General features: G+C 38.1%; 5 protein-coding genes across 11 annotated transcripts in view; 2 read left to right on the top strand and 3 right to left on the bottom strand.

Annotated features, from left to right (window-relative positions):
• Nucleotides 1–16183: 16183 nt before the first annotated feature.
• On the top strand, nt 16184–26751 carry SYNC (syncoilin, intermediate filament protein). Of its 6 annotated transcripts, XR_011921712.1 has the most exons (5): nt 16185–16400; nt 19766–20537; nt 24790–24943; nt 25581–25715; nt 26580–26751. XR_011921712.1 is itself a non-coding variant. In XM_072418102.1 (4 exons), the coding sequence occupies exons 1-4, from the start codon at nt 16357–16359 to the stop codon at nt 26653–26655; spliced, it is 1011 nt and encodes a 336-aa protein (XP_072274203.1). In that variant the 5' UTR covers nt 16184–16356; the 3' UTR covers nt 26656–26751. The 6 variants fall into 6 exon arrangements, 5 of the variants coding, with proteins under 5 accessions (XP_072274203.1, XP_072274177.1, XP_072274170.1 ...); XM_072418102.1 differs by lacking the exon at nt 25581–25715 and having other exon boundaries at nt 16184–16400; nt 24796–24914; XM_072418076.1 differs by lacking the exons at nt 25581–25715; nt 26580–26751 and adding an exon at nt 25111–25556 and having other exon boundaries at nt 16184–16400; nt 24796–24943.
• A 176-nt stretch (nt 26752–26927) lies between these two features.
• RBBP4 (RB binding protein 4, chromatin remodeling factor) lies at nt 26928–36721 on the bottom strand. Its single transcript, XM_072418056.1, has 12 exons — nt 36070–36721; nt 35094–35241; nt 33919–34064; nt 31704–31877; nt 31406–31521; nt 31134–31294; nt 30425–30551; nt 29493–29570; nt 29316–29392; nt 28830–28887; nt 28629–28739; nt 26928–27599 (listed from the first exon to the last, which is right to left on the bottom strand). The coding sequence occupies exons 1-12, from the start codon at nt 36083–36085 to the stop codon at nt 27534–27536; spliced, it is 1278 nt and encodes a 425-aa protein (XP_072274157.1). The 5' UTR covers nt 36086–36721; the 3' UTR covers nt 26928–27533.
• A 133-nt stretch (nt 36722–36854) lies between these two features.
• Nucleotides 36855–41918, top strand: ZBTB8OS (zinc finger and BTB domain containing 8 opposite strand). Its single transcript, XM_072418117.1, has 7 exons — nt 36855–36995; nt 38483–38507; nt 39073–39194; nt 39303–39385; nt 39463–39515; nt 40645–40681; nt 40877–41918. Exons 1-7 carry the CDS (start codon nt 36914–36916, stop codon nt 40961–40963), a joined length of 489 nt encoding a protein of 162 aa, XP_072274218.1. The 5' UTR covers nt 36855–36913; the 3' UTR covers nt 40964–41918.
• A 1357-nt stretch (nt 41919–43275) lies between these two features.
• On the bottom strand, nt 43276–54957 carry ZBTB8A (zinc finger and BTB domain containing 8A). 2 transcript variants are annotated; one of them, XM_072418046.1, is made up of 4 exons: nt 54710–54957; nt 51073–52005; nt 46095–46264; nt 43276–43989 (listed from the first exon to the last, which is right to left on the bottom strand). In XM_072418046.1, the coding sequence occupies exons 2-4, from the start codon at nt 51992–51994 to the stop codon at nt 43672–43674; spliced, it is 1410 nt and encodes a 469-aa protein (XP_072274147.1). In that variant the 5' UTR covers nt 51995–52005; nt 54710–54957; the 3' UTR covers nt 43276–43671. The 2 variants fall into 2 exon arrangements, with proteins under 2 accessions (XP_072274147.1, XP_072274137.1); XM_072418036.1 differs by lacking the exon at nt 54710–54957 and adding an exon at nt 54531–54646.
• Nucleotides 54958–60296: 5339 nt separating this feature from the next.
• The window catches only part of ZBTB8B (zinc finger and BTB domain containing 8B), an 11306-nt gene continuing 368 nt past the window's right edge, over nt 60297–71234 (bottom strand). Inside the window, exons 2-5 of the mRNA XM_072418148.1 lie at nt 68186–68322; nt 65980–66910; nt 64312–64490; nt 60297–64115 (exon numbers count right to left, since the gene is read on the bottom strand). Coding sequence (XP_072274249.1) covers nt 63828–64115; nt 64312–64490; nt 65980–66883 — 1371 coding nt within the window. The 5' untranslated portion in view covers nt 66884–66910; nt 68186–68322 and the 3' untranslated portion in view covers nt 60297–63827. The remainder of the gene's footprint in view (nt 64116–64311; nt 64491–65979; nt 66911–68185; nt 68323–71234) is intronic.

The raw sequence follows: 71234 nt of genomic DNA on the forward strand, positions 1-71234 counted from the left end.
CTTGAGTAGATAAGTTACTTATGCTAGCTTTCAAATTTCCTGTGTAGGTCACTAAATAGGAGTTTCACATATTTAAATATAATGTTTTTGACATTCTCACATACAAAACTCCTTTTTGTCATTTGTTTCCAGACCTGTGCTTTTTCTCCTCTATTAAGATGACACTTCTCTTATCTGATCTTATGCTTTATGAATAATAAAACTATACACCCTGTTCCAAGGCTCCCTGGCACTACTCATCTGTGCTGGTTGGTGCTATGCCCATGTGATTGTGTGGGCTGCAGGTCATCAGTCACACACCTATGCCATGTACCAATACCTTGCAAAACTGGTTAAGTGACTTAAAATTCCCCAAAGGAGTGCCTAGTCTAATCAATGCTGAATATGATTGTAGACTGGTATGAGAACAACTGTGAAAAAAGAATTGTTGGTATATGCAATAAAGTACTAGGACATTTTGTTATAGGTTACTACAATGCCTGCACACAATATTATTAAGCTTATGCAATGGAAAATGAGGTTTGTTTGTTCAAGCTTACAGTACCGCCAATAAAATACAATCAATTTTTCGCATATGGAAAAAGATAATAATGCTTGTTAGTTTATCCAAGGATAATATGTTATTGGCTTCTGACTAGTTGACAGTAATATAGGATTTAATATAGGATTTAAAGCCCAATTACACACAGCAATCAGACAAGCCGAATATTTAAAGAAATCTTGTTGATTAGTGTAAATTCTAAGTGTTACTAGTATTGTAACTGTACTTTGAAACTTCAAAAACCTATTGTGTAGCTTTACCTTGGCACTTCAGGGTAATGGTAATCCTACTTGAAATCAGACTTGTGGTCAAGATGTGTGTTTGGTAAGAACGATATGAAGATACTACCAATTACAGGCAGGTATTACCAACAACTGAGATGGAAGGGGTTAGTCAAGATAGAAAGGGCTGCAGAAGATATTCCTGGCTCTGTGTAGTGTCCCAACTCATTCCCTTGAGAAGAAAAATCTAGTCAACCAGGATAAAGAGGTTAGTGAGGATGGATAAACCACACCCAAAACAAAGAGGTAAAAACCAGGACTGAGCTATTCAGCGAGGATGGAGAGGTTCAGCCAGCATGAGGGGTCAAAGTCAGGATAGATGGGTCAGACAGGATTAAGGGGATGCATGCAGGACTGAGGGGTCAGCTAGAATGAAGATTTAGGCCAGGATGGAGGAGTCGACCAGGGTGAAGAGGTCAGCCCTGTGTTGCCAAGTTTGAATTGTGTGTTGGGTAAGAATGGCATGCAGATATTACCAATGACAGGCAGACATTACCCACAACAACTAGGATGGTGAGAGCTAGTCATAAAGGAGAGAGATATTTGCAAATGCAGCAGAAGGTTTTCCTGTCTCTGTGCAGCGGCCCCGGGTAGTGTCTTGGGAGGAAAGGTCTGCAAAAATATAGAGGTCAGCTGTCTGTTCCATTAGGGAAATGTCCTTTCACTTCCTGTCCGAAAGATGCAACACCAAGGTAAAGCATGTCTCCCAAAGTAAGGAGAAGTTTTTCACTATGAAAAATTTAAGATGTGTTATTCTGATATCAGTATTTGCCCCTCGTGATATGGTATTGTCAAAACAGTTGAATTCGGTTGCAGAGGTGCACCTGGGATAGAAACTACACAAGGTACTTGATAAAGCACTGAGCTGTCATATTTCTGTTCTGAAAAGTCTTCATGTTCTGTGTTTGTAAGTTGTAAATGAATAATAATTGCTTCATGGTTTAAAATGTCATGAGCAGTTCATGTGAAAAGACAAACACACCCCAGGTCTAGTTTTAGTTTAGGAAACTGGGCAATTGCCTATGGTCCTAACCTTCTTTATTGCCTCAATCGACAAGGAGCAGGAATGTTGTGAATTGTTAACCCCCATTTTATATGTTTAACCCTCATTTTGTCTGAAATCATCTCTGACACATACAAACACATACACTAGCAAAAAAAAAAATAATAATTTGTTGATCTTTGTTACGATGTTTCATTTTAAAATTGAAGAAGAAATGTTTATCTAATTAATTAAAAAGCTAATTTGGCAACTCTCAGGCCCATTGAAAAAAAAAGGCAATTAGGCTTCGATTTCCCCATCATTATAAATATTAAAATATTTTTTTACTTATCAATAGAAAGGCCTAAATTGCCCTCAGAACAATATAGAAAAGACATTTTTTTTTACTTAATTCACAGATACTTCAAGCTATGAAAACAATTTTTAGTGCACTGAAACTGAACAGGAGAGGGATGAAGTCAAACCAGTGGCACCTTAACAAGCATAGTAGAACAAAGTCCAGTTTTCATTAACATCATCCCTAGCAAAATCTGTTCTTCCATCCAGCTTGTAACGCATCAAAAGTACTAATTTTTTGCAGAACGGTGATGTAATTTATGAATGAATACTGGCGGTGCTACAAAATGAACAAATTAAATAGACCCAAACCAAGCAGTTAAAAAACACAGCAAAAAATAGGTAAGGAAATAGGAAAATAAGAAAATATAATAATAAAGTAAATAATAATATCAGGGTAAATGTGTGTGATAATAAAGAGTCAAAAAGAAAAAAACTTTTAAAGAAAAATGAATTCCACAGTTGTAAGATTCTTTCCTACCGAAGTCATTGTCAGTACTCCTGATGCTCGCTGAACTGGCTGTCAAACTGGACAGAGCTGATCTTCTAGTAAAATTATTTTGGATTGGTAGTTCATTTGACAACTGCTTCAGGTACCCTGGAGGATTTAGCTGTCAATTTAATGTCTTAGTCATGCTTTGCATATTAAAAGTTGCTGTCAGAAATACTAAGTGGAATGGGTGAAGTGAGTTACCCAGTTGACAGCCCAGACCCACATATTACAACAGGAGAACTGTTCCTGGGCTGTAATCTAAACCCCTCTTGTGTAAAGTCTCTTATATAACCTGGTATAGACCAGTAGATGCCCATATGTGCATTTTGAAGTAGTTGAGGAATGTGCAAAACACTTGGAAAACTTATTATTGGTAATGTGCTGAACATCATATATCCTGGTACAATTCTACTCCCATAGTCTGCAATTTTTTACCAAGGTTCTTGATCTGTATCTGCAACAGTTCCTTCCTCAAATAATGTCCACAAACAGTACACAATGTTACAACTGAAATACAATACACTGTGATGTTGTTAGACACCTACAGACACCAATAGATTTGATAAAACAATTGGAGCTAAAGCTAAAAAGATGTACAATGTACATTCAACAAATCATTACCGATCCATTTTTTGTTCTCTATACTTGTGAAGTCATTGGATGTGTTGGTAAATCCCTATCAGATGTATGGATTATATCATGCATAAAAAGGGATCTTGTACAGCCAGCATTTTGAAAAATGGCCATAATGTTGCAATGTATACATTATTATTTGATTTCCGATTGCAAAATCAATTAGATTAGTTGTTCCAGATCTACCAATGTATACCCACCCTAACAATAGTGTTTTATTTGGTTCTTTTATGTGCCAATCAAAGGGGTGTCCTGTGTTCAGCATATGACCTCTGATAAAGCAATCTTACATGTCCCTATTCAGCTTATGGTTTATTCTTTGACCATTTACAATATACAAAAATGTAAAGCTAATTTTGTATTAATATAGGAGGCATGTGTACACTTACTTGAAGCTCTGGGTCTTTGATCTGCAGTGATTAAACATGAAACTGTCTCTGTGGAGGAGATTTCTGTAATAATGCCCAATCACTGCTGAAGATCTCCCCTCCTGCAGATCTCAGCAGGCATCTTGTGGTAGTTTGGCCTGCTGGGTTCTTGACAATTAATGTACAGCACAATGATTATTTCACTATAATTTTTTTTTACGTAAAACCCGGGTTTGCGAAGGCATCAGGTGCACAGAAAGTGAACTGATAACCTTTGTGATTTTTAAAGAATATCGTCAAATGAAAGTTTTGGTGCCCAGAGTTCAGCTTTAACGTTTTGCCCATTCAGGCACAGGGAATGTTTATCTCTTTAGTATATGCATCAATGAACAAACAGTGTCCAGGTCAAACAAAACTGCTGACATATTCCTCCTCACTACTGGCCGCTGCAGAGTGATGAAAGGATAACAGCAAACAAGCATTCACCCGAACATTCATTTCTTTGGGGTGGCAGAAGACTTAAATGTAATTTATTAAAGGATGGGTGTATTTGATTACCTTTTTAGGTGTAAATGTTTTGAATTGTAGGGAATTGTAAAAACCTTTCAAATGGTAAATTTATACTTTCTTTCTGTTTCAGTAAAAATGGTCACTGGGACAATTAATGGGGTTAATCTCCCTAGTGGGGAAACATACAATAAACAAATATTAAATGGTCTATTCCTTTTCTATTAGTTTTGCCTTTATGTACATTAATGCCTGTAGCAGAGGGCAGAGTGATGACTTCACTAGTGTGGTGATCTGTTCCTATTTTACTAAGCTGGAGACAGATCAGTAATCAAGACAGATTGTCTAACTGCAATGGAGAAAAGTAAAGTCACCAAGTATGCTTGGATCAAAAGGCCGGCTGAACATAATTATTACAAATTACATTTTGTAACATTGATGTATTTCATATGTATATATGAATGCATATAAAAATGTATATACTGTTTCTTGGAGTTTAGCTTTGAGAGGTATGCATGGCCTAAAGACTGTAGTATGAGGTAATTATAAAAGTATATGATAACAGTACAAAGTTCTTGTTTTAGACACATCAATTCCTTTATATGAACACAGCCATAAACTGAACAAACATATAAAAAGTGAAACAAGGAGTGCTACTAGACTAGGTCTTGCTAAGAAGGTCAAACGTCATCCTTTTCCTTTATGGGCCCAATAATGCTTGTGGTGCATTAACGTACATGCATTACCATGTGTTACTTGTCTTGGTAAGGCAGCCAATTTATATTAATGTGATGCTATTACCTTACCACACATTGCATGTGACCCTTTTTAGCAGCACACCGCAACACTCAGTTGCATTCCACTATAACATATGTTAAGAGGTCATTCACAATAAAATAAGGGGCATCGGCAAGCACTGTACAGTAGGTGCATTGCAGGAACATTTACATTACCTCAATCCACAAATGTTACTGGACCCAAAAAGAAGATAGGTCCTAAAGTTTAAATTTTAAAAGTCAAATGATAGGTCCTAAAGTTTAAATTTTAAAGTTTAAATGATAGGCCCTAAAGTTTAAATTTTAAAGTTTAAATGATAGGCCCTAAAGACTAAAGCCAGGTGGCTCTGCCACAATTACATGGGGTGTGTTAATATTTATGGGCACCATTTTTGGGTTTCTTCCATCCATGGTGATTGTGGGCCTAAAGTTTTTGGATTTACTTTTTTCCTTTAAGCAGAATTCTACATATACCTATTTTACCTGCCAAATATTTTTAATTTTGTTTTGTGATTTACAGACCTCATAAGTCACAGTAAGGAGTTTGACACCATTACGCAGTATTGCAAACTTTTTTCCTATGTTGCCTGCTTCTTCGACTCTGAAGTCATCCCTATGTACCGTACCTCCTCTTTAAAACTTTCAATACAAACTTTCTCTTCCATCCTGCAGTGCCTGAAAATGTGACAGATCAACATCCTCCTTTAGCAGAACCTGTATAAACTGCTTTAAAATGTGACACCACCTATTTTTTTCTTTATAACCTATTAATAGTGTTATGCTATATTTGTTTATTTAATACGACTTTTATTTTTTTCTCCCCTTAATTATTAAAATAATAATGTCTGCTTCAAACATACATGTTCAACAAATAAAATACTGTTGACTAATGTACCCAAAACTTATATTAGCTGAGTAATTCCTGAAACAAACAGATGAATAACGCCATCTGAAAATGCCCACATAGACAATAGATTAAAAAGCTGAACTTTGGAGTGTCAGTCTACAAAGAAAAAGCTAAAACTTCATGGATTATTTAGTTATGAGGCTTTACTTATGTGATATAGGTGTCACTTAACAACAAACTGTTTCTGGTACTTGGAGTAACAATATGACATGTACAGCAGCAATAGGCTACTGTATATCAGCCTGTTGTAGAACTACAAATGTCAGCAAAAATCATCGTAAGAACAATTCCATAATAAATAACAGAGGCAATACATGTCCCAAGTGATGGGCCAGAGCCCAAACATTGCTTGCAACAGCTGGATTTCATAAGGTTAACAAGCATTTGATTATCATCACACATGAATGACAGAAGTTCTCGTAATTGTTTCCAAACATTTTCCAACATTAAAATTCTGCAGTTCATGGAGGGTTTTTACCTTTTCACACAAGCTGAGGGAATTATTTTATTTACTGTAGGTACAATAAACTTTTCTTTTTGAATATACAGCCATCAAGAATATAAATACACTTTGTGGACATAAAATGCCTTTGTGAAGATATTGCCTTGTAATAATAAAGCTCACATTATCACTGTACAGCTGTGGGTGCGACTCAGCAAGCTGCTTACAGAAAAGTAATAGGGGCGAGTACAAGACCAGGAAACTTGCAATAAGAGAGAGTGTAGAAGTGACTGGTCTCCATTAAAGGTACATACCAGTGTTCTATGAATAATACACATTATTTATTTAGCTTTGATGTCAGCTTGTCTTTTAAGTTGATAAGCAATATTCTAATATATTTACATTTCAATATCCATTGTATTCGATATGTGATCTACCTGTTTTTGGATGGCCTGAATTTGCTTCACAGTAGCCCATCCAGGGCTCACCTTCAATCAAAAGACAAAATAATATTCTCAATACTAAATTACATTTATCTCATGATCACAATAGGGATTCAATCTGTTACAATGTTGAAGCTTTTTGATTGAAGTCATATTTTATTTCCTTTTCTATTATGAAACATGAATGTGTGTTTCTGGAATGTCATTGATGTGCAGCTTTGTAGTTTCTGCTTTGCTTTCCTAACCCCTTATTCTCCTTCATTAAAGATGCAGTTTAACCCAGTATAACCAGTTCTGGGTGGATGTCACCTTTCTCACCCAGTCACAGGTACCAGGCAGAGACAGATTCCTGGGATATGGGAGTGGCTGGTCAACTGTGCCAAGGCAAACACATGGTTCTGCAGAGGTCTAGGGTGCCCTCCTGTGGTTGTTGCTGAGAATACACAACCTGGCTATTGGAAATTTAATTTACCCAAGAGCAGTGAAGAAAGTGTAGTAAAATGTAGAATCCAATCCTAAATACAATCTTCTTTCTTGCTTTATTTGCTCTAAAAGGAAAAATTGTTAATTCTGATTGGTTACTTTCACTGCATATTGCCTTACAAACAAAATTCACAACTGGTCTTTTCTCATTACTTTATGAAAAATATGAAAATACTTTATGTAAAATTGAATGTACTGCTCTGCATAATATGTTGGAGCTATGTAAATACTATTTTTTATTATTAATAAAAATAAATGTATATATTTTTAAATGACTAAATTAATAATTAAATTCTCTGATATAGATAAGAGAATAAAAGAAAATACTTATGTTATTCCTTATTGACAAATTATTGCATGGTGATTTAAAGGCACAGTTGCTTGTTATCCAAATGGATCAGTGGCTGACATAGCTAACAGTGAGCTCCTGTGCATAAATTACCTGGACCATTTTTGAATTGTAGCTCAGCACTGCAGATTATGTTGACATTGTTTAAAAAAATGATGTTAATAATATTAAAATATTAATATATTTTTGACAGTGGAGGGAAATGTACAACACATAAGGTTTAAGTGCTTGGGGTTAGATACACTTTACTATTTACTGGGTCAATGGACTATATTTGGCAAATTAGCTTAATTTGTCTTAATTAATTTCAGTATTTAAATTTGATTCAAAGCTAACACTTGAGTAATTGCTACAGAGTGTGAAAGGTCAGATAGCTCTAAAAGCCTTTTATTGCTTTGTTCCCATTTGGGAAGGTCAAAGCCTTCCACTTTGTCAAGCTGGACATCCACTGAAATATTTGAAATGCAACAGCAGCTATGTCTTTGTCAGCCCTTGTAATACGGTAGCATGTTGAGCAATTCTGAGACTGGGAAACATAGCTCTAATGGTGAACATGTTGACAGTAAACATGCTGACAAAATGATGACTTATCATTGTGCTTCTGCTTCTTCATTATTCAGTCAGCAGGCTGGGGTAAATCCAACTGTACTGATACTACAATGGAGGTCAATGTCTAGCTGGATGCTTGGATCACAGAACAGGCTACATCAAATTGGAAATCTTTAAACATGTAAAACTTAGTTTCAAATGTCTATTTAGCTGCATGTTTGGAATTAGGCTTCAAACAAAACAGAAGAAAGAAGGAAAACTTTAGTATGGTACAACCAAGATAACAGTGCCCTAAAAGCCATTAATTGTACTTTAAAAACATTAGTTGTAATTTAAAAACAATAACTGGAAATTGTGAGTGAACCTTAACATGCTAAAGCGATGTTCTTTTTATTGCCTAAACCTAAAATTAAAAGCAAACAATTCTCAGTGTTAAACTTGACCCCACTGCCTAGCAAAGGTGCAACACTTTGTGCAAAAAACTTACATGGTTTAAGTAATTAGTTTGGGAGGACAGAATAGACAGAGAAAGCTGGTTAGGCTACTTTTCAGATTGAAGTGCTAGAGATCTGATTTTTCTATAATGCACATATAATCTTTGTACAATGAAGGTTTTTTTTTACTGTTGCATTCTTGTTTATTACTTTAGGTCAGTTTTTAATATATTTGAATCCTTTTGCAAAATAAGATTTGCAAGTATTTAGTAAGCAAAATATGTAGACAACCAAATGCATTTTACTTGGTTTCATGTCTTGTAGGCACCCAAACTAAACACTTGTTAGAATTACCTCCCACTCACTCACTTAGAGACCAGATGTGACAGCTTTTCATTGGCAGTAATGGATACTGTTATGTGTGTTCAGCCTGATATTTTTATTCTTTAGTTTGGATGAGAAGTGTAAGAGAAAGAAAGAAGTAAATGTAGTGTAGGAGGATTTGTTTTATCTATTATAATTTTAAAATGTATCCTTCAAATGAATAGTAAGTAAAGAATTGCAACAGCATATTAAGTAGCAAAGACCCTGTAACAATGTGATTTCTATCCCACCTTTTGAATCAAGATAATGTGACTATAGCTGACTCAAATTGGTAAAATCTACTTCTATGGCATTTCACCCAATCTAATACCATGATTTACTTGCCAGGTTCATATCTGGCAGTTTACCATTTGTGGTTTTATTTTTCATCTGTTTTCTGCATGGTTCTGCTCATCCACTGTGGATCATTGCTTCCCTAGCTCTCTGTTCTAGGTTGTGCACAGTCCTACTCCTCCACTGAAGGTCCTTCTCCTCTTGGCTCCCTGTTCTAGGTAGTGCACAGTCCTACTCCTCCACTGTAGGTCCTTCTCCTCTATTCTAAGTTGTAGGATGTCCTACTCCTCTACTATGGGTCCTTCTCCTCCACTGTGGGTCCTTCTCCTCTTGGCTCTCTGTTCTTAGTTGTAGGGTGTCCTACTTCTCCACTGTGTGTCCTTCTCCTCTTGGCTCTCTGTTCTAGGTTGTGCACAGCCCTACTCCTCCACTGTGGGTCCTTCTCCTCTTGGGTCTCTATTCTAAGGTGTGGGATGTCCTACTCCTCCACTATGGGTCCTTCCCCTTTCTTGGCTCTCTGTTCTTAGTTGTAGGATGTCCTACTTCTCCACTGTGTGTCCTTCTCCTCTTGGCTCTCTGTTCTAGGTTGTGTACAGTCCTACTCCTCCACTGTAGGTCCTTCTACTCTTGGGTCTCTGTTCTAAGTTGTGGGATGTCCTACTCCTTCACTATGGGTCCTTCTCCTCTTGGCTCTCTGTTCTTAGTTGTAGGATGTCCTACTTCTCCACTGTGTGTCCTTCTCCTCTTGGCTGTCTGTTCTAGGTTGTGCACAGTCCTACTCCTCCACTGTGGGTCCTTCTCCTCTTGGGTCTCTATTCTAAGTTGTGGGATGTCCTACACCTCCACTATGGGTCCTTCTCCTGTTGGCTCTCTGTTCTTAGTTTTAGGATGTCCTACTTCTCCACTGTGTGTCCTTCTCCTCTTGGCTGTCTGTTCTAGGTTGTGGACAGTCCTACTCCTCCACTGTGGGTCCTTCTCCTCTTGGGTCTCTGTTCTAAGTTGTAGGATGTCCTACTCCTCCACTATGGGTCCTTCTCCTGTTGGCTCTCTGTTCTTAGTTGTAGGATGTCCTTCTCCTCCACTTTGTGTCCTTCTCCCTTGGCTCTCTGTTCTAGGTTGTGCAGAGACCTACTCCTTCATTGTGGGCCCTTCTCCTACTGTCTCTCTGTTCTAGGTTGTAGGATGTCCTACTAATCCATCGTGTGCCCTTCTCCTACTGTCTCCCTGTTCTAAGTTGTAGGATGTCCTTCTCCTTCAGTTTTGCTCCTTCTCTTGGCTTTTTGTTCTAGGTTATACGATGTCCTACTCCCTCACTGTGGGTCTTTCTCCCCCTGGCTCTCTGTTCTAGGTTTTTAGCTGCCCTACGGTGTCAACAATGTTCCATTCCTCCAAAGTAGGTTCTTACCACCTAAACTCTTTTTTGCAGGAAGTGAACTCTCTCCCCCATTGTCCTACTCTTTCACAATGGGTTCATCTAACCCTTTGCTATCCATTGCAGGCTGTACACTGAAATCTGCTTTGTTTCCCATTTACATCTATGTTTGCTGTCCTCATTTTTTTCTACCCTTTTATCCATGGTAATTTCTTTACTTTTATCCATGCCCATTCTCCTTCACTTCCTTTGTGGATGAATTATTGATATAACACAAAAATAAGCCAAACAAACCACTTTCATACATTAAACACTGACAAAATGGCAGACAATAATAACTTAGGCATTGGCACTTATTTAGAGCAAAATAGCAATTTTAGGTATAGACAATCTTTAAAGTAATCACTATTAGGATTTTTACAATTAGTAAAGGGCTCATAGCCACCAGATATACTTGGATATGCATGTGCTTATTTGTAGTGTGTACATAAGAGGTACCTGCACATTTCTGAAGGACACACTAAATGACATAATGCACATCCGCATTCCAAAAAAATGCATCCGGGAGCAGTGTAAGTTAATGCAACACTCTGTAGTTTACTAGCTCTGTTGAAGAAAATCTTGCTAACATGGAAATACAGAAGAATGTGTGACTGGCTTTTTGCCAAAAATCATTATGAAGCATGCAGCTACTCCACATTTATTTTACTGCAAAATCCTGTGTTACTAGAGAGCCCCTAATCCCAGATACAGACTGAATAGAAATCTTCCCCGACTTGCAGCTCCACCTTGCCCTTCCCACCATCTACAAATCAAGAAAGGCCCACAGTTGTTGAGTGTTAACTGGTTTTGTGGCAGGGAGAGAAAGATAAAACCTCTCTGCCAGTAGTGCAAATGTATTTAAAGACACAGGAATGCTTTAAATTCAAAGATAGGTGCAATTTTAGGTAAACATGATTTAGTATGATAGTAGTAGGGGCTATGAATGTGGGTGGCGTGGCAGGGGTTAATACATTAGTTCAGAGGAGTCAAGCTGGCTGGATGAGTGTTCTTTATCTAAAAAGCAGTAAAAATCTTTTAGGCAGAATGGTTATTTTACAAACTCTGTAAACCTTTGTAGACTTGCTTCAACAAATAAAATTCTGAGCCAATGGAAATATGGTTATATTTGGCAGTGAATGAATCATTTAGATGGCATAAAAATGTGATCCTATTTTATCCACTTTTATGCCCTAAAAGGAGGTGAGAGCATGAATCTGCCAGCTCATCTCACAATTAAACGTTGCTCAGTCCTTCAAAAATTAATTGCATTCCTGAGGCACTGAGTCAAATGTCTCAGGCACTGCTTGGAGGAGGTTTGTATATTAAATGTAGAAAGAATTTAATGTGTTAACAATGAAAAACACAATCATTTACAGCAAAGGTAGCAACTACGTTCTGCACAGTACATGAAGCAACAATATTGCTGGCCTAATAGATCAGATCACCAATCTACAGCTATTATGGCTTCTTATTATTTATGACAGCTTTGTATATCATACACTATATAATATGATTAAACAATCCATCAACGTCAACTTGTATGTCGTACAAGGTTTATATGGTTTTGGTAAATCGGAAGAAGAGTATAACTAGATTGCTTACTCTATTACCAGTTTAAGTAGTACTTGGAAGTTCTTTTTGGCTTGACTTCAAGAAGCTGCTGCAGGTATTTTGAGGTGGGTTTAATACATTCTAACTTGATAGGTTTAATAGGTTTCTGACGTGAGTCATTTAATTTATTGGCCATATATTCAAGCTGCAAACTTACCTTACAAAGGGTTTATGCCGTATGCAGGGCCGAGCTTGGATAAAATGGGAGCCGGAGCAAAAATCAAACTGGGTCCTGTATGCAGAAATTCTGTACTGGTATCAGTGTCTGAAAAAAAACCTTTGCCAATGCAAATATAATTTGTAATTCTATTGGGCACGGTCAGTTTTCAGGCAAGTATCTTTCTGCACAAAGAAAAAGAAAAAAAACAAAATGTGCAGTATTTAACTGGAGATCAGCTTTAAATTTTAGATGACAATATTTAAAGTTCCAATGAGATACATTCAATGATAAAGTAACACCAGCCAGCGTAGATTTCAAAGAAGGTTGTAATTTGGATTTAAATATTCTCTTTGTTCACAATGGAAGACCATGGCTTAAGGTCAATTTGGAGAATGGGGTAATAGGATGTAAGTGAAATGAGATGGCCCGATGGGTGAGCATGGTGGGTATGGGGATTTGGAAGGGTTGCCTTCAGTAGGTTTTTAGTGCAAAAGTGTACAAGGTTTTTGTGGAGATTTTTTGGGTTTTTTTTTTTTTTACTGTTTGCCTCCTGTGCTGTTTCTCTGATACCGGTTTGGTTTCTTGTTCTCCTGTAAGCACTGTAGGCCATGATTCCTGGAGACTTTTATAAATAAACAACTATCTTTTTATCAAGATGGGCACCTGTAATTCATTTGACATTTAAATGGAATATAGGAAGAAAATGAGTATCAGTCAGCTGTGTGTATGGCTGGTTGGTAGTAGTTGGTCTTTGTGTATCTGTTTATCTCTATGCATGCCTGTTTTATGTCAGATGGCTGTGTGGTGTAATCATATCCCTGCGAGGATTATGGAATATGACCTTTACAGACAGATAACTTAGCAGACGCATGCGCAAACTCCAAAACCACACTGAAATGGATATACATGTTAAAATACAGTTGACTGTCAAACAGTTTTTTAATGATTATTTAAGGTTGAAGTATTCAGAAACATTTTACAGGTTGTGTTATTCATGGTAAAACAACTAATATTCATATCTATATGTTACTTTTTTTCTTCGTAGTCAATGTGGGGTTTGGGCCTCTGTTAATGATAATTGTTTTTGAGCATTTGCATGTTTTAGTAAATATGAATATAGTTTTTTGTTGTTACTTATATTGAAAGTTGTAAAAGTTGACTTGAGGTAGTACCATGGTAGTGGTTTTCATGTCCGATGATTTCCAGCAGATGTCTGTCTGGGCTGCCACACCAAGTGTTCCCTATGCAGAGCTTGTTTTAATTATAGTTACAGCAGTGTATGAGAACTGGAGAATGCACAAAAAATACATCTATTTAAGCATTTTTAAATTACTTGTTTAAGGTAAAGCATCAATTGCATTTTGTTTGCATAGTTAAATTTGCATAAATGCATAAAATGTATCATGTGTGTGACTTGTCCCCATTCATCACCTGTAGTGCCCTGTATTCTTAGATAGAGAAACCCTATCCAAGAATACATAGTAGTAGCACAGCACGGCAACAGCAATTGCTGCTGCAGAGAAACTCTATCCAACAACACATACAACTAGTAAAGGGCCGCAAGAGTAATCTGATTGATCTTGCAGCCCTTAAAAGACCCTTAAAAAAACCTGAATTCTCGCACCATTGACTTCAGTGGTGTTCAAATTTGGCATTTGATCACCCGGAGAATTTATCACTATTCGATTGAATAGCTGTCCAATCGAATAGTGAGATATTCGACCAACACTAGTGAGCATGGATAAAAAAATGTTGAGGACAGATGGGTAGGGGGCACGAATATGTTTCCATAGGAAGTGGCAAACAAATGCTTAGTGATTCTGATGTTGGCATATTTGTGCCAGGCTTTGGATTGGCAGTGTGACATCATCATCATTAAATTGGCCCCACTGGGATAAACACCACTGGATAACAATCATATACTGAACCTGAGTTTATTTAAGACCTTGCAAAGCTGAGCCTACCTGATCTGTATGTACTTAGCTTAGTAAGTGAATAATGCATTTCTATGTGTGTTGTGTGCCTATTTTCTGTGCCTACTGAGTTCTGAAATATTGGTTCCACCATATGTTGACATTCCCTCACCGCAAGTTCTTTTCTGCACCTATGCAGTACAGTCCATTGACTTCTGTCTATGTTCCGCTACCTTGTTTGAAAACATCTTAAATAGTTAATTGGAGTGTATTGTGCGGGTGTAGATAGCAAAGAAGAATTTGCTGCCATCTAATGAAAACAAACCCCTGACTTGGTTCTTCAGTTCTTGGTGGGTTAGGTCATAGTAGGGAGGGAAGTAGGGTAAGAGAAATTGTAACCACAATATAGCTGCTACTACTATTAATAGTACTTTTGTTTGGCTGAGTGCCTCTTTGAAATTGGTTTGACCTTAATACTTTGGACCTGTCTAGTTTGACATCATGGATAAGTCCCACTAAATGCCTACCTCATTTTAAGTTTTAGTGCCTCTTTGCCCTACAAGAAAAATCTTGATAGGTGGAGGACTGGCAAAGCTTTGTCTTGCAGTTTTGGAAGAAAAGAAAGATGCACGGAAAAAGACTTCTGTGGAACATGCTTATAAGCAGGCATCTTGATGTCTGAGTTCTTTGACAAATACAAAAGCTTATAATCTTTGTTTAAAGTTCTATTAGGAAACCAGGAGACCTGTATGGGTTCCATCAATAATTCATGGAACTACAGTCACTTGTTTGGTGTCAGAGTCAATATTGAGTGTCCAGAATCAGAATTCATAGTCAACATTGCAATTAAATGTACAAAAATTTTTTGTCAAAATTTCATTCATGTGCTCCATCCTTAATATTAGTCAAGATTGCAGGACAATATTGATAAATAGGCTTTATGAAAATGATTGATGAAGCACATGATATGGAAAAATTTTGGATAATATTATTATTATTAGTATTAATAAACAGGATTTATATAGCGCCAACATATTACGCAGCGCTGTACATTAAATAGGAGTTGCAAATGACAGACTAATACAGACAGTGATACAGGAGGAGAGGACCCTCCCCCGAAGAGCTTACAGCCTAGTAGGTGGGGGAATTTACACACAATAGGATGGGAGATGGATATATTTCATCATTATATTATCATTCATTGAAAACTTTACTACTTGCAGGAAAAACATTATTTTACATTTATTTGAAATGGTAATGCTTTCCCTTATGACTTATTCAACTTTGTTGGTTTGATTACCAATAATGAGACAGGTGAAGGAGCCATTCAAATGGAAAAAAGGGGAAAGGTAAGACAAAAGAAAAGGGAAGGTGAAATAACTGAATTTGGTTTTCGAGACTCTGACACCTGACTCTGAATATTGACAATTGACTTTAGCAAATAACAACCGACAAGTGACTTGGACAGGTGACAAATGATTCTGTTTGTGTTTGATGGTAAATTGGTGGTACTGACCTTGGTTTGCTGGATTCCTGACTGAAGTTTGAAGATGAGAGTTTGATGCATATTAGGTACATGTTACCTAGTGTTGTCACTGTCGTGCAAATCAGTACTCGGTGCACAAACTAGAACAATTTACCAGTTTTGCTGTGCATTTTTTATATTATATACTATTCTATATTATAAACTATAATAGAATAAATATATACTCTATTAATGTTTAAATGGATTGCAGCTGGCAAATGCAACTACAAGCACTTCTCCGGGCCTTCTTGAGCATACTTGGCACTGCTGACAGACCCATTAGATTAGCCAATCCTAGATTTGTTGGCAGTGTACAAGTTAACCCCTGGCAATCTATAGCTCTGCCCAGGGACAGAGCTGCAGTGTCATCTCAGGCGTGCCCAGCTAGGCACAAGAGGCCCAAGTTTGTATTCTGCCTGTGAATCATAATGTGACCGACTGGGGGATTTGTCCAGTCTGCAAGGGGGGAGATTCGCCCACAGCCTCTTCATACTGTTATTAATAACAGAAGAGTCAGTTTGTGCAGATGATATGTCCAGTGCAGAGGAGGAAGGAGAAAACTCCCAAGGAGGGAGGTAAGATTCTTTATAGTGCAGCAGTACTGGAAAAAGAGATGCAATTGCATGTAAAAAAAACAAGTTAAGTACCGCATGTGGCGGCAGCATGGGAAAAGTATAATTGGTTTATATGAAATACCAGCACAAGGGTAGAGAAGTAAAGGCAAAAGCACAAAGGAAAATGGACAGACATGAAACAAAATCTTTAGACTGAGGTTTTTTTCTGTATATAATTGCATCACATAGAAACAGCTATATATTAAAATTGGAAGGGAAAGCAGAAATGTAATAATATAAGTAGTATATAAGTATATATAGCAGCTTGAGGCTTTTAGTGTCATTACGCTGTGCTTGTTTAAGTTTTTACTTTCACACCCTGGATTTTCTCACTGATGATCACACAGGTTGCTGCCTTCTAGCGACAATGCATGAAGATCCACAGGTCATTTATTTTACTTACCAGTCATTTTTTATTGTTAATAACCTTAAAACCAAGGAAACATAGGGATCAGTGATGTGTGCCATCCAGAGATAACATAAGCAAATAAGGTTCAGCTAAGAGCATTGTCTGTAGGAAGAAACAGTGTACCCATGAAATTGCTAAATAATCATTTGTATTTACAATTAAAGTTTTTTTTTGTTTTTTTAAAATAAATTTCATCATAATGACAGAAAATAAATACAGCAGATGCTAAGATATCTAAGGCACACTTGTATGATATTTAAAGCTTGTACAGATGGCTAGGATATTAGACAAGCAAAGCAGATGAATACTTGAAGCAGGAGTGGCGGCTTGTATGTATGCACATAATATACCAGTTATGTAGGCTGGTGGTATCCAACAGAAAACAAATGTTGCCTTCCAAGGATTTTTGTTACTTTTTATAAATGCAAGCCTAAACTGAATATAATTTTATAAGCTAGAGCACGGTATATGATAAACAATTTTCCATTTTTTATTCTTTTGTTGCATCTATTGAGGCTAGTGATCTTCATCCTGTAGCACATGGGTGCACATCAGCCACCTGTTCTTTTTCAGGGTGGGCTTCCTGATGGTGACAACAGTGCACTATTACTATTAATTGTGCATTGGTTCACCGGCTTGAAGGCTCCATCGGTAAAGCATGTAAAAAGGTGACAATACAGCAGAACAACTGGGAAATAGGGACAAAGCATTGTCATCTTACAACAGGAAAATTCTAAATAAAATCATGGCGTATCACCAGTTATTATTGAAATGAAAGCTACGAATTTGCTTTTAAAATGCCAATAATGTGTTAAAGAGTATATGTGATTTAATTCGGTTTGCACATGCACATAATCATGAAAAGTAAAAAATGTTGTCAGAAATGCCTTTATGTTGGTTGTCAGAGGAGATGGGTCAGATTTACTTTGGGGGTTATTGGAAATGTGCCCCCATGTATTGGTGGTCCCTGGAGAAGAGTCACCTTACAGTGGTGGGCAACAGAGACAAGTCCTCTTGTGAATTCAGTGGAGAAGTGCCCATTTACATTTGTGTCAATTGCAAAAGGAACCGTTTACATGGTGGTCAGTTAAAAAGGTCTACCTTACATTTATAGTCAATGAGAAGGGCAAGAATGGCAGAATGTTACTTACAATGTGAATCAATGAAAAGAAAGGCCTACTACTGGGGGGAAGTTGAGCCTGAAAATTTGCAAGCACCATCAGGTGAGAGGTCATTCTTCCACTGATGTTCAAGGGACACCCATAATCATCTAGAACAATGTTCGCCAACCTTTTCAGACCTACAGACCACTAAACTTACGGGCTCTGGACTGTGCATGTGCAGGGAGCCGTGTGTCTCACACCCCGTTAGGGGGCACACCAGTCAGAGCGGTGTAATAAAAAATAAAGTAGAGTACTATATTATTGTAATAAATAATATAGTAAACAAACTAAATCCAAATTAAAATGTGTTCTAATCTTAATCAAATTAGAAACAACAGAGATAAAGTTTGACCCTTGACATCACCAAAGGACCAAATGTAGTTATCAGTCAGGGACTCCGGAAATGTAGCAGGAGTCACAATTATGGGCATGCTACTGGTGATGGTCAGAAATTGCAAACATGCTATAGGTGTGATTGGAGACTGGTGATATATGAGATGATATAAGAGATGGAGAAAAATTACATGCGCTTGCTGGAGTTGTTACAGTGTTTGCATTTGTGCTTCCAACACACCCCTAAAATATAAAAGATCAAGAAAAAATAGCCATAAACAAAAAAACAAGGGGGCAATACTGAAACATATAAATGACTCACTGAGTAATCATGCATCAGTAAACACTAAAACACAGCACAGCACAGTAACTGCCAAAGGTTGAGAACCAGGGGTCTCAGGCCTTCTGACCTTAATTTGGATTAGGGTTTTATTTTTCAGGACCTACCGTATTTTTCGCCATATAAGACGCTCCAGAATATAAGACGCACCCAATTTTAAAGGAGGAAAATCTAGAAAAAAAGATTCTGAAAGATTATTCCCCTTCTGATCACTCATGTGCCATTCATACCGGTATTCCCCTTCTGATCACTCATGTGCCATTCAAATTCCCTTTCTGATCACTCTGTACCTTTCAAATTCCCTTTCTGATCACTCTGTCATTCAAATTCCCCTTCTGATCACTCTGTGCTTTTTTTCTATTGTACGGCAGTTAGGACAGGGAACAGCAGGTGGCGCTGTGCCGGCTTCTTTCGCTTTGCTTTACAGACAGGAGAAAACACGATGCTGGCAGAGGAGAGAAGAGAGACAGACACGCTGCAGCCAGAGACACACGCAGGATCGGGTATCGGGTGAGTATAATATTTTAATTATTTTTTTTAACACATTTGTCGTATAGGACGCACTAACTTTTCCCCCCCAGTTTTGGGGAAGAAAAACTGCGTCTTATATGGCAAAAAATACGGTACCTGTTTGGAGGAACCTAAAACATATTTACTGAAACTCCAGGTTTTCTGCATTTGTAACTTTTTAAAGACTTTCAAAAATCATTTTGGTTACTCTGAACACCAAATCATAATTGTTGCCATCCAAGATTGAATTTAGCTTATATGTTGCCTCATGAATGGTCAGATAGGTCAAAAGTACACTATTCTGTAAATTCTTTTTGAAATTAACACTTATTGTATCTATGGTTGATCAAAAGACATCTTTCCTAAAAGATAGCTAATGCGCATGTATTTTAATTCTAAAGCTGAATGCTATTTTTACCACCTGATCGAACTTTGGGTAACTCACAATTGGCAAATTTCTTTTTCAGCATGGGCTGCAACAACCATGTCAATGCTCCACAGGCATTGAATTAAATTGTGTGTATGGAGTCTTATCAGTAGAAGGTAAAATCATTTTTGTTTGTTTTTTTAGGGGGCTTCCAGAGTCCAGTCCCTCTTTTTCAGACACCGGAGGGTTTTTATCACTAGAGGACTTAGAAGCAAGATTTCAGTTTTGTATTGCCGCTGTTGAGGACCTAGAAAGGGAACGTGATGAACTCATAAGTGAACTGACCTTGCTACGGGAGCCTTCTCTAGAGGCTGTACAGCGGGCACATGAAGAAGTGGTGCAGGCCTTTGGACAACGTGCCCGGGTAGAGCTTGAGAGGGACGCACTAAAGGAAGAAATAAGGGGAACACGCCGTAGGCTTTTTCGTGTGACTAAGGAATGTGTGGCATGCCAATATCAACTTGAAAATCGCCGACAAGAGCTAACTCAGAAAAAAGCAGAAAGAGAAGAGCTAGAGGTTCTTGCGGCCCGCTTGACAGAGGAGCTTACCCAACTACGAGACACCTTTGCCCAAGAAAGAGAAGGAGAAGAACTTCGTCTTAGAGCTCCACACACCAGACGAGTCCCACGTGAATTTCAAGAGAGAAGGAGACTGTCTGCGGATCTGCAAAGTTTAACTGAGGAACAACACAGTTCTCTGCAGGATGAGTATGGACCCAAACTACTACAGCTGTTGGAGCGTGTTGAAAGAGGAGCACAAGCTGTCAGAGATGCACAGGAAGAATTGGTGAAAATGAGAGAACAAATCAGACCATTGGAACAGGAAGCATGTCATCTGCAGGTGCAAAAATGCAACCTACAGGAGCAAATTCTTCTCATGAAAAAGAAGCGGGGAGAGGAAGTACTGCTCTATAGGGTATGAATACACACAATGTTCAGAGTGTTATATATCCTTAAAAAAGACAATTTCACAACAGGGCATATTAACCTTTTCATATAGATCCTATACATGTAGCCATTCTAATACACGTATTGATATGGTTATTGTTTCTTATAACAAATGTGTATTATATAGAGATTTGTGTCAACTCCAGCAATGACCCATCTGTGAAATATTGAGGTAGGGATATAGAATGTAAATAACACCCATCTCCCTACCTCATGCAGCCAGACTACCACTTGACATCTTGTCCTACTTCTCTGCCTCCCTGAAAATGGGAGATTTCCCCATAAAGTTCAGAATTGTACAAGTGATCCAGCAATGAAGCAGCAATTGGTGTCATGATAGTACTACTTATTTATACCAACATCAGTTTATTTTGTGGATTTCAGAAGTTGTCTATAATGATCAGTTGTATTCCCAAATTTTGTGCAGATTTTAAAATGTTACAACAAATTTCAGTGTTGATAGAATTGTAATATTTTTGTAATTTTAATAGTTCATTTGAAATCGGGGAAGATTTAGTGGTTATAATTAGGAATAACATAGATTGAAGAGGTGGAGCTGAGTTTCAGGGACTGAGCACTGGTTAGTGGTTAGGGAAAATGTATAAGGTAAAGAATCACTTGAACTTTAGGATGTGGTTAAATGTAATTTATTATTTTAGTATTATGTTTAAAGCTAGACCTTTTTTAAGGTTGTGATTAATTAGGTTTTTTTAGGTGTGAAAAGTTATTATATAGCAAAAGCAACCACTTTATTTTATTTCACCTAAAACAATTAACCTCATTAATGGTTCATTGATGATGAGAAATCATCAGTGGCAACTTTTTTTTGCAGATTTTTCCTATGCACTGTTAGTTTTGTATAAATAATACTGGGGAATGATCCTCCCTTACTACTAAAAAGTCACTTCCCACTCCACTTCTTGAGGAATATTCTTTTTATAGGACAGTATCACAGTCATGGCCATAGTTCTGAAGTATTGCTCTGGGGTATAAGCTTAAGTAACACAGGAAGAGTCCATGTATTGGCTTCTCATATAGCACTTTTAGTGAGGTGTCGGGAAACAATACTTACAACACAAGTTCTTTCCCAAGTCTATTTCAAGTGTTAGAGAGCCAAGGGTTTAATCTATAAACCTATTTTAATTCAGAGTGCACATAGCTGTATTATTGACACCAGTGGCTTTCATGTGTTAAAAAAAGCTGTTTTTAATTGCAGTAGAGGGGCTGTAATTGCAATAAAGCATTTTTATGTTATGTATGGAAATCACAGTTCAATATTACAGCTCAGAGTTCACAGTACAGTACTCTGCAGAACGATGTCTTATCTCCTTTTTGCCATGTTTCAATCTGCATTCAAGAGTCATCCAGGGTCAATATTAACTTCTTGGACTAAAATTACATGCTGTAGATTATGAAGTCCTGTAATTGTTTGTGTCTATGCAATAGCCTTTATGCTTTAAAGCCAGGTGTGTGCATACTCATAAAGTGTCCATTTTAGGAGCATCCACTCCATGCAAACATTCTATCTTCTACTTCATCAACCTTCCAACTTTTTGACCAAATACCCCTGGAATAAATTATTGTTGTTTAAGGGCACAAGGTGGCATGAGTACCATGTGTATTAAAGCAAAGGCTAAAATGTCCTATAAAAGAATTTTCAAGTGAAGTCACTGTGTTAAAAGTTACTTTGCCAGTGTTATTTATCTAAAAATAACAGTGCAAAAAATAAATTTTACCTCTATGGATGGTAGAGTCTGTTGATGCTAAATTCCGTGGCAGCAGCAGACTTCCACAGAAGAGGTAGAAGTAGTGAAAATGGAACATATCAGGGGTCCAGGATGAAGAGCAAGCCAGTGGGTAACTGCACAGCTATTTTTAGGCACAACCAAATGCCACCAGTGGTCAGGAAAATCAGGAACAAAGCAGCAGCTGGGATGTTTGTTAATAAGTCAAAGTTAGCCAGTTAGAAACAGTACAGTAGGAAGAAACATGTAAGCAGCAGGCGTAGCTCAATTACGTAGTTTTCGAGTTCCACCGATTCTAAAGTACTAATCCTTTCCTGCTTGCCTAACTCGTTCCCTTCTCCATCTTGTCTTTACCCGAACACTGGGAGATTCAGCAGACTCATTGCAGGCAGGCATTGAGAACCACTATCACTAGTTTGAATCTTCCACCTGTCATTGGCTTCCCTGCCATTTTGGATAAGCTCTTATAAGCCACTCGTCTGCAATTGCTACACAGGTTGCCATATGGAGTATTCCTGGCATGTTAGCTCTCCCTTCTGCTGACATTATTACTATGTACTATGGGTACTAGCAACTCCTGCCAATTTGGCTGCCTCCTCAACTGCAGCTTTTAGGGTAGATATCAGGTCTTATATCATGTGGCTTTCTGTTATGTGACACAACAATGATTGTTTTGATTCTATACCCCGCAAGACTTTACTGGATTTTGCCCCATGAATGAAGGAGGTGTTGGATATGCTTGAGTTTTTCCTCCGTTACCTTCCTGCTAGAAAAGTTGTTGAGGAATTTCACCTGCTCACATTGGGAATGTGTTTTTTAAAAATCACTGTTTAATACCGAATTTTGTTTTGGCTATAAAGCTGCTTTTCCCTTTTTTAAAACTTTCCTAAAGTCTTAGTCTTTAAAGTGTCAGGGATTTTACTAATATTTGGGTTTGGGTTCAGTTGGGAGGTTTGCTTTGTGGTCATGACATTCTTGGTTGTTTGTTAAAAATATTGACTGTGGGATTACTGTGCGTGGATTACCTCCTTGGTTTACAGCCATGTGGAGCTCTCTGTTACCTCTCCTGTTCCCTTTGTGCCCAACTAGTTTAGACTATTTTGACTAGCAGGTTTAACCTTATTTCATAAAATATTTTATGTCTGAATTGAAAATGCTCCTTAGTATTTTAATAGATTCAAATGCAATAGCTGCATATTGTATTTTTGTAATAATGTTTACAGAGGATTTAAAGATACGGTTGCTATTGTTTCCCTGGCTGTACCTGCAGATTTTTTCAGCTCTGCAGACCACCTGGGACATCTTCAGAGCAGTAGATTTTAGCAAATATATTAAAGTGGTTAGCAGACAAAAAGATTTGACCCTCACTTTTCTGACTGAGTGGGATCTTTTTTGCATGGCCTGTGGTGCTCTGGAACAAACTGTATTGTCTACAGGCTTTAATATAATTTAGAAGGGAATTAAATTTGCAGTATGGTAATTTGCTTTCTTTTTACTTTTCAAGACAGATGGAGAACAGTTTTATAAAGGGGAACAAGAAAGGGAAACTTTTGACTATGTTTGTCACTAGACCTAAGGACACCTGTATTTGCTATGCAACTGGTATTCTCAAAGACCCCAGGCATATTATGTAGGTCTTGGGGCACTCTATCCTCCTATTTTCTCTGTGCACTCAACCATTAAGGCTTAGCAAAAAGATCAGCAGATGCTTCTGTTCTCAACATGCCACCTTTTTACATTTGTATAGGCCAATAATTTTCAAGAGAAGGATGGAGATGATTGTGACATTTTTCTTTTACTTTAGTTAGTGCCTTTCTGACATGAAGTCATGGACTTATTCCCCCAATGGGTCTCCATTTGTCTAACTCCTACCATTTCTGTCAGTTTGCTTGGGGTTAGAGCCCTTGGCACCAAATGTGGCAATTAGAATGTTTCTAAGCCTTCTCTTTTATTTTGCTAGAAAGACTATAATTTTGAATTGGAAGAAATCTTCTCCACCTACTTTTGGTTACTTGAAATTTTCTATTACTTTTGTATAAGGTTATGCCATGAGAGAAAAGTTCACTAAACTTGGTCATAGAGGGTTGTTAGTTAGAGATACCGCTAAATAAGAACATTTACCACCACGGGAAAGTACAACATATATGGAAATTATACAGGGTAATGGTTAGGAAGAAAAAATTACCTGAATAAAAATAAAAAATTGACAGGGATGGCAGAAAGAAGAAAAGGAATGTTGACAAGACATTTAAAATGTAAACATGTTGCCACAAACATTTCAATCATCCACCACTGTCTGTTATATTGTGAGCTTTTAGAAACTTACAGCTGAGAACACCATCTTTCCAAGATGCTGGTCTGGCATTGAAATGACAGTTAGGACTGTTTTGCAAAAAAAAAATATATATATTGTTGCTGTATATTGTGTCATGTTAGAAACTTTATAGATAGCTAAAGTACTTTACCTTTATCTAGGAACAGCTTCAAGATTTGGAAGACAAAAGGAGGGAGATCAAAATTTCAGTCCAACTGCAAGAACATCGGAACAAAGAACTTGAAGAGTTGCGCAAAAGTCTTGCAAAGGAACTAGCAGTCTACAAGTATGTTCCATCCAGCCAAGGAATCATAGGTGAAATTCTATAACAATATAACAGGTCTTATTCGTATTTTTTTTCAGTGAGATAATCAAGCCATAGTCATGCCATGCTTAGTAGAGGATTGTAGTAATTTAGGTATTGGCATTAAAGATATAAATCTACAGCAACAACGGTTATAGTTACTTATATTTGTTGCCAGAGAGAAGAGTCTGTGAGTGGCAAGCTCAAGAAAGAAAAAAGCCCTGTGCAAGACCCGCCTGCTAAATGCAGTCAGATACCAGGTTAATAGGGAAGAAAATTGATTAAAAATATAAAAACCATGCTGAATCACTTGTCAAAACTGGTCAACCTTATGGAGTAAGAAGTAAAACACCTCAATACTCCCCCACTAGTTCATAGTCTGCTACTGCACCTTACTAGACATCAAAATCCTGCTAGAAGTATCATCAAAACTGACCCCCCCCCCCTTATTTTTCCTCCTCTTCAGTATATATTTTGTGAAAATGTTAGGATCTGTAAGCAAACCCTCATCGTTTTTTTTTTTATTTTGTGTTTGTTCAAGTAAGTGGTGTATATGTGCGTGTATATATATATATATATATATATATATATATATATATATATATATCTATATCTATATCTATCTATATCTATATATATATTGTGCAGCACCACTCCTTTAAGCTTTGATTCCAGAAGAGAAGGCTGAAGATGGCGGCGCCCAGTACTTCCTCCGGGCCAGGGCGAAGAGGAATCCCAGGACAACGCAGGACTGGCTAGTCAGAAGGACCTGCAGGATTAAAGGTAAGTCAGTTTTTTTGTTTTAAGTTTAATTCCGCTTTAGGTATCTGCCCTCCCCTGAGAAAGCCATACGGTGAAATGTGTCAAGAAAAAGACAACCTAATGGTTTGAATATCTGATTTTGAGATATAATTGTTCTACATCCAATATGTGACTTATTCTTCACTCATATCCACATGCTGATTGTTAGCTCAGTTGAGTTCTGTCTAGCTTAGAATGCTAAAACTCTACGTGTTTTGAGTAAAAAAAAAAAGTTGCTACAAAAAGCTTTCTTTATTCCTCTCATACTTGCTTAGATTTACATTAGTCTTGTCAACCATCACTACAGAAGGGAAAAGGTACATTTTGGGGTTTCACCATCTTCCCCTGTTGCAGGGATGTGTAAAGTCACTAGAGAAAGCAGGGGGGTGGAAATCACTTTTTTAGACAGTTGTCACTTAATTTTTTATTCCTTTCTTTCTTGGTGACAATAGACACCTGGACAAAGACTGTGGAGCTCCCTAGTAGGGACACAAAAAGTAATAATCTAATAGAGTTGCTATATGCCCATCACTCTTATGCAAATGTTATCTCCAGCGCAAAACTTTTGTTCTTGTGTTTTGTTTTTGGATAGTGGCTGACTGTAGTAATCTGCCTTGGCAAGGGGTCTTACACCATAGTTCTTGTTGAGGGCCACAACAAAAAATTCATAGATGTTAAAAGTAGGGCAAACATAGCTTATTAGATTTTAGAAACAATTAGATCAGTTTAGGGTAAACCTTCATGAGTGCTCATTGTTTCCAATTATTAAATTTGATTACCCAACACTGCAATTCCTATTCTGTCATTTTATGCTGTAACACACTAAAACTAAATTTTCTTTTTCAGGGGATATCTTGAACTATATGGGCAAATTTTCAAATCTGTGATAAAAAAGGAAGATCAGCCACCCCACCAAGTGTAAAGCATAAATGATTCAGGCTTCGGTATTTTTTTTTTAAACTGAATATGAAGGTTTGTGCTATCATGAAGCTGTCATTAAAGGCACATCAGAACTAAGGATCACCTTTTTGGAACTAGTGTGAAACCATGAATCCAGCCAGTGAAGTAATATGCTGTATGCCATCTGATATTCAAATTTCATATGAAGTTAAAATGCTTTTTAACCAGTTTTCTTTTTGCAGCTGTATATTAAGATGTATACCCCACCTACACCTGAATGTTAGAGCAAGGAAATGTAGAAAAACAAACAAGCTATTTATTTTGTGAGGTGCTCATCCACCACATAAAGATGTGCAGCACATACAACCAAATGAAGACAACAAAAGGGATATCAGTGCTCTCCCCTTTACACTGTTAAGCACAACTAAACAGTGAATGAGTCTAAATTACAACACATACGTCAAAATGAAAATGCAACAATACAGGAGGGAGAGGGGAACTGTTGGCGAGAAGAATGTCCATGATTGTAATAGAAGCAGTTGGCTTTTCCAGTGGAAAAATATAAGGAATGTTTGCATGAAGCAGCTTGGTCCAAGACTCCAAAAAATGTCAGTTGCACTTGAAGGCATGGTATCACAATGTATGCCTTTTCTTGCTTTGTTAAAAACCACTCTTGAAATGGACGCATTGTTAAAATCGCATTCTTATATAAAATATTTATATATAAAATAAAATGGAGAGGACAGTTTTACTAAGATGAATAAAAGCAAGTTTAAGTGATGGAAATATGGAGTCAGCTTGCACTGTAAGCACAAGAAGGTATCAATGTCCAAGTGCTGCATACAGAGACTGATTTGAAGTGAGACATCACCACATTGCACCAGGGAACGTGAGATATGTCTAGGATCCCTGTCCCTCAGGATCCACACCACCTTCTGTGTCTTCATCATTATAGATGTTCTCAGCCTGAACAAAGAAAAGAAAATATTAAGAAGGCATCAGTGTATAGCATAATGTTGGAACAAGTAAACATATATTGAATGTACCAGAAATGTAACAAGAAATTTAGCATTCATCCTAAAATCCTTACAGATATGTTCAACGTTTGAGATACACTGCCCAGGATAACCCCTATTACCATCAGAATGATTTTTTGTAGCAAAATACAGAGAACAGAAAGGCACCTGTGTGCCTCAAAGTACCCTAAGACAAATTATGGTTTAACAATACAAGGTCATAGTCAAGACCAGGGTAGACAGAAGTCTAGAAAAGTTCTTCCAGCCACTTCTTGACATGCCTTCCTTTTAAGGAACCAAACCTCTCATGAAATATAAAATGCCTTGTTAAGGTGGGGGGGGGGGGGGGTACAGGGAAAATTAGTGTACAGGGAGAAGACATTTTTTTACCCTACAAAGTTTACTTAGTATTTAACTGTTCAACTTTAGGCTGACCTGAAGTTATAGAGGCTTTTCACCCAAACTGAAAATCCACTGCAGCAAGGCCAGCTCCATTTATTTATCAGATATATTATTCAATCTGCATCATATGTTGATGTTATCTACGTCTAAGAAATTATGAAGTAGGGTGCACCCTGCAAGCCCCCTCATTAACCAAGACTTGCCTGGATTGCATTAAGATGCATGGTTTATGCAATAAAGATTAAGATTTAAAACTTTCATGATTGAAGGAAGTAAGCAATTTAAATATAAGCAAATTAAACTTTAGAATTTTAATTTCAATCAGCAGGAAGCAATGATTTTTTTTCAAACTAGCAAAAAATGTAAATATGGCTTCCTAATAATTACTGACAATAGTGGCATTGAGAGCCTTTGTGAAAGAAACACCGCTTTGAATAGTCTGACCACTTTTCACAACACCCCTACCATACCTAAAAGTAATACATATAAGATGAAACTCTGCTCTGCTGGTTAATCTTCTCATAGAGAGTTTACACAACTAATATTTGTGTATTACATTTTATAGGATTTAACTCACCATCTGCCAGACTTGCATAATGTTGTCTTCTGAAACTGAGCAGATCACCCATGGTTCATTAGGATTCCATGAGAAGTCTGAAATTTTTGCTGTATGTCCTCCATGAATAAACTAAAAACACATTCAACAATTTTTTATAAGCTTATCAATACAAAAAAAGTAATTGCCAAAAACTTACATGAAACAATCAAATTAACTTACCAACAGTTCAGGTGGGCCATCTTCTGCATCCTCTGGGGACTGTTCCTCTCCAATTTTGCTGGAAGAAAAAAAAAATCTTTATGAAGACTTCAAGGAGAAACTACTTTAAATGCTGAAATCAAAGAAAATTGCTATTCCCAATTTTGCCAGAGTGTACTTGGCTAGTCATGCATAAACCAACTTTATTGCAATATATTTTCATTTTGAATGTCTGCCTTTAAAAAAAATGCTAGCACACACCACAGCTCTTGAATGGAGTGCTGATTGACAATTTTTTTTATGTAGTAGTAAGTGGACTAGGGCTATATCTAGGCCGATTGACATCCCCCCAAAAAAACCCTATTTTTACAGTTAAGTTTTAAACTGTTCCTACCCATAAAATAAAAAAAAAAATGGAATTAGTAGTAAGGACATTTTTAGTAGGGGAAGGAAGGCAAGAAGAACTGAAGACAAATAAAGAGCATATTGAATAATAAGTCAATATACCTTAAATCCCACACATTTAATCTTCGGTCAGTGCCACTAGATGCCAGGATAGTTTCATTATGTGGTGACCATTGTACCTGTAATAACATACACAAACATTACCATATAGCATGCTGCAATCACCTATTACGTTATCAGCAAAACCTGTTCGTCATAAATGAGATGAATGGCTCATACCTGGAAAATCTCATCCTTATGGGATTCAAAAGAATGCAATTTCAGTTTAAGATTACGTAGATCCCACAAAGCAACAGTCTGCAGATGAAAGAGGATAATTAGAAAAATAATGGTATGGAAAAATAATGCATGCTACTCTGAACAAAGTGTCTTTTTAAATATCTGAATAAAAATGTATACAAAAAAAACTCTTCATTAACCTCCTGGGCAGTTCATTCCTGTCCGGATTTATATGTCTAAAAGCGGTACATTGTCTTTCATGAAAATTTATTTTACAGTATAATATAATAGTATGAGTATATTAGTTTGAAACACAAAATTATGTCAAAATAATAAACTAATTAAAAAAATTAACTGACATGATTTTGTTTCAAACTTTATTATGCTCATATTATATTATACTGTAAACTAAATTCATGAAAGACAATGTACTGCTCGTACACATAAATTCAGTGTATTGCATTCAATACAGTTATTTTTGTTAGTTGCACAGCCTTAGTTCAGCTTTAAATTGTCCTTAATGTTAATGCTGGACATGTTAAAGTGTAAGTGACTTTTACAATTGAAACTGTTCAACCAACAGTTGAAAAACTAAAAATTCTTAAATTGAGACACCTACTGGAGAGTTAAAAAATTAGCATAATAGGTACACCAATTTTCATGACATATAAATAACTTATATTTTGAAAGTAATAAAATGTAATTTTGTGTTTTTTGCACAGATTTCAAACTTTACCTAAGCTGTGCCTATAGTACGTCCAACAACAATAAGTCAATTAAATTGTGTTTGTCTATTTTTAGCAAGACTTAAGGCAAAAAACAACTCTACAGTATTATTTTCTATTGCAATTAAAAGGAAGATCAATAGCTGTCTTTAAGCTGTTCCTAGGACAAGACAATGACTGTCCATTTAAATAGGAAAGTTGGTTTACCTTGTCTGCTGACCCAGTGGCCAAAATAAATTCACTGTAAGGGTTGAAAGAAAGACAGTTGACTTCTGCTGTGTGAGCATCTACAGAGTGGCTAGGCTTTGACGTGTTGTTTGACCGGGTATCCCATCTGTATAAACAAGAGGAACATAACAATTACACATATAACCAAGCCAATATTGCCCATCTTTATATATGGCAATTAGCATGATTGTCAGCAAAGCGGTATTATTAAGAAATAGCAAAACTACTGACATCATCACATTCATTAAAGTGGAGATAATCCACAAATTTTTAAATATGGCCTCCAGTTAAGGAATGCAAGTAAATTGTGTTTTTGGGGAAATTCTAGAACTATCATCAAAGCACTAATCATCACCATACAAAATCTGATCACTCTCTTTCATAAAAGAAAAACTAAATTAAATTGTGAACTTTCTCAACTACCTTAAAGGTTTCACAAAAAAAAGCTGACCAAGAAGCTAAAACTGAAACCTGTTTCAAGTGGCTAACTGAAAAAGCAACCTGAAAAAATGATTGCCAATTGCAACAAAACAACTTAATGTTGTCAGTCTGTGATAGAAAGTTGTTCAACAGATTCACAAAAAAGGATATGTATAAGAAAAGACTGTATAAAAAAACAAAGATGTATATATTCTAAAAATTGATTTTGGGTTTACAAATACTTTTCTACATTATTAGTAAAACTCACATCATGAGCTTCTGGTCATCAGCAACGGATCCAAACAGGGACTCGTGTAATAAGTGCCAGGAAACATCTTCCACCACTGCAGTATGTCCGGTGAAAATGGTCTTTGCATCTACAACTTTTCCTTCTTTAGGGACAGCACTGATATCCCATAGACAAATAGTCTACAGGAAATACAAAATTATTATGTACTGCATAACTATCTATATGGTAAAGCAAAAATGTCAGCAAATTCTTAGGTCACATAGGTTAAGACACCAGATTTAACTACTTACATGGTCATCAGATGCACTAAGTAAATTTCCACTGAGGTTAGGATTCCAGGACAAGCCATAGCCTTCCTTTTGGTGACCACGAAGTCGAAGATCTGGATTACACTCTCCTGAGGGATCTAAGCCAACAAGCATAAAAGAAAGAAATCTTGTGAAAATGTTATGTAAGCACATTCACCTCACCAGGAATTCCATCACACTGTGGGGCGTCTAAAGATTATTTTAAAACCCATCTCAGCTAATACAGAAGTGTATGACACTAAAAAAGACATTGTAAGTCATAACTACTATAAAATCTTACCTGGCTTTGATGGATGTTTAGTGTAGTCAAACACAAGGACATCACTGGATGGGGTTTTGGTTGCAATGATGCATGGGTTTTGAGGCATATAGCGAGCTCTATTCACCTCTCCTTCATGGTTTATTTTGATCTCAATTTCTATTTTCCCACTGACTGAACCAAAGCCTCCAAACTCTGCAGAGGTAAAAGAAAAAGTGATGAGAAATGTACTTCATTGCATTGAATCTTTAGGAAGCACATTTTAGAATAGTATTTCTACATTTGTAATTGAAGCTGGCCAGCTGGTACTTTAGTTTTTACATAAAGAAAACTATTTTGCAAAAACCCAATTAGTGTAATGTTGCAGTGTAAGAAAATACCTGGTAAAAGAACATATCATATACTTACCTTTCTGGCAGCCTGTTTTTTGAAAGGCTGCTACAAGAATATGATCGAATATCTGTGACCCAATCACACTTGGTGCAATTCTCCCTGCAGAATTTTATGCGCTCTATTGATGTATGAGCTAACAAGAAAAAGAGTAATTTTAATTCTTGTAGTGGCCAGTACAAGGTAAATCAGCAGCTTTTTAAGCAACGGATAGTATCTGAAGTATTGTTCAGCAGATTGGAAACTGCAAATGTGTTGGCAAGTCCCCTTTAGGTTTACATTTATTTTTTTACCCAACTTAAGTAACGTCCGGATTACTTTTATACTGAAGTAAAAATAGGAACCCGTTAGCAATGCTCATGCAAAACAGGACAATGGCCATCAGTGCAAAGAGTTTTAATCTCTCCAGTCAGCCCATAAACAGCAACTAAAATCCTACAAAAGGTTCATTTTAGATATACTTTAAATCGGAGAAGATTAAGCAGCCATTGCTGAAAAAAAAATTGTAAAGAAAGCTTACTGCCTGGATGTAAAGCTCATGTTTTTGTTTAAGTCAGTTACACAACTGAAACAATCAGATACATGTGTCAATAAGCTGAAAACCTGAGCAACATGCTCATTCTGTGTCAGCGATTCAGAAGGGATTAAGGTGAAGAGCATCCGAATACCAACCACACAAGCATTATTATTATTTAGAACCAAGTGAGAAATTACTTCATACAAATTCTCTTAGTTAAGAGTTCTACAGTTTGAGTTTATTCTCTTGGCAAGAGATTTGTTAATTCCAGCTCTGCACACCAATGGTGGTAGTTTTAAAAGATCCTTATTACCATTTATCTAATGCAACAACATGGCAAGTAACATGGCAGTTCCTGCAGGTTAAAATTATGATGGAAACAAAGCTGAGAAATCAGCAATATTTAACTTCTAGAGTGCAAAGTATCAATCATCCCACACTAGAAAAAGCTAAATAAAATATCTTTGGGTGACATTAAATTCCAATTGCACTTTCACAGTAAGCTTAAACATTTTCCTTGCCACTACTCTTTGTTAAAGAAAAAAAAACAGCAATACCCCCTATGGCCTGGATCCACCATTTTTAAAATGTGTGGTTATTTCATGTTGACTGTGTTGCTATTGTTGATCAGAAAAGGGAAGATTTTGGCCTTATAGAAATGCACTTGGTTCTTAGAGCATCCTTATCAAACCTTAAAGGCACTAAACATCCAACTCCTACCGTGTTTCCCCGAAAATAAGACCTACCCCGAAAATAAGACCTAGCACTTTCCCCCCCAACCTGTCCTAATATAAGACCTAACCCGAAAATAGGACCTAGTAGAAAAAAAAAAAAAAAAAAAAATACAGTGCACCTGTGGGTTACCGTATCTTTTCTGGTGCACTGTGCTGCATCTGTGGATCAGTGTTAAAGCACCTTAATACGTTAACCACTTCAAAATGTGCCTTTTTATGGCCATATTCATACATGAATATGGTGTTTTTTTTTTCATTAAAAAAGTATATAAGACCTACCCTGAAAATAAGACCTAGTGTGTTTTTGGAAGCCCCAAAAAATATAAGACAGTGTCTTATTTTCGGGGAAACACGGTATTAAGCGCACTGGACCTATAGTTTTGCCCATTAGGGCTAAGTAGCGAGAGGCAGGAGCTAGTATTATATCTGGAAGCTTGGTTACATTCTTAAGAGTCCCAGCAATAGAAAGGTATAGTGGTAAAGGTAATAGCATGCATCCTAAGTGTAGTAAAATAAACCTGGATCAAAGTTTTGCCTTACTTTCAGATATAAATTACATTGTTAAATTTGTCACTTAGGCATAGCCTGGACTAACCTCCTTTCTCACTGTCATAGTGAGATGCATCAAACTGGGCATCATCATTTGGAAGCTGCACACTGGCAATCACAAGGTGATTCTGTTCATCAGATGTGTGTGTTCCAAGAACCAAACGATGGATACTGAAATCTTTTCCCTCAGGCCTGTATAGTTGGCCCAAAAAAAAAACAGCGTTAATCTAATCACAGCAGGTAAGCCGAAAATAGTAAAAATGTAGGAAATAGCATGTAACAAATTACCTTTATGGATATAGTGGAGTTTACAATTTAAGAATCACTACTATCTAGATTTCTTCAGCATCAAACAAAACTTAAACTTCTTTAGTCCTTAAAGCGTACCTAAACTCAGAATTTTTACTTTACATAAAAGGGTAGACAACCCTTTTACTTAAACTAAAAATTGTTTTTTTTTTCTATTTTTTTACAAATTTTTGACAATCTCACACATAGCAGTGGAATCAGCAATTTTTTTTACCAATCTACGTCTCCCAAACTTGCACCTGCCTGGTGCAAGATCAGGTAATGCAGGAAGAACCCGGAAGAAAAGAGAAGATGTTGGCATATGGCTTTCCTTCTGCGCTGGGCCGAAAACAGATACTGGGACGACGCAAGACCTGATGGAAGAAACCTCCTGATGGAAAGAATGATCTGCAGGATTGGAAGTGTGATTTTTTTGTTTGTTTAGGGTTTACTACCAAACTGAATTCAAATCCCCTAACAGACAGCTGCACATAAACCAGTGTCATGTGACAGTACTGGGTCATTTACCTTTATTGGCACATGAGAAGAGTCACTCGCTCAATGTGTTTCCTTTTTTGCTTCCAACTGCCAAATGAAAAACTGGGGTGGGCTGAGGCAAAGCAGGATTTAAAAGTGAAACTAAATCTCCACTTTTACAAATGCTCCATCAGGCAGGTCTTAAAAAGGGACAAGTGATCATAATATTCTGTCTTACCTGTCTGATCGCTCAGGGCTTTAGGTAACAAAGCTGTTCTGCACATGTGTAGCGTCAGGTCAATCAAGATAGTAAAATATCGTTTTAGAGAGGAAGAAGTGTATAAGATAGTTGTGCAGGTTTAGTTCTGCTTTAGGCAAGATCACATAATGGGATTGTAACAAGTGGGCTTGGCTTAAGAGCTATTTCTTTGCCTACAAAAGACCCTTACTACACACCTGGTGACATCTGGGAGCCACTGAGCTGTTAGGCTGGGCCACTCCAGGGCGTGTGTCATAACCAAATCATAGAGAAAGGGAGTGTTTTTCTTCCAGATCTTGTACTCCTCGTTGATAACCCGCTCCTCCACGGCATCATCAAATGCAGCTGGACCCAAAAACACAAGACACAAACAATATTAAACTTATTATTATTAATAAACAGGATTTATATAGCACCAACATATTACACAGCGCTGTACATTAAATAGGGGTTGCAATGACAGACACAGACAGTGACACAGGAGGAGGAGGGGACCCTGCCCCAATCTAAGAGGTGGGAAGGAACACACAATAGGAATCCAATCAGTAACATATTCTCTAATACAAGTGACAAGGAAGAATAATCACAATTAATAAGAAATGCTCTTTACTTCTTGTCAACACAAAATGCAGCTGGATTCTTCTGCACTTTGCTAGGCAGCTAAATTCCTTCACATAGAGCAATGCTGCTCTCAGCCTGAAGGGCTATGGGGAAGCCAAGTGAGACTGATTCACTGATAATCAGCATCTACCCTGCCAGGGTGACAACACAACACGGATTTTCACTGCACACAGGAGAGCGTTGTCACCAAGGAAAGTTTCAATCCATGGATGTACTGGCAGGATCAACAGGTATTCACAACATGTCTCCATAGTACTTACCACACAGAACTTTCTGGTATGAGAAGCCAGCCTCATATGTGATTTTATAGGGGAACAGAAGTTCCATTTCTCTACAATTTATTATTCTGAATAAAGGCCATGAAGGTGATGAGTATTTGTCCTACTAATAGAGCCGAAGCAGTGATTGGCAGACCTGCCTATATCTCAAAGATTAAGCTTTTTAGCACACAGAACTGCTTATCCGGGGCACCAAGCAAGCCCCGGGCATGCCGGCTCGGTGAGGGCGCTATGTACCGACGCCTATTCAGCACTGAACTTTCTCTTCACTTACCCTCCTTGTCTGCCATAGTGCTCTCTGAAACAAGCCTCTGTTCTCTCCCGTCTGCACCGACTTGCAGGCCTTCTCTCGCCGGTAAGTTCTCCGGTTCTCAGGCCAGCTCCTTAACAGGATTCCCGGCGCTTCGGCCTGCTCCTCCTGCTATTGTTTCCCGCCTCCCCCGTGTCTCGGAGTCGCGCACCTTCGCGCCAACACGAACCAATCAGAGCCGACCGCTGCGACGAATAGCGAAGCCTTGCGTCACCAAGTAGGCGGATCTCGCGGTGGGTAATGTGAAGGAACTTTTGGTGGAAGCGTGGAGCCTAGTAGGCGGGACCATACGTTTCCATGGTAACCGAGGAATAAGCAGACGGCAATGCCAGGGCTCGGATAGGGAGGAATAAGGTGATGGAATGTAGTGGGAGGGGCTTATAAAAGTCACGTATAGTGCAACCAAAGCCTAGCGTTATGGATAATAAAAATACTTGGTTAGAAGATATGGTTACACCCAGGTTGCACTCTGGTAATCCCTTCAGTTATTCGCAATGATATGTGAACGAGCCTGTAACTTCTAATTGAAAAAAATCTACTATTTCCTGCGCAATTGTATGCTTGGATGCCTATATGACTCATACTTGTGGTAAACTTATCGGCATCACCCACACGTGTCCGCCTGCCCTGGAAAGTACCCTGAATAGTAACAATGGCTGATATATTATAGAGAGTGACGCATAGCAGCTACCCGGTCACGTTCTAAACGTGGAAACATGGCGCCTGCATGAAGTGAACCCGGAAATCCGGTCATGTGACAGGAAGTGGTATCCAAGGAACCCAAAAGTGAGTGTTGAAGTTTTCAGCCATGGACGAGCGGTATTATGATATTAGTGAAGCACAGACGGCCGTGAAGGCGAAGTACCCTGCTGTGACCAAGAAGCATGAGTGTAAGTATAAAACTCCCCTTCTGAGAGATAACAGGAAAACACATCACTTCCTGTACTGTACATTTGTTCTGGTGACAACTGGCTCAGGGGAGATTTATCATTTAGGAGATCCTTTCCCACTTCCTGACTTTCCTATAAAATAGGAAGTGAATGAAATAGCAGATGAATTTACAATATTAAAAATAAAGTGAAAGGGATTATTGAACCATTCCTAATAAAATAACAATGAAAATAAATAATTGTGTAAGCTACAAGCCAGCATAAAAAGATGGCTTGCCTGTGCAAAAAAAAATGGCTGATGGATAGCGCTCCAAACTACTAAAGAACTTGTCCATGAAAAGCAGCTGTGAACCTCTACCCCTGGGGGGACACTACAAGCAGCTTCGACAGCCCCATAAGGAATGAATGGGGGCAGCAGGGATCCGTTCTGTACCAGTACTGCTGCCAGCTTTCAAATCTGCAGAAGTCGTTCTTGTAAGAAGCAGCACTGTGGTGCCAGTGATGGACAAATAAAATGCCAGCCACTGGGATACCAAGGAACCTAGCCTAAGACCATAGACCCAAAGCTTGCTAAAGAAGGATTTACTGTTACAACCTGTATGCACAAGTCTCTTGAATTTGATTTACAGTGTGCTGGCTTGAGTAACATAAGACAATGGAATTATAGGTTGCACACAACTATGGACAATGCCCTTTGCTCCATGAAGCATGAAAGTTCTGGGATTTTCCTTTGGCTCTCAGTACCAAACAGAGCAGTGAGGGGGAGCAAAGGAAGATACATATGTGCATGTATGTAAAGCAAACCTGTCAGAATCTGAAGTAATATAACCTGATCGCATGATAAAAAAAAATTTAGGTGAATGTTAGATTATATGAAAACCAAGTGTCCGAGAGATAAGTAGATCCACAGGTTTAGGCAGCTGAGGTTACATTCCAATCTCCAATATGCTAGACAATCTGGTGTTTCTGCACACCAATGATGTGGTTCCAGAATTTAGTAGAAAATAATGGTAATATAATTTTTTGTTTTCTGTGAAGTTCATTACTAAATGTCCCAACATCAATGGATATTATGGATATACAATGGATACCATCAAAGGATATTATCAATGTTATCTTTAATACATTTCTAAATGTCTGTTTTATAAAAGCACATAAAAATATCTCTGCTTGTAGCTCAACTGAATTTCTGAAGCCCTGACAGTGTTCTCCCCAGCCCCCATACCACCCGGCACTTTTCAATGACCATCCGGCTGTTTTTGGGTAGTTACTGAAGAGTTGGGTCACAATACAGGGGCTGCCACCCACCTACAAAATCATTCCACCCGGCTTACCACTGCCTGATTTTTCAGATATATTTTCCTGTTGTTGGTAATTAACTTCATATTTGCCCAGGGACCAGTTTTGTCTAAAATAATCCCAGATAAGGGGTTCTAAGTCTTCAATATATTGTGTGCTGTAATGAAATTTGTTGTTTTGTGTTTCAGATTTGGATCACACTGCTGATGTTCAGTATGTACCCATTATTTATCATACCTTCTTTTTTCATCTTTTCTCTTTAATGTTTTTTCTGATATTCATTATTAAAGCCCAGCTTTGGGGCTTCACTGCTGGTAAATAATTAAAATGATGCTCCCCAATGGTGCAGAATATTTCTTATTTTGACAAGGGGATGACTGAAACTAGTAAAACACACCTGCTGCTCAGTATCTTGCTGACTTTATACATTCAATATGGAACATATGTGCAGTCAAGCGTTTTTGTTGTGTTTGGTTTATATTCTATTTACAGTTTTTATAACATTTGCATGCAGGTTTAGCTTTCCAGCAAATTTATAATTGTAATGTTTTGGACAAGCCATTTGGCAGGTTGCTAACAACACTGCTGGGTAAAAAAACACTTTTAGTTTTATTAGCAAACACAGTAACCACTTGAAACAAGCTGATATACTCAAAGGGATTTCCACTCTTTTAAGCTGAAAAATCATGTGATTTGTTCTAATGTTTTATGTTTTTATATAGCCTAAAATACAGTTTATATTGTTTTACTAATTAAAGATTTCTTGGGTCTGATGTAGGCTACACGCATGGGGGGAAACATTGGAAGAAGCATTTGAGCAATGTGCCATGGCAATGTTTGGCTATATGACAGACATTGAGACTGTAGAACCCGTAGATACGGTTGAGGTGGAAACTGAAGGTGAGCCAGTCTAAATATACGAATATGCTTGTTATAAAATTACATTACATGTGAAGTTGTGTGTGCCCAGCCATACAAAAAAAACTGTAATCCAATATTCTTTCTTAGGGCAAGACCTGCTTTCACTTCTATACAATTTCCTGGATGAGTGGCTGTATAAATTTAGTGCTGACCAGTACTTCATTCCACGGGTAAAGAAGTTTCCATGCTGTAAGAGCTCTTATGATATTCTGCATTCTGAATATTAACGGCTTTCTTTGTTATACAGGAAGTGAAGGTGCTGCACATAGATCGTATGAGTTTTAAAATCCGTTCTATTGGGTATGTTTTTAATTTCTTTTTTTAATGTTGATTACATTTGCTAATGCTCAGCTATATAGCAGCTAAAGAAATAAAGTCAGCTGTGTCTGAATACATATATGGTTGTCAGTCTTCTAGTGTATGGTATAAAGGTTAGTTTCCAAAGGGGAAATGCTTGTAAAGATTTAAATAAAAAAGGTATGCAAATCATTTTACCTAAAGTAAAATACCTAACCTCTGGGATTCTATTGGTTTAAATTTCATCATTAGTTGTTGTTTGCACACACATGAATGTGCAAATAGGATTTTGTTAATATGAGCACCTTTAGTATCTCTCTTTATAAGCATGCTCACATCTCCAGTCTTCTGTAGAGGACTACAGAAGACTCAAGAAGAATGCTAATTCGATACAACAGAATCGCTTTTGTTAGCGTTTTTGTTGCTAGGAAAAAAGAGTTGTAGCTAGTGATAGGGTTGTTTTTCTTAAATTTTAGGCAACTTGTAGACCATTCACCAAGCAATTGATTTTCTGAATTGATTAAAATTGGCAATAAAAAATATGTAGCTGGATAGCTAAACATTGCAGCAACTCCGCAGCTGGATACAAAATACCAGAACAAAATAAGCAAAGAGATTTGTAGCTGCTACAAAATTGTTGGTGCAATATGACCCATACTCGCCTAACAACCAGCCCAATTCTGTACAGATGAGTTTAGATCAAAGCAATGAATTATTGAGAGCTGGCATGACAAGCATATGACCATGATCATTGCACAGCTGCTGTGTATAATATGCTAAAAGAGATTATAGTATAAGTGGATATTATTATTTAGTTAATAATTGCTTTAGTTTTGGACCCCAAAAACACCTGTTATAAAACATGGAATCTGACGTTCCCTCCATATGTTTTAATGGCAGTAATGGATTCCAATGAGGGAATGTTTGAGATCAATATCAGATTCCCTGTTTTTCTAAATAGAGCCCAAAAATGGGACCTTAACTAATTGTTAGAAAAAAAAAACCTTCTTAGGTTTAATTATTCTTTATGAACCGTACCTAACCCTAATCTGTGGCTAGTGAACATATATATAATCATGTTGCAAAAGTATTTTCATTAAAATTCTAAATGTTATTGAATTGTTTTTCATAGATGGGGGGAAGAGTTCAGTTTGGATAAACACCCCCAGGTAAGTGTTAATACCATGTATATAGGTAAAAACTGGATTTTTTATTATTTTTTCAAAGGTGTGCAAAAATAGAGACTTCTACAATTTTGTAAATATATTTGTTACTGTTCTGTATTGGTGTGTATTAGAGAGCACATGTGAATGCATACAATTACAAGAACATTAATCCTTATTCTTTATCTTGTTCTTTGACAGGGTACTGAGGTAAAAGCTATCACATATTCAGCCATGCAGATCTGTGAAGAGGAGAAGCCTGAAGTTTTTGTCATCATTGATATTTAACTTTTGAATGGCCAAGCCCCCACCCCTACCCATAAACATAAAGCAGAATTAAATTGATAAAGTAAAATATTCTGAGCAGACAAGCTCTCTTTATTGCATGTCTCCCATGCAGTAAAACTAACTGCTTATTCAGTCTTTAGAATCTACATTGAGTTGCTTATGTGTAGCTCGGTGTGTCTTCTGGGTGTTCCTTGGTGTAAAAATGAATTAATAGCTGTGCACAAGTGCAAGAGTTGCTTTATTCTGGCCTGGCCAATCAAATTTGCTGAAAATCCTGAAGCCAGAACATGATTGGGCAAATATATGGGAGCCTTTGGGTGTGAGTTTACATTAAAAATTTAAAGTAAAACTACTTACCGGTAATGGAATCCGGTAACCATCTGCTTTCCTAAGGTGCCATCGATGTAAATGCTTTTGCTGTTTCTTCCTGGAAAATCTTAGTACCTACAATCCTAGAGTATTGCACTCCAGCACTAAACAGGAGAGGGTGGGGATCTTTAATATATACAGAACATGCATTCTTTAATGTACATCTGCACTGAAAAACACCTAGGCTGCCATTGTTGTCTGGTTGAGTTACTAACAGAATAAGCATGGAGCAGTTTAGGTATCATCTGCTAAGCATACATGTTCCAGATTAATTCCTTTGCTTGAATTGGGCTTCCATTGCTTGAAAAAAACAATAATAGCAGCCGCAGTGTTCCACCCATGACTGGTATCCTTTAAAACCACTGATCCTTTCATGCATGTCCCGTTTTGGGAAAAATAAAATATTGGTCATGGAAATACTGTTTACCTCCTAGCTGTCACACTACAGCAGTTAATTTTTTTTATTTTGAATGTTGTATACAGCATTTGTACTTTAAACAAAATGTTTATTGTAGCAAGTGTTGAATTCACTTGCTCTTAAAAAGGAAATATGTTTTAATTTATAAATAAAAATATTTTTATCCAACTCTGTACAGCATTTCTTTCTATTCGAAAAATTTGTGTTTTAGCATTGTGTGCACAAAACAAAATTGAGGCAGCCAAACATAATAACTCTAAAACCTGCCCCTTACAAAGAAAAAAACAGCAAAGGGCAGAGAGCTCATTGCCAGCATTGTGCCTGTGCTGTTCTACGACTGATATTTTCCTATTTACATGCTTATCATGGTTTGTTCTGCACTTTGTGGATTGGCATGGGTTGATATTGTAGTTAAAGCAGGGCACTGGCATATTACGATAGCCTCCAGCACAGAGACTAATTAGCACCATGGAAAGGACATCAAGAAAGTTCCAAAGACTATCATTCAGAGGCAGCAATGCCTTGGCTTTCATACAACAGCTGTACAACTGTGAGGCTGAAGTACAGTCCTTTCTAGACACACAAGATATATTTTTACAGAAGAAATGAAAAATACATGAGGGCACATTATTTTCAGGGTACTGGTGCCTAGGTACAGTACACATTTCTAAATGTTTGTTATAACCTATAACACTTAGAATTATGGAATCAATAGTCTAGAAGAATGTTCATGCAGAGGTTTAACTTTTACCAAAAACGTGTTTTGTTCAGACCAAGTAGGGGAAATAAAATATGGAATCATTCATTAATGAAGAAACAAGTGATGGAACCAATTAAACAAAAATCAACTTAGTACTTTTATGAAAGTTTAAACTCTTTGAGGCATTGCTTGCTCATGAAAAATAATATTTCTTATGAACTTTTTTTATAGCAGCAGACAGATCAGCTTTGCAGCATAGAGCCTTGTCATTGAACATTTTTACAGTTTTTCATTATAATTTTTCATCACATCCAGACTGTGTGCTAGCCATGTTGATATGCCTTTTCTGATAGTTTTAATTCTCTTTGCTGTATACAAAATGCATTATCCTAGCAAAGTGACCTAATCATCACCAAACCTACTGGAACATATCTAGAATTTGAATGTGCATCTGTGCAGTTACTGTAGAGGTGATGACTGCCATCTCCTCAGTAGTAAAGTGAACCTGTCCTCCAAAAAAATGCTACAACTGGTGGATGTTCATAGAGTAGCAGTTCCATAATTTTTGCCAGGGGTTGTAGCAAATCTTATTTTGAATATAGTTATACTTTAACAGATTTTTGCCTTCTCTGGTTTTCTGTTATAAAACCAACAGAATCCACTAGTATGACTAAGATATCCTGATACAGAGGGTATAGACAACTGGGAACTAGGCCCAAGTATCTTGTTCCCAAAGAAGCTTGAGAATAATTATTTTTGATACATGAGTCAACAATTTAATTGCTGGCAGAAGCTAGCAGTGTAATTATCAGACGTTACAATACATGGGATGTATGTAAAATTTATAATCCTTCATAACACAAACTTTTAGAAATATTTAACATCTCATAATATATGGAAAGCTTTAGATATGAACATTTGCATTTTACAGCAAGACAGCTTCTTGCACTCATGAAAACATCTCAAATTATGCAAGAGCTAAATAACAAGCTATGTATTTACATATGGAGAAGTGCTACAGCGGCCATGAGTGATATGAATGCAGATCCAGCTATAGAAATGTTTCTTTCCAAATGGCAGCTGCTAAATAAAGTGTGATGGTGCACAATTGTCAATAAAAACAAATGTGTACATACATTAAATCACTAAAATATATCACCGTCTCAATCCCGGAAATATTCTGTACACAAAAAACCAAAGTCCTCTTCACTCCACCAACATTTATGTTATTTGAGATTTCACATCTTCCTCTTCGCTGTCTTCTACCCCCTGAATGGGTAGATCTGACTCTTGGCGCTCTTTGCTATTTTCATCTTTCACATCGTCCTTGAAATGCCAGGCTTGCTCCCTCTCATTCTCAGGTGGAAGCACCAATGGTTGATCATCTCCAAAATCAAAGTTGACACTATCCAAGCCAGCTTCTGACAGACATTGGTGACAAAGACGATATCTTCTTGTCCCATCCTGAATTACTCGCCCTGTTAACTCGGTGACTGGTAGCTTACATCGTCGGCAGATAAGTTTACCAGCTTCATGTATCTGTGATGTTTTAGGGTTGGAGAGAAAAGATGTTAATTAAATATTATTGTTGCTGAATACAGAAAACAAGGAAAGAATATAAGCTAATGTGTATAAAAAATTCTCTGCCTTCTATATCATTCTTTATCATTAAGAACTACTTTCATCCTTCGTATATCCGGAAAGAGAAGTAATAAATACTAGTAATAAGTGCACACCTACTGTGACTAAAAAAAAGAAAAATGATCGAGTAGAAATCATGAATGTAAATTCAGAGCTACTTTTAGCACCCTACAAATCTCTGTATTTGACACCCAGCGAAAATGGAAGGGCAAGCACTTAAAAATGTAAAACAGCATTTAAATCCATTAGGGTAAACCCCAAAATATTACAATATGTCTGTCCTAATGAAATACATGATATTTTTCTCCTACTATGTAAATGTACCCAAAAACCTACATGCAATATACCTGTTGATCATGTGATAATAGCAGTAGCTTGTCACCTAATGTGAGATGAATAGAAGAAAACAATCTTATTTTTTGTGTAAACAACTAAACACGGAGTGTTTTAAAAACGCATATAAATGCTCCTACCACGTTTAAATGCATTTTTACAAGCGTTTTAAAGCTTGCCTTTAAAACACTAAAAAAACTCCTATAATACTTATGACGTGTTTTACTGTGATTTGCAGCAATTTTACATAAGCGTTTGTAAGAGTTTTAACTTTAACCATTTCAGGGACTTTAATGTTAAAGTATTTTTATTAGATGTGTGTGTTTTGTTTTTTTGTGGTTATCCCACAATGAAAGTGATTCCCACAGCTGCATTTATGACATGAGCACATCCGTGGGACTTCTGACAGCATGGCATCCCGAGGCACTAGAGGGCAAATCAGGACAAGTCTCCCTATTCACCTCTAATGCAGAATGGCTAAAAAAAGGCAAATAGGCCAATCAACAGAGAAGTCGTATGAGGCCATTTCTCCAGGAATCCTCAGTGGAGCATTGGCCCGTGATCTGCATCCGCAGTGAAGCTGCGCTAGGGCTGCCTGGAGCAGTCTCTCAAAACAACCTCTCCAATGATTGGAGAGGTCCTATGGAAGCAGGCTGTATCTAAACATTGCTTCGCCAGAATCTCTAGCTGGGCTTTGGCACGTGTACATGCGATAGGATCGATGGGAGCATTGTCCTCACATTCAGCACTAGGGGTGAATGGGGAGACTCGTACTCTAGTGCCTGGCTATCCCACACTGTCAGGAGTCCCATAGCTGTGCTCATGTCATGAATGCAGCAAAGAGAATCATCTATTCATTGTGGCATAACCTGCAAAAATTAAAAGGTAAACACAGTTAAACACAAAACACACACATCTTATAAAATACTTTAACATTAAAGGCTTGTCTTATTTTTTTACATATATTTTTAACCCTTTCAGGGAGTGAGTAAGGGGTTTTATGTACCACTGTATTCATTCCCCAGGGTGGGGCAGCAGAGCTCTGGGAGTCCCAGGATGCAAAGTCCTGCTAAAAGCTTATAAAGGGGTTTTCAATGGAAGCTTCATAAAAAGCTTAAAAACACTTGTAAAAGCCTCCATTGAATTCAATAGGAGCTTTCATTGACTGAAATCAATGGGTGCATTTACCCACATTTTAAGTTTTTTAATTGCAGCAAGGATCTAAAACACTCAAAAATGTGCCTCAGGAAACGCCCTGGTGTAGATTAGCCCATTGGAATGTACAGGAACTTCAAACATGGGCTTTTAAACAACAATCGGTGTAGACTAAGTTTTAGGAAACATTAGATAAAATAAACAGACAAATATGAAGTGCCAACCATGGCTTTCTCTATAGATACAGTGGCTGACTAACACCAAAACACAAGAAAGTCTAAAAACAAAGACTATTGTTAACACATCATATAGGACTGGAAAGCAGTAAAATAATAATAAATGTATGCTTATAGGATGCAATGACAGATATGGATCTATGAAGGAGAAAGAAAATGTTAGATGGAGAACAATTACATCTAGTATGTGTTTTGATGTTTCGTAAAGATATTGGAAAATTATGTAAAATATGCTATAAAAACCCCAACAAGTAATTTGTTTAGCTACTGAGTACATACAGTTTGGAAGTGGTTTCGCAGGTGCTCCAGCCGTGTGAACCTCTTTCCACATGCTTCACATGGATATGGACGTTCTCCAGTGTGACAGCGCAGGTGACGTTTGAGATCTGCTTTGCGCTTTACAGTATGTGTGCAGAAAGGACATTTAAACCTTACAGGACTTAGGTCATCTATAAAAGAGAAAGGCAATACTTAATCATATACTGTACTTTATTTCATCCAGAGATGAAAAAGGAATATGATTTGTGATGTTAAGCAAAAAAAAAAAAAAGAATGCTAGTTTAGCTAAAACTTCAAAGTTAAAGCTACCTGTGCTTAGATCATACTGAATGATCAACAGGTTTACCAAAATACAGATTAATGTTTTTTTACCAGGCATAGTTACATTATATATATATATATATATATATATATATATATATATATATATATATATATATATATAGTAAGTCAGGTTGAAAAAAGACATAAGTTCATCAAGTTCAACCACTAGGGAAATAAACATATCCCAGATGTTAAACCCTATGGACAAAGTTGATCCAGAGGAAGGCAAAAAAACCCTACAATTTGATCCAACAGGAGAAAAAAAAAATCCTTCCTGTTTCCCTGAGGCATGCGGATGTTCCTTGGATCAACAGCCACTGCTATCTTTACTTTAAGGTTTTACTACCCAGTTATATTCTGTGCTTCTAGAAAAGCATCCAGCAATCTGTGAAACGTTCTGAAACTATTTTCTGAAATACCCTATTTCACGTTTTCACAGACCTTACAGTGAAGAATCCCTTCCTTATCTGGAGCTTAAACTTCTTTTCCTCCAGACGCAAAGAGTGCCTTCTTGTTCTTTGTAACGATCCTAAAGTGAATAGTTGGGAAGAGAGTTCTCTATATGAACCATATATATATATTTATACAGGGTCATCATATCCCCCCCTTAAATGTCTCCTCTCAAGGGAGAATAAATTCAGTTCAGCTACTCATAGCTGATTTTACTCCATTCCTTTTACTAGATGCCCTTCTCTGCACTCTCTCAAATTCCCCAATATCTTTTTTGTGAACTGGTGCCCAAAACTGGACTGCATATTCCAGATGTGGTCTGACCAATGCTTGGTACAGGGATAGGATTATGTCTCCATCTCTGCAGTCTATTCCTCTTTTAATACAAGAAAGTACTTTACTAGCTTGAGATATTGGAGCTTGGCACTGGATGCTGTTAATAAGTCTATGATCTACCAGAACCCACAGATACTTTTCCATTTCTGACTACCCTAAATGTATTCCCCCTAGGCAGTATGAAGCATGCATGTTGTTAGCCCCCAAGTGCATAATTTTACATTTATCTATATTAAATGTCATTTTCCACTTGGCTGCCCAATCAAACAGTACATCCAGGTCTGCTTTTAGATTGTAGACCTCCTGTATGGACTTAATTCCATTACATAGTTTGATGTTATCTGCAAACACAGAAATGGTACTTTTAATCCCAAACTCTATATCATTTATAAAGATGTTAAACAGTAAAGGTCCCAACACTGAACCCTGGGGTATACCGCTAATAACCTTAGACCATTCAGAGTATGAATCATTAATTACAACTCTCTAGATGTAGTCTTTAAGCCAGTTTTCCATCCATTTACAGATTGACTTTTCCAAGCCTATTGACCTTAACTTGCATATAAACCATCTGTGTGGTACAGTGTCAAATGCTTTAGCAAAGTCCAAGTACACTATATCAACTGCTACTCCACTGTCTACCTGTTTACTTACTTCCTCATAAAAAGAGAGTAAATTTGTATGACAACTTCGGTCTTTTTTTAATCCATGCTGACTATCACTTATATTATTATTTTCTAGCAGAAACTCCTCTATGTGATCCATTATCAAACTTTCTAGGACTTTTCAAACTATGGACGTTAAACTTACCAATGTGTAATTACTTGGTAATGACTTCCCTCCTTGAAGATAGGAACCACATTGGCCTTACTCCAATCCATTGGTACTATGCCACATTGGCCTTACGCCAATCCATTGGTACTATGCCAAAGAGTCTCCAAAAATTAGAAATAATTGGCTTTGAAATAACGGACCTCAGCTCTTTGAGGACACATTGATGTAATCAACCGGGTCCTGGTGCTTTGTCAACCTTAATTTTGCCCAACTGTTTCTTAGTCATATCAGTTTTGAGCAATGGTGGCTCATTTAAGGCAGTGACATTGCTATTATGAATTTGGACTTAAGCTCTGCCATTTTCCTTTGTGTACACAGAGCTAAAAATAAGTGTTTAGTAAATCCACATTTTCTTTTGGAATGCTATTTTTGGATTGTCCTTTTTTTCTCTATGGCTTTTTAAACCATTAGCTGTGAGCCACAGCCACACGTTTTAATTTTAGCCTCTTAAACCTAATACCCATTGGAATATATTTTCAGTGTGCTTGTGTAGAACAGAACATTGTTAGAAAGAACTAGGTCCAGCAGAGTATTATTTCTAGTTGGGGCTTCTATAAACTGTACCATAAATCTATCTTGTAATTAATTCATACATTTCCACCCTTTTGCTGTTCCTGTAGTGCTATTATAATACTGTAGTGTCAGTACTAAGGATTTTCTTAGCTCACAGCACACTAGCTCACTTTAAACCAAATCTGTTGCTATGCTATGTAAACACAAAGAAAATGTTTCACTTAAAGTACCTAAACTCAGAACTTTCACTTTACATAAAGTGGTAGACAACCCTTTTATGTAAGGTAAGAAAGGGTGCAGCACTGCCTGTCCAATGTGGCAACAAAGCCTGTGTTTAGTGTGCAACGACACCAACAAAACTTTCAAGCGGTCAATTTGATGCCAAGCAAGCGCACTTGTACAGGGAGTTTCATTGACTTCTACCGTCAGCTGCCACATGCTTAGTTTCCAATGTTGTAAGCCCGTGCCAAGCATGTGATCGCAATGTTTGGCAGCACTTTTTCGTGCGAGCAGCTGTTCTCCAAGATGAAGTTTTGTAAGAACAAGCTGCGCTCTCAGCTCACTGACAATCACTTTAATGACATTCTGTTGCTGAACTCCTGATCATTAGAACCTGATATTGTATCTATCTCTAAGAACATGCAACATTATGTTCTTAGAGACAGATATCCTACTGTATTTTTAAATAAAAAACCTTTCCTTGGACACCTTGTTTCTTCTGGCCTAGTGTGCCTTCTTGATTTCCTGAAATGGCCTAGTAGTCTAAAAAGTTTGCCGACCCCCGGCCTAGGTGATCGAGAATGAATGGGAGTGCAAAGCCTCCTGGGATACCTTCGTCACGCATCCTGGGAGGCTCTTGGGTGCTCCTTCTGCACATGTATGAGCATCCAAAAGAAGCCTTTTTGCGAGAAAAGTTCTTTCTTTTTTGCAACCTACGTCACCCGATCTCGCGCCTGGGTCGAGTGACAAAGAAAGAAGAAGTGAATATGGTGGTGCCTAAGGCGCCAGCTCAGAGGCAGATGCCAGGACAATGCAGGACCGGATGGAAGGCATTTTTGAGTTTAGTTCCTCATTATTGCTTCCTTACTAATCAAAATGGCATATGGTCTATATATGTGAAACCGTGCTTGGCCTTTTTTATTCGTCTTAAAGTGAGCCATTGTAGCAGGAGACTCAGTGTGTCTCCTCTGCAGTAAAGGTGTCTTGTCTACTATGTGCAACCTAGCATGCCATGAAATTGGGAGAAGAAGGAAGGTTATTGGTGAGAAAACTCCCATTGCTAGAGGAGTAGGGCATATAGAGTTTAGTTTCACTTTCATTTTATGTGATACATTTTACCTCAAATAAATGGATCTGTAAAGAAGAAATTACTATCATGCTTTTGGAAAGCAATCATGTTCTCCCTGTCATTTCTCTATCTTGCAAAAAAAACATGACATTACCAAATTGTGATTGATTATTCTGGCAAAGTAACTTTTCTTTCCAAGACCTAATGCAGCTGACTGTTAGCCAAAGAAATAAAAATGAAAGCTTGGTTAAATATTCAATTGAATTGAATTCCTTGTTCAAGAGAAAAGCAGGAAAACCTGTCTAAAATTAATGTATTCCACCTCGGAAGCTCACCAATTAATGCACACTGTATCAGCTATTAGGCAAACAGTGGATTGACTCTTGAGAGGAGTTCTGTAAATATCAAAATGTCTACTTATTATTTCCAGTTTCAAGACAGCTCGAAAAAGCTTCATTTCCTCACCTCTGATATTGCAAAATGTACTTTATCATGATCAAAAGATGTCCCCAATATCTGCAGAAAACAGACAAACCCCAGCATTCTGAAGTAGGACATCATGTAAGTTGTAATGAAGCTTCATCCTTCATCAGTCTTGCATCCAGAATCACCTAGCTCTTTCCTCCCCAGTATTTTTGTCTCTGGGTATTCCCCCTTTGGATTTTTATTTCTTTTAATCATAGATTCTAAGCATCATTTGTGGACATTACCTTGGTCCTGCCTATGCATTCTATCTAGAAGCACCTATTTATCCAGGCTGACCTCCACTCATCAATGTAATTTCAATATTTACAGAACTCCTTCCAATGGGTTACTGGGTGTTGGGAAATGTACCTTGTTCCCATTTGGGAGATTCCTTTTTTATTTGTCCCAATGATTTAATGGGAAAGTAATGGAAATTCAAAAGTTAGGTGCTATCCCACTTTTGAGATTTTCCGCTGAGCAGGTGGCCCCTTTTGACAATATCTGCAATTCTAACACCAAATGCAAACTTTGGATTTCTCTACATTGTCTGACAAAGGGTGGATCTTCTTAATGGTGACAAAAAATAAAAAAATCTGACAAAGATTTTACCACTTCCTCACTGTATTCAAAACTAGAAGCAACAAAGTAGTAGTTCACTAACTTCATGAGACAGTATCACACCTTACTACATGTATGTATATTAAACTTTGTATACTAACTGTATGTCTAGTATCTTTCCAAACTCCACTAGGAATATTCTCATCTCACCTTCAGTCCACCCAGACATGACACCTAAGATGGTTGGCATTGCTTTGTACAATTCATCAGCCTTTGAAACCCTAGGTATGCTATCTTGCTCCCCTGATTCTGCATGCTGTGGTGATTCCGGCCAGCTTTGTGCTGTATCTCCTTCTTCATCTTCTTCAACCTTAGGGCACACCATATCCTCAGGTGGTTGGGAATCTTCCTCTTGTAGAGTGCTGTCATCCTCATGGACAATGCATTCAGCAGTACCACCCACAAGATCACCTAACGGTACAGATGTAATACATGCCGGCGTTATGGGATCTGGCATTAAACGTTTTCGGTGTTTGCGGACATGCTCTGGTTTGCGTGTATGTTTAGTAAAAGGCCGCTGTAACCGTGAAGTAATAGGAGGAGGGTAATTGTATCCTGCAATGAAGCCACTGTGCTCTGCTGCTTCATGAATGTGTGATGGACTGTATTCTGTCCTCCATCCTGCTGCATAAAGTCCAGTGCCATTGCTGCCATTGTCTTTGTCTGACAAGCTAAAGAAGCCATCCCTGTCTTTTTCATTAATGTCTAGTGATGATTTGATAAACATCTTACATACACTGATCACATCTGTCATTTGCAGGTAACTAGCTGCTGACATGACCTCAATGACATTCTGCCCAGACAGAGGTAACTTTCCAGAGTACACAAAATCCAGAATGGCAGTGAAGGTGTCGGCAGAAAATACATCAAACGTGGCCGTTGCAGGTTTGCTGACATCCTTGCAGTTTTGGGACAGGAGCATTTTGAAGTATCCGCTGCTAGCAAATAGAACATTTCGATGTGCTTTAAATGTCTGTCCTTCCACTGTGATGTGACAGTCGCAAAACAAATCCCTCTTTCTCTGTTCATCCAACTGCTGAAGAAGACGAGTATGATGTGATGAGAAATCCATCTTCAATGGCACTAAGTAGCAGAAGTCAAAAATTAGTTAACAAATTACAGAGGAAAGGTAAAACTTCACAACACTTATAGAGGTTATAAAGAATCTCATAGTAATGTCTAGCAAGTCATACATTTTATCCAGCACCTCATCTGATGAAAAACATAACTGCTGAAGTTCAGATGATGCTAAAGTTTCACCAAAGACCATTTCAATTAAATAGGTGAAACAGATTGTTATGCTGTAGACACAAGCAGACCCGCTGCTAATTTTGAGCTTGACTAACTTATTCAATATTTTGTAATTGAAATTGCTGAACACACACGTACGAGAGTCTGCCCTTCCTTATTAAGTTATAGTGTGTTCTTACCACCTGTTTGTAGCCACAACCCACTATAATGTTTACCTTCTGCTCGACTGCATCTTCTTTCTACTGTCTCTGCCTGTGCAGTAACTCAGGCATTTTTGAGGTAGAAGACAGTGCCTTGGTTGTCTATTGGCAGGAACAATGCAGGAGAACTCAGCAGGAAGAAGATCCAGGTGGTGAACAATGCAGTGTAGTGCAGCTACAAGAACTTGATAGGTATGCAATGGCAGAGGGTGAGTTGGGTTAAAGAGGAAGTAAACTGAAAAATGCCCAAAACAAAAAAAATCCACTTACCCTCAATTCCGCAGCGTAGTCAATCGGTCCAGAGGTGTCTTCCATCGGGTCATGCGTTGTCCTGCCATTAGTCTCCGAGTCAGTGCCGCCATCCTAGCCTCTTCTTCCAGGTTCTTCTTCCTATGTCACCCGTCCCAGGCGCAGGATCGAGTGACGTAGGTTGGGAAAAAAACTTGCCAATCTCGCTGCGCATGCGTGAGATTCAGCAAATTTTTTTCTTTTCACGAAAGCACCCAAGAGCCTCCTGCGATACGTGACCTAGGTATCCCAGGAGGCTTTGCTTTTAAGCGATCGAGAATTAAGGGGCAGTGCTGCACCCTTTTTTAAAAAAAAAAAAAAGTGTTGCACTTGAAAAAAACAAACTGAATTTTTACCTTACATAAAAGGGTTGTTTACCCTTTTATGTAAAGTGAAATTTCTGAGTTTAGGTACGCTTTAAGCCATGCAAGCAACTGAAAGCAAACATTATTGTGGACCCTCTGAACACTAACTTTAACAAATGGGTTCTGAAAGTAAATGTAGAGACAATATGTAAACCCCGCTGGTAAATGTGAAAACTGGATACAAAGATTGGACTGCTTTTTCTAAATTCTTACAGCAAAGAGTAGCTGCCTGAAAAGCTTGCTCCAGATACAGTATTTAGCGAACTGGTATGAGAATACAACTAGAGAAGTCACAGTACCCATTCTGTCTACTTTTTGTGAGTTTTATGCTGGATAAAATAATATAAAGAGGCTGCTGTTGATGTTGATTTTTTAAAAGAAAAGTTTAGCAATGGCAACCAATGTATATTCTATGAGGAACATGGGTCAATCATAAACTGTACAGCAGCGACACAGCTACCAATAGCAGCATTTCAGTTTCTCCTTCCACCTACACGTGATGCTGTCACTGCACACCACCCAGAGGGGTGCAGGTGGAGCCTTAGTTTGGGAAAGGGGGAGCAAGCATGGTGCATGCACTCTGGGGAAAGGCTGAGGTGGAGGTGATGGAAAATGGGGGCATTATATGACACAGATGGATCAATCTGAGCTGAAACAATGGGCCTGATTTATTAAAGCTCTCCAAGGCTGGAGAAGATACACTTTCATCAGTAAAGCTGGGTGATCCAGCAAACCTAAAATGGATTTCCTAAAAGCCATTAGCAATTTGTTAGCAAATGTTTTCAATTTTGGACCAGATGCATTCCAGGTTTGTGGGATTACCCAGCTTTACTGATGAAAGTGTATCCTCTCCAGCCTTGGAGATCTTTAATAAATCAGGCTCAATGTATCTGCTATCACTGTAGCAGCCATACTTTATAAAGTGACATTTGTAGTATTTTATTTTTCTTTGTTACTTTTATTAGAACCTTGTACACTGCACCCTGCTGTTTTTGACCTCCTCTGTGTTGTCAGACCTCCAGCTCTCCAGGGTTGCCCCCGTTGTACAGGTTCCCTTTTCACATAGACAAGTATAACAGCCAAGCCACTTCAGCATCATCTCTGCTATCTGTCAGGCCTCTATGGCAATAGAAACCCATGATTGGCCCTGACAGATGTCTATCTAAGAAGTACCTGGTTTACAACAAGCGTTTTTATTGGTAAACTGCCTTGCCGGTAAAGGAGGGACAAAAATGAAAGCGTGCTATATGTTCCGCTGCCTGTCAGTCAATCAGAGGCGGGATTTTTACCACCGAGCGCCTGTGATTGGTGGCAAGCGCCGTCTATCTTTCTCCACACCCGTACCGGGAGATTCGGTGCCGCTTCGTCTGCCTACGGTCGTAAAACAGACGCCGGGCAGCACTTCCCAGCCGCACAGCTGCAACACCCCAGCCAGCCTCATATTACCCACTATAGCCCGAGCAATAGGTGACCCCAGAATACGAGGCGCCCACACATAAAGCACCTCCGTTATGTTTCCTCTGCCTGTGCGCTCCGCTTCCTATCTGTATCATCCTGAGCATTGCCAGCCCTTGCCATCGTCCAGCTCCAACACACCCCGCCCGATCCCGGGTCACCTCACGGGCGGTACACCCCTCTGCTAACAACGTCGCTTCCTGCAGTGACGGCGTCTATGCCACTCACCGAACACACCGCTATTTTTTTTTTCGGGTGCTCGCCCGTTTCTGCGCTACTTCTCGCCCGCTTTTGGTTTCTCCGGTGTAGCTTCCGTCACCCGAATGTCCGGACAAAGGCCGGTCACGTGATGACGCCCGAGGGCTGAGACTGTCTTAAAGGGGCCGCGCCTGGGGAGGGGGGCGAGACACCCGGAGGAGTGGCAGGAATGTAGCAGAATATCCATGTGTACGATGTCTGGCTGTGTGTATACATGTCACCCGTGTATGGGGGCAGATCGGGTGTGAAATATGGAGGAAATCCATCACAGGCTGGGGGCCTATATCACCCCTGTGATGATGGGACAGGCACACGTGGGTTTATACAATACACAATCATCTGGTATCAATGCCTAAAGGGATGCCAATGCAGAGCTGTTCATTGCATCCACATGATTGTACAACCCCCTATCATAAAACATCACCAAACTTCAATGATTGTACATGTCATTGCCTGGTATGGATTAATGGCACCAAATGCCAATGCATGGTCCTGCAGGTGGCGGTCATGGGACTAATGGTCCAGGGGAGGGTATTAGGACTTTAAAATACTATATAATGAGCCCAGGAAAATGTTAACTTTGGTGTCATATTTTGGTAGTCAAAAGGGAATTTGCATGAAATTTGAATAAAAGTGTCATCTGGCATCTTGAAGCAGAATACATTTCATCATTGATTTACAACAAACCGGATAAAGAATGGCTTGATGTAAATCCAATTTAAATAGACTGTATTCAGGGCAAAGTGACAGATTGTCATAGGTGGCCAACCAGTAATACCTGCCGTGTCTGCCATCCCCCACCACTCCGTACCAAGATAAAAAAAAGACCAGGTAAAGGCGCTGGCACCAGCCAAGGTACCCATTACAGGGCTGGTGAATATGTGTGGATCAGTTTCCAATCTGAAGATTCTGAATGACAAATTTGGTTCCAGTTTAAGAATACAAACAGCAGTTTTTGTTTTTCTTAGTCCCTGCGTGTTGGATTAATAGTTTATCTGTTAATCCTGGTAGCATATTATTATTATTATAATACTATATTATTATTATAATATTTCCTGTAAAGGGTGACAATGCTGTTTCTTTTATGGTTAAAATGCACATAAGCATTAATGCCGTACGAGCAAAAGCAGCCGTTGATGGGCATGTAGTCAAGGGAGGACATTTATTTAGGTAGAACTGCTGCATTTTTTAGAACATATTCTTATATAGAATTCTAGAGCTCTATTTTTGAGTAAATACCTTTCTGGTGTTTACAGGAGGTAACAAACGTGCAGCGCACGTCACATTTCAGCAGGGGTGGGCATTCCAGCAGACTACATCAGCATGTCCACAGCTTTCTGGATTTTGAGCACTGCCTCGGTTCCTCCTACAAAGATCTGCAGTGTCTGGGAGGGGGGGAGTACATGAGACAAATGATAGATTTTCACAATAAGGGCTGTTTTGTACCAGGTATGTTGTTAAACAATGCTTAAGTTACACATTGCTGTGTTGCACATAGAAATAAAGCTAACCTTAATTTTAAATGTAATGATCATTGTTTTGCCCCCCCCCATTTTTTGCAATTTATGTTTTTTTTCTGGGAAGTGTGGGTGATGTCACCACTTTGTGCAATCTCATTTAAGCGAGTGCCCAAAAAGTAAAAGGGATCAGCATCTAGTTGTGTTGTAAATATGTCAAACATGTCAACATTTCCAACACAATAATTACAGAAACAAAACTGGGCCCTTTTCGGAGCACTCGCGGAAAAGCAAATATACGGTAGGCAAGTATTACATTTTCCTGACCGTCCATGTCAGCATACAAATAGGAAATAACTAGCCTACCCAGGGAGAAAAGTTTAAAAAAAATCACATTCCCCTTTACTTCTGCAGAGCCTCTGATCCCTCTGGAGCTGTCCTCGTTAGGGTCCTACGCCATCCTGTAATCCACCTTCATCCCAGTGTGGGGGAAGTGCTGGGCGCCGCCATCGTCTTCCTGGCTATGTCACCCAATCTCGCAACGTGCAGGGGTGAGATCTGGCGTTATAGCCTGCTGTAAATGGGAGGGGGGGAGGGGAAGTGCTTAAAAAGCAAAAGGGATCATCATCTAGCTGTGTTGTAAATAAGTCAACAAAACATCAACATTTCCAACACATTAATTACAGAAACAAAACGGCCCTTTTAGGAGCACTGGTCAGGAAAGGAAATATACAGTAGCCGAGTATTACATTTTCCTGACCGTCCATGTCAGCCTACGAATAGGAAATAACTAGCCCACCCAGGGAGAAAGTTAAAAAAAATTTCAAGAAAAAAAAACACTTTTTTTAACCAAATTACCAGCAGTTAAAGCTGCCAGTTCACATAATGTGTGAGCAGGAGACTAGGTTGCTGACTTACAGTCGATGTCCAATGACTCTTAAATGGCCCCTGCGCAGGATATGTGGCCGCATGAATAAGCTGTCAACCCTAAAAGGATTTCTAAACTCCTTCCCTATCAGCTATGCAGATGGTTCAGACAATCTAGGAGACATTGATGTCCTCCTATTCTTTGGTAGCCCCCAAGGGAGAAAAAGGGGATGTTCTGAATCGCATATAGGTACTGAGCCATTCTTGGAGTGTACTGCTCATGTAAAGGTTGCTGGTCCCTTGACCATCCTCTGGAAGAATGTAGGAAGCACAATCTGATTTTATGAAAGGTCTGTGTAACCAACCTTCAGGCTGAGGCCAAGCATGGGCAACAAGATTGTCCTGTCTGGAAAGAAATTAGTCCTTTGGGCACCCAAAGATACAATCCATACAAATCTGGCTGCAAGAACAGCCCCCAAAAAAGGCTACCTACAGCGACAGCAGACCCAGCGAGATCTTCACTCTGGCCTGCATTTGTCTGATGGGAGCAAAATAGAGAACAAGGTATGTCCCCTTTTAGTAATCTTGCTTCCTGGGACCATCCGGTGTTCAGCTTTGCTTGCAAGGAAACCTTGAGATGAAGTTCCTCAGTTTGTGGTTTGGCAGGAAGGACCACTGGCCCACAGTCAAGGCTGCTGTCAGTTTTCTTCTTGGGTTTTCTTAGGACCACCTATTGTCTTTCAGTACTGTCCTTAAATGCATAAACATAAAGGGCTAAACATCATACACATTCTCAGAGGAATTTATATTTCAAAGACAATATGGTGAAAAGCTAGATGACCTTGAGAGGCGACTCTAGTTGTAGGATATTTGAGACTGTTGGCCCTACTGGGCTGGGTCAAGCTCCTTGAGCCATCTGCCCCAAAGTGCCCCCCTCCCCCAGCTGCTCTTGCTGGCATCTGATGTAATGGCTACCTTATCAATTGGAAGGGGAGAATGACAACTGAGAAGATCTTGTATATTCAATCACCATAGAATGCTGGGTTTAATTTCCTTTCTGGAAGGTCAAGACCTCCGTTGGTGCCCACTATGGAATAGATGAGACCATTGTGCCCATGACTACGGTATCATCTCACCATGAGTGACATTGTCTTGCATGATGTTTCTTGGAAAAGTTGACAACTGTTCTGGAATAAATACAATGTTTTAAACCGTGTCCTAGCCCCCAAGATATACTAAATATGTGTGGGTAGGAGGATACTCTTTAGATTCATCATCTATTCAAGTCTTTCAAATGCAGATGAAGGGATCTTCCATGGCCCAGTGGGAGTATATCTTCTGATAGATAAAAATCCCTTTTTGACTTGGAGAGGCCACATCTTGCAAAATGACCTAGTGAAAATTCTGGGTGATATGGAGAGCCTGAAGGCCATACAACTTGAAAAACGTAAGGGCCCAAATGGAAAGCAAAAGAGTTTTTGAAAGTATCAATGTGGAGAAATATTGAAATAGGCATCTAATTGATATTAGAAACCAATCTGCTTGCAGAAGTGCTTTAAGAATGGCTTGTGAAGGCTTCATCTCCAAAGGTCTTGCCATATGAATCATTGGGCTCTACTTTTAAATTATTCCCTTTTCAACTCACCCATAAAATTAGTTTCTTTCCCATTCATTGTGACAGCTGTGCACTTTTGATGACTGGCCACTAGGTGGCAGAACGAGTTATTGTTTTAATAGGAGACCTGCAGAAAAATACAACCATCAAATTCACCAGTGAATTTCGGAAGAATTGACTGGTGGAATAATTATGTATTATATAAATACGTATGAATGATCTCCATCAGATTTTTTCTTGTAGTGCATGTTGAGGCAATAATTATTGGAGATGGAAAGAACAAAAATTCATGTGGAGTTTTTACCTTTAGAGGAAGTTCCATTTTTATAAATGGTTGATCAGGCAGGGCATTATTGCAGAAAGGGACAGGTCATGTCATTCTGCACTAATCATTCTTACCTGCCTGATTGCTCAGCAGAACTGTGCAGAGCTCCTGTGCAGAGCTCCTGTGCAGCGCCTGCAAGGAGGAATAGGGGAAGGATGAAGACAGTGGCTCCCTGTGACAAAACAGATGATTAGAGCAGGGTTTAGTTCCACTTCAAAGCCTATTTTGTGGATACAAGGACCATGAAATACAGTCTGTGTATATAGTGAGGCTTAGATTTATTTTAACTATTCCCCTTTTAAACCCTTACCCCCTTCCTCTACCCCCAGTGTCAGTACAGCGTGCCCCAAATCTACTGCATAGTTCATCCAGTTACCTTGTACTTTTTTGATCACTAGTGACACACACATCCAAGCTAACTAAATTACAAAACTTTGGCCTTTTTTAAGGTAAGAGATGGGGGTATTGGGGGAAGGGGGAGATCCCTTTTGAGTCAGCCACAGGGATATATTACATATATTTAGACTTTATGAGGAAAATTGCATTAGTGTGTACGTTCAGTTAAAATTAACGTGTTGCATCAAAACATAAAATTTGCAAAGTCTTGGGGTCCAATCAATCTAATCACACATTTCTTTGTAACAATAAGGAAAGAATATAATAAATCTTTATAACGTTCTGTGGATTGAACTTGAGTCTCAAAAACTGTAGTAGTTTTCATAGGTATCTTTAGTCAACTACATAGCAATCCCCTCTATTTACCAGGTATAAAAGGAGGTATAAAAAATGTATACGTAGCAGGATCACTAGGTGAAAATGAAGGAATAAGGCAGAAAAAATGAAAAGAAAATGAACCACCATATCTAAGAGATAGAATGCTCAATGTGTTTTAGGGCTAGAGAGGCTTCATTGTAATGGGGAAAAAACACCTGCAGGAAGGATTGAAAGCAAAAAACAAAATAAGATGGAGTCCAGCATTTACAAAAACCAAGATTTATATATAACTTCCCCTAGCTATATATCTTATTCTACTGATAATTCTGGCATGATTTTCACTGAAGGAAATCTCAACATTTTTTTATTATGATATGGGCAGAGTTTGTGATAAATGCATTTTACATAGTAAATTCACAACATGTAACATTTCAAACATCAGAACAACCCCGCTGTTTCACAGAAATGGCTTAAAAGGCTTTATTTAAAGACTTGAAAATTTGATAATATTTGAACAGATAATGGTATTCTGTTTCTTAGAGAAATTTCCAGATAATTTTGTTGTTGTATAGAAGAATAAAGATGAGAAACTGTTTATTAACCTTTGTGTGGAGGATAATAAATATCAAACATGGACTAAAGTTGCATACAGTATATTAATCCTAGATAAGTACATTTTTTAAAGAAAAACAATGAGCAATTTTCTCTTTTAAAGAGCTGAAGAAAACAGGGGATTTTATTCCTGGAAACAAAAAACATTGCTCTCAGTATCATATTCAAACCAGTCAGACCACCTAAAACTGCATAAAAGGTTTTAGGCAGAGCTTCGGATTTAAGACAAATTTGGTCCAGTCACTCAATGAAGGTAAATCTGTTCTTCGATTACATTTACTAGCTTAACATGCATTGGAGTCCTAATAAAAACACTCCAGTACTAATACACCTTATTTACATGTAAAAGTTGCCCACCTGTACTCTGCACAATGATATAAAATACATAACATACATACACAGAGGAGCTTAAATACAAAGCGGCAGACTTTGCAAACTGTAACAAGAAACAAGAGATTGTATGGTCATGTCACAGAAAAAAAATAGACCTGCCTAAAAATGATTCTCATCAGCTGTGGAGTAGGCATAATAATATTGTAAGGGTTAAGTCAACCTGAAAGGCCCCAGAAAGCAACACCAAGACTAGTATTTTAGGAATAATTATAGGGATGAACTGAAATTATAAATTGTTCCTTGTTCTACACAATCTATCATCTATGTATGTTTGATGCCTAGAGGTGATTTTCACATGCTAGCCACGTCACCATCTGTGTTATATCAAAGAAAAAGCAGTGTGTTCACCCTCTTGTAGTGCCGATTTCCTAAATTAGTGACCTATGCCATTCCTCTTGTTATTCTATCTGATAGGGAATGTACTAAAAGGTATATATTGCTATGTCTTCTGTCACAGCTCTCTACTAATCCCTAGATAGCAGCTTTGAAAACATATGACATATACAGCTGGAAATGTATATATTTTTTCCTATTGGCCAGCCAATACATAAAAATAATTCCAGCCGATGGGAAAGGAAGTACAAGCTAAAAAGGTTTTTCACAGCTACTATCTGCTTAAGAGCTGTGATAAGAAAAAGACAGCACCAATGAGTTTGCTACCCCTCACAAATTGGCCTTTGATTGTGTTAATGACATATGACTATGATAGGGATATTAGATTTTGAGCTCCTTTGAGGGACAGCTAGTGAAATGTCTATGGACTTTGTACAGCGCTGAGTAATATGTTGGCGCTATATAAATACTGAATAATAATAATTATAAATGGAATGACAAAAGGAATAGCATGGTAAAAAATACCTTTGCTGCATGCATTTTTTTTGTATATAGGTGGTTTTCCCACAGAATGTTCTCTATGTACGTACAGCTTAAAGCTTAACACCTAACAAATTTTTCTTCTTAGTTGGTCCCCTAGAACATTTAAAAATAAAAAAAGCAGCTCTCTCTGCAATACAGACCAACTCTCTAGTGTCCTGCTTTTGGTCTTTAAACACACTGATGATCAACTTCTACTAACATTCACTCTATGTGTGTGTCTGCACACGTCTGCTATGTGTCTCTATTTCTATACTAAGGCTTATGGTTCTGACCTTTTCCTGGGAAGAGATTTGTAAATCTTCTTAAAGCACCAAAGAAATAAAAAAACAGATCCAACAAGGACTGTACAGCCAGAAAAGTGTGCTATTGCCCAGAGTAACCACCTCAGTTTAGAGTACTGTTTTTAAAGAAAAGCTAACATCTTTTTAGGTTAGGATTATATTTAGGATTATACAGGTTTTAAAAGCCATAAAGCATTCAGGAAATGTCTGATAAAAGAGTGGATGTCTTTGTGTCTGATTACTACAGTTTAAAAAAAACATTAGGAAACGATATACAGTTAGGTCCATAAATATTTGGACCGCATGTTGTCTGTTCACAGCAAAATCTTCCACATATAAGCACCCCTCCATATCAGCTCCAGGTGTTTTATTTGCTTAACTGATAATGACATAACGAAGGAATTGCCCACACCAGCCCATGAAATAGCCTTTGAGTCAATTGTCCAATTACTTTTGAGCCCCCTAAATGAAGGGATTATGTAAAAAAAGGCTTTAGTTACTCACATTTTTATGGAATCTTTTTGTTCAACCCACTGAATTAAAGCTGAAAGTCTGCAGTTCAACTACATCTGAATTGTTTCATTTAAAATTATTTAAAAGTTGTCTCTGTCCAAATATTTATGGACCTAACTGTAGATTTTAATTATTAATATAGTGCATTAGTTGTTCCAAAATCTGTTCGCCTGTTTTAATATAAATTTGTGAACAGCTGATTTGGCCTCTAAGATTTTCCTGCTACAACTCTCACAGAAGCAAGGAATAAAGCATTTATTATGGGAATGGACAATTACTCTTTATATTAAGTACAACTCACTAGAATGATATGGATAAAGTAAGTACTTCAAATGATAAGCATACAGACTCCACAAACTTCCACTAGACTGAAATATATCCAGTGATTTCCCCATCACCACCTGGCCTTTTTCAGTAACTACCTGACTATTTTTGGGTGGATACTGAAATGGAATTGCAATACAGGGGCTGACATCTGCTTACAGCTTCTTCCCAACAAACTTTCAGGGGAGAATAGTATTTCAATAAGGATTCCCTCAAATATGCTGTAATACAAAAGGAAATGAAAATAAAAAAGACACTAAAATATAAAATAATACAAAAAAACATGTATGTAATTTTTATACAATGAGCCTGCTCCATAATTTTAGGGAAAAACAAAGCAGACAATGGCTCATAAAGCCCACAGAAAGTCACTGACTGTTGCACTTGCACAATCTCATTGCATGTGATAATTTTTTAGTCTTAAGCTTATTAAATATAAATATAGGGCACAGTATTTGTGATGCAAACCCATGTATAAAAAATCCACTCTGGTGAAGTTGGCACATTGATTTTGCAAACATCCCTTCATGCAGACTTATATGTCTTTTCTGAAAAGGTGATAAATGCTAATTCTAGTAACAATTAACCACAAATTTGGTTTCAAAATTTTCTGAATAGTTCTAGTTGTGTAAATAAACATATACACATATACAATGCCTAAATTGTCTAAAACATGAATTGTTTTTTCTCCTAGTTGGAAAAGCGAGTGATAATAAAAGTATAGGATCTTAGTAGATAAAAAATGATAAATGTCAATAAAAGAACAGGGGCTGATAAATCTTTTGAACGTTGGCTAGTCTGGTTAGCGTTCCTGAAAGCTAACAAAGAGCTGATCTTTCCATGACACACACGTCAACGCTAAAAAAGTCTGGTGAAGTCACAGTTAATGCCGAAACAGTGCACAGCACTAAAATAAATGTCAGGAAAAGTGTAAAATAGAAAGTGTTTTGCTGCTACTGTTCTAGCAGCACAGTGCATAGCCAAAGAGGCAATAAACCTGCTGACCACTTGGATGGTCTGAGAGGTGGAGAAATAGGACGGCCTAAGCCATCTAGTACAATACAACCTAGATGGACTGCATAGAGAGGTCACTGCATGATTTCCTAATAGATCACATTAGTACCTCCCTATGTATTTGTTCTTTATCCTCAATGTCTTCCTCAGCCACTTCATTCTCATCACCAGATTCAATGTAAATAGGCCAATCTCCATCTCCTTCATCCTTGTCCATGCTTTCAGATGCAGCTTCTGTATGACTTGCTTGGTGGGAATCTTCATTTGTTGTAGTGACACAGGTACAGCTATCACATAAGCCAAAACGCCTCAGACCTGGGGACAAACTGCTGGTGAACGTACGGCGGCAACCTTTACAAATAATGGGTCGATTGGATCGGTGAACCTGCAGGAGAAAAGGATGCACAGATAAATTTTTGCTAACTATATAATTCCTATTTGTGAAAATGTAAAAAAATGTAAACTGTAACACAAAGTCTATGCATCATATAATAAATATATGAAAAATACAAGCATCACAATGACCACTGCATGTCAATTCTTTTGATGATTTATTTTGCAAATATGTTAAATATACTCACAGTGAGCGAATGGCTCCGTAGATGTTCCTGACGTGTAAACCTCTTACCACAGATTTCACATGGATAAGGGCGCTCTCCTGTATGTGATCGGATGTGACGCTTCAGGATGCCCTTTTGCTTTGCTGTGTATGGGCAGAATGGGCACTTGTGTAGTTTAATTGGAACCACCAAAACATCACCTGAAAGAACATGTGAGATGATGTATGTTTGCTAATACAATTTTCAAATTTTAGAAGGAAGACTATCATGGGAGAACCGGGATGAACCAGCAAACTGGAGATGCATCTGGTCCAAGATGAAAAGCAATTCCCAACTAATAGCAAATTATTTTATGAAATCCATTTCAGCTTTGCTGGATCACCCAGCTCTTCCCATGATAGTCTTTTTTCTTCAGACATGGAGAGTGTTAATAAATCAGAACCAATGTATTATAAAGCTTTTCTTATAGGACTACAGAGTAGTTTTACCAATTGATGCAACCATGTAAGGTCCAACTTATCCTATACAGGTTACAGGCCTGGATTGACAGGCTTCAAGGTTGTGTTTATTGGTATCAGTCTGAGATTCTTCTGAGAACATTCAGAATCAATTCAAGTGATTTTTGCATTCACATATACTTTTATAAAAATGCAAAACTCACTTGTTGCGAACAAAAGACAGTGTTCTGAACAGCATCTGCAGTTCGGCTTTAGAGCAAGCACCAGCAATTATTCTGACAACAAAAATTTGCTAAGAGCAGAAGGCCTTGGCCTTAGTTTTCATTAAAAACCTGCATTAAATATTTCTCCTGATCTCAAATTTTCCACTGGATAGTCCAAGTACTTCTTTCTTCCCTCAAAGCTTGCCCGAAGGAGAATCCATTAAGTCTTGGAAAACCACAACATTACACCCAAATAGAACAGACTTACCAGTTAATATTTGTTACCTAAAACATTTATATCTTTTATAGACTAGAGTGTAGTTGAAGTAACAGAAAGTGATAAACTTAGCTTGGTTGAAAATTTACTGTATATGTATTTAAACAAAAAAATTTTAACAATGCCTTCAGAATCCTTCTGTCCTGCTTTTAATCGAAACAGCTTTGGGAGATGGTGTGGCTGCAGAAGCACAAAATTAAAAAAAATTAAAAAAACTACATCTCCCAGAAATCACTTGGAGAAAGCTAGGCAGGGGCAATCGCAACATTTTTACAATCCAAATAAACCATTAATGGGACTAAAGCAAAGATTTAGGCTACGTACACACATCAGATGACGTCCAATAATCGCCTCAGGGCTGATATCCGATGTGAATTTGGCGTGTGTACAGCGCTTGTCTGGTCGGACAGGGTACGATCATAATGAAAGTAAAGGGGTGAGAGTGCAGCGGGATGCCGTTCTGTTGTTTTCTCCCTCTCCGTAGTGCTGAACGGCTTATTCATGCATCGTGCAGTCTTTTGTCATTGGAAAGGATCGTGAAAAATCCTTTCCATGTACAATTTTTGCACACGTGCAGCCTTAGTGTGCATATCAAGATTGCTGGGTTCAACATAATATAAGATAGAACAGACTGCAGCATTTTTTTTACATGCTACAAACCGCACTTTCAGCATTACTAAACATGTCCTATTCTCCAAACAAACAAAACATATAAAATATACATTCAATAATGACCATTATAATGTGTTACCTGTATCTTCACCATACCAGTCCCCTTGAATATCCATCATATTACTCATTGACACGTTTGTTTCCTCCTGCCGGGACTCATAATCACGTGGAAAATGGTGCCCTTGATCCTCTTTTCTCTGTGCTGAGCTGTTGCGAAGAAGAGCTTCCAAAAATTGTTTCATGTGATAATTATTACATGACAGGTCCATGTTGGAACTACCCTGTGGACTTTCTTCTCCTTGCTCCATGCCACCTGGTATTTGATATGGTTGCAGGCCTTCTGTTACTTCCACGACATCAGAATCGAATTCTTCTTTGGGTTCCACTGCTTTATTGGGACTTTTTTCTTCTGGAGAGCCTGCACTTGTCGGATCCTTTACCATCATTTCCACAGAATTGCAGCTGCTGCAGTCTCCACAAGGTGTTTCCTTCTGACAGTCCCCCTGACCTGTTTTAAAAGTTATATTCCCAAGTGCTGATCTGCCACCACTTATACCATCACTTCCACTGTCAGCTTGTCCGAAGGAACTCTCCCTTTCTATTTTTCTGCAGATATCAAGAGAAGACCGAATGTATGCTTTACAAAAATTTACAACATCAGTCATTTGGAGGTAGCTTGCTGCACTCATAACCTCAATTACATTCTCCCCACTCAGGTTTAATTTCCCTGAGTACAGAAAATCCAGGATGGTAGAGAAGGCCTCGGAAGTGACAATGTCCAGAGATGCAGTGCTGTGCCTTCCACTGTCTTGAATGTAGTGGACTAACATTGCCCGAAAGTAACCACTGTTGGCAAACAGAACATTTCTGTGCGCTTTAAATATTCTACCTTCCACAATGATGCTGCAGTCACAGAAGAAATCTCTCTTACGCTGTTCATTCAGCTCCCCAAGGAGTTTGGTATAATATGACGGCATTTCCATGACTTTGAGATGGGAAATTTCAGACAACTGTAAAAGAACCACTGCTCATTAATTGGTAATTTAACATTTTCTTAGTATAGACGATTTATAAGCTTATGGACTTTATGAAAAAGTTTGTAAAAATGTGTAGATATGAAATAATCAAAATAATTTGCTCTTTAGGCATTTTGTAAGTGAATCTTGTTTTGGCATCTATATTCCAGTCCATCTAAAGATAATCATACTGTACAGGACTGTTTATCAAAGACACTCAAATCATTATCACCTTTAAGACACCATGTACAGACTCTCTTTACAGAGTTTGTATGACATTTTACAAATCAAAGTCAAAGACAGTCCACCGTGGGATTAATATTGGTGGATCTAGAGCAGGGTTTCTCAACCAGGGTTGCTAGGGGTTCCCTGAGCAATAAACAATTTGCACCTCTCTCTCAGGTCAGTTACCCATGACACCAATGATATTTTTATATCCGGTTTAGGTTCCCTGATTGTAAAAAGATCCAGAGAAACTGATTTAGAGATTTTCACTGGCCCGGATTGTATAGAAACCACACAATTGTAAATCAAAATGCAGGTTCCATACCATTGCATACAAGCTCATATCACTTCTTTAAAGAGCATGTACAAGCTGAACATGCTCCTGGTAAGACCTGGAAAAAGTTAATATAACAAACCTACGTATGCAAGAGTAGAGGACAGGCCTAAAGCCTCTCGCCACTCATAATGTGCTTTTTAAACCGAATACTTCTATAAAATTTTACTAATAAGGTGGTGACTAATTGCAATAAGGTTCACATATAAATATTAAGAACAGGCATGCATGAATTGTACATAAACCTGGTACCTGTTAGGAAGTTGTAACTGAAAGGTGAACATTAGTATTGTGCAGAATATATTTTTGATTCCGTATCAGCAAAACAATCCACCAAGCATATATCTAAACTTATGCCTGTTTATTCGCAGCAAAAATGGCACAAAATAAGGTAAAAAAGTGCCCTTCTGCTTTGTGGGAAAGCAATTTAGATGCTGATCCCTTAGGCAAAGTCATAACTATGTGATTATCTTTACTTTGAAAAGAGCACCTACTCAGGACTGTACAATACAAAGGCCTATAAAGTAATAGCACTTATAGTACAGCAGTCATATAAATCTACCATACAACTACACCTTGACATAAGATTGTGTGGCCCAGCCACTGAACATGAGGGGGACAAAACAAGCAAAATGAATATGTACAGTATATGCTATTAGGCTGAATCTACACAAGAATAAAAAAATTCTGTTGAGATTTAGGTTCCATACCTTTAGAAAGAACTGAATAATATTGTTCTGGCAGTTATGTAAGCTTCAAAAGGCCTTGGTAAAAGATGAAGGCAATACATACAAGGTCAGGTGGCTTCTTCAGAGTGTATAGAAGATCAAGATAATCCTTGCAAGATCTAAAAAATGTTACAAAGATATGAAAAATAGTCTTTCTTACAAAGAATCAAAAAACTAAATTAAATATAGAATATATATATATATTTATATTGAACACTGAAAAAAACAAGGTTCTTCAACTGCAACCTACTAATGCATCCTCTCTCTACAAAGGACATGTATGTGGCATTACAGCAAATCCTGGCACCAAAGAACATCCAACTACAATGTTAATTAGAAAAAAAAAGTCCACTTTGAGATACAATTATTCAGACATATTCCAAGAAAGAACTACACCCTCTTGTCACTCATAATGAACATTGTAACCTTATTGTTTCTAGAAAACTGCAGCAAGATTTGATCAGAAATTTTCAAAATGTAATGACCAGGTACATCTGAGCAATTTATCCTTTATCAACAGATACACTTTTTTGATGGCAGCCAAAACCAGCCAAAAGCTTGTAAGTGCCAGGTGAGCATGTGTATCATGCAGAAAACACATGTACTGTAATTATTAATAATAATATTATTATTAAACAGGATTTATATAGTGCCAACATATTACGCAGTGCTGTACATTAAATAGGGGTTGCAAATGACAGACAGATACAGAGAGTGACACAGGAGGAGGAGAGGACCCTGCCCGAATAGCTTACAATCTAGGAAGTGGGGGAAGAAACACAATAATATCAGTTGGTTGGTATCTGTTGGTTACATAGAATAACAGCAGTAGGAAAGGCATTAAAAACACTAGAAATTTGTTATAGAATGCCAGAACCCAATATGAAAGAAACCAGTGCAGAGCGTATTTATGGCCTAATCATACCTAAAACACATGAATGATTTTGAAAATGTTTTTCCAACTAAATGGTATTCTTTACCAGGTGGCTGATGAATAGTTTAGAACAGAGCGCTCCTTTTTTTTCTTTTCTTCCCTGAACCAAGATCCCCAGATGTGTAAGTACCATGATCCGGAAGCCAAAGTCCCTGATGTTTCATAAGTTTTCTTTTTGCTGGCCACATCTGTAGTTTCATTCTAAGGGGGAATCTCATAAGCATTTTGGCATACAGAGACCCAATGAAATTTCTATTGGAGGTTACTGTGCAGACTTGGCCAAGAGCAGAGATGGCTTTTGTTAGGATTTAAACAATCGCTGGCAGCCATGGCATTGGCATTAGGACCAAGTTCACGTAAATAGTTTCCAGGCATTTCTGCTCTCCCCACGTACCACCAACTCTCAAGAGTTTTTCTTCCTTTTTTCATCCTTCCTTCCCATCCCTATAAACCTTCTTTTCACTTTGTCGGCAACCAAGATGCAAGCACATACCATACCTGGTATGTGGGCATTATAAATAACTTTTATATACAATAATCAATCATAACACCTGTGTGGCATCAGGGTAAGATAAAGGAAAAACATATATCAACCAAAAGCCAAACCCCTTCCATTCAGATGCTCTCTGATTTTCTTCACAATGGCGGTTAAGTATTACTTTTGGATCCCTGCAAAACCTTGCAAAAGTTTTGAAACCCTGGCTCTCAGACCTTTTGAAGTCTAAATACCATTCATCCTAACACGCAGTCAACATATAATTCGTTATTAACCAATCTGATCACCTGTGTCACCCTTGGATCATTGAACTCTAAATTTACAAATGTTCAAGTCTCCATATCCCCTGAGGAAGCCAAAGTAGGTGAAACGCGCGGGTACGAGACCTTTTTCTTCTTGACTTGGTTGTTGAAGTGTATGTGACACATTATTAGCATTTTTACTCTGAGTCAGTGATCATGGTTAACATTGTATAAACATTTGAAGATTTTTTATTATGCACTAATCGGTTTGTTATATTAAAAAAAAATTATGGTTTTATCAGTACTCACTAAGTGCCTAAAAAAGCCTCTTTTTTCCTCCTTTTTTTCTATCCTATCTCATCTTTTGATCAGAAATGAGGCTTGGCACAGTCTAGAACAGGGGTGTCAAACTCAAATACACAGTGGACCAAAATTAAAAACTTGGACAAAGTTGCGGGTCAAACTTGAAACTGAAATAGCACTGCTACTACAATTCCCTGCATCAAGAAAAAAGTCCAATGTGGGGCTCAATGTTATTGATGAGTGGCTGGAACTCCCTCTTCACTGAAATAACACCGCTACTACAATTCTCTGCGTCTATAAAACAGTTCAATGGGGGGACACACATAGCCAGAGAGCCCGCTGGTCTATAGACGTCAGTGATGCCGCTACTACAATTCCCAGCATTACTTGGGTCTAAAAAACAATCCAATGCGGGGCCACGCATAGTCAGAGAGACCGCTGGTCTATAGACGCCAGTGATGCCGCTACTACAATTCCCTGCGTCTATAAAACAGTCCAATGCGGGGCCATGCATAGTCAGAGAGGCCACTGGTCTATAGATGCGAGTGATGCCAGGAATTGTAGTAGCGGCGCCATTTCAAACCAGCTGCAATTCATATTTAGGATTCCTTTGGGGGCCAGAGTTTAGAACTACCTAATACGAATTATCGCCCCCTTGGTATTTCCCCCTCACTTCTCCGATGTAGAGCTAAGCAGCCGCCATCACAATGGTATTTCAGAATGAAGAAGCATTTGTGTGTTTTGGATGAACCGACCCATTCATTGTCAATAGAGAAGCCACAGATGGGACACGGCTTGCAAATATCTGCCCAGGATATCTGCCCAGGAAGCACGTTTATGAAACCGCACCGCTTGTGACCATCAGTGTGAACATACACGGACTGACTCCATTATAAATGTTGTGATGATTGTTACCCATAGCAACCAATCTGATCCTTTATTAACTTTAAGCCTGGACTGAACTATATGACATTGGTTGTTATGGACAATAAAAGATGTTACCTTTGCCTGACTTTTCATACAATAGGCCCAATGTGTTATAAACATGGATGGGTT

This window comes from Pyxicephalus adspersus, chromosome 1 (assembly GCF_032062135.1).
Source record: "Pyxicephalus adspersus chromosome 1, UCB_Pads_2.0, whole genome shotgun sequence".
NCBI lineage: Eukaryota > Metazoa > Chordata > Amphibia > Anura > Pyxicephalidae > Pyxicephalus > Pyxicephalus adspersus.

Coding starts and splice junctions, on each gene's coding strand:
- ZBTB8OS (XM_072418117.1), top strand. CDS start 36,914: ATGGACGAGCGGTATTATGATATTAGTGAAGCACAGACGGCCGTGAAG. Junction 39,516..40,644: donor TTTAAAATCCGTTCTATTGG/GTATGTTTTTAA, acceptor TGTTTTTCATAG/ATGGGGGGAAGAGTTCAGTT. Junction 40,682..40,876: donor GTTTGGATAAACACCCCCAG/GTAAGTGTTAAT, acceptor GTTCTTTGACAG/GGTACTGAGGTAAAAGCTAT.
- RBBP4 (XM_072418056.1), bottom strand. Junction 30,552..31,133: donor GATGACCAGAAGCTCATGAT/GTGAGTTTTACT, acceptor TTGTTTATACAG/ATGGGATACCCGGTCAAACA. Junction 29,571..30,424: donor CCACTGGGTCAGCAGACAAG/GTAAACCAACTT, acceptor TTTCATCTGCAG/ACTGTTGCTTTGTGGGATCT.
- ZBTB8A (XM_072418036.1), bottom strand. CDS start 54,588: ATGCTCAGGATGATACAGATAGGAAGCGGAGCGCACAGGCAGAGGAAA. Junction 46,265..51,072: donor CATGTCTGGGTGGACTGAAG/GTGAGATGAGAA, acceptor TCTCTTTTATAG/ATGACCTAAGTCCTGTAAGG. Junction 43,990..46,094: donor TGCGAAACCACTTCCAAACT/GTATGTACTCAG, acceptor AAAACATCACAG/ATACATGAAGCTGGTAAACT.
- SYNC (XM_072418069.1), top strand. CDS start 16,357: ATGTCCAGTGCAGAGGAGGAAGGAGAAAACTCCCAAGGAGGGAG. Junction 16,401..19,765: donor GAAAACTCCCAAGGAGGGAG/GTAAGATTCTTT, acceptor TTGTTTTTTTAG/GGGGCTTCCAGAGTCCAGTC. Junction 20,538..24,789: donor AGGAAGTACTGCTCTATAGG/GTATGAATACAC, acceptor ACCTTTATCTAG/GAACAGCTTCAAGATTTGGA.